Here is a 72,089-nt window from a genome sequence, read left to right as displayed (position 1 = left end):
CCTGTGACATACAAGAACACATGCAATAACTATGTAAAAATGAAAACCTAATTCACCTGTGATTACTGAATTCTGTTCCTTTCACGTTCATGTGTTAAAGTCCTAACATTCAATGTAACTTTATTTTGAAATACAACTTTTGGTATATGTTTACAGTGCGTAGTCACATGGTTGCAGTACTAATTTGATAGGATTGGTACCCTTAGAATAAGAGATAGATACTAACATACACAAACACACATATATCCCTTTCCCTCATTCTCTCATCTTTTCTTCTCTATCTCTCTTCACCCTCCCACCAGAGCTTTTCTTTCGTCTCCACATGTATGTACTCAGAAAGATAATATAAGATCATAGAGAGAATGTGGCCATCTGCAAGATAGGAAGAGCCTCCACTGTTTTGAAACCAAATTTATATAGAGTCTCCCAGCAACCCCAAACTTAGAAATAAATTTCTACTGTTCAAGTTCCTGACCACCTATGTTGTTTTGTTACAGCAGATTCAGCTATCAAAACATGACATGTATTTATGTAATATTTTCAATATTAGATAAAGTGATGTCTCAATGGGTTGGAGCGATAGCACAGTGGGTAGGGCATTTCCCTTGCACGCAGCCAACCTGGCCTACCCAGGTTCAATTCCTCTGCCCCTCTCAGAGAGCACGGCAAGGTCCCGAGAATATCTCGCCTGCACAACAAAGCCTGGCAAGTTCCCCGTGACATATTCAATATGCCAAACACAGTAACAAGTGTCACAATGGATACGTTACTGGACCCGCATGGGCAAATTAATGAACAATAGGAGGACAGTGACAGTGACAGTGACAGATGTCTCAATGTGATTTAAACCCAAGTCTGTCTACTTGCCAAGCACAAGGAAACTGGTGCTACTCCACCAAGTCTTTTTGAAACGTGAAGCTCTATCTAGATGAAAGTAGGCTATCTATGCCACTGTAACCTACATCCCTATAAACAATCTTTCTCAATCCCTCAGTGTTTCTTGGAATCATCACATAGCAGTGTGATCCATGCTCCTCAACAAGGGTGTGGCTATGGTATGAAGTGTGTAAACACATCTATTAGGACAAGTGACAAGATAACATGAGCTTACTCTTTCACCTCCAATTTATATAAATTCATTGAACTTGTTATACAGTCTTCTTTTTGAGCACCTGGCAGTGCTCAGGACCTATTCCTGGTGCAAAACTCAGGAATCACTCTTGGCAGCATCAGGGTAGACAATATGGAGTGCTGGGGATCAAACCTGGGTCAGCAGCATGCAAGGCAAATGCCCTACCTATGGTGCCATTCCTCCAGCCCTTATCGTCTTATCTTTAATGTAAATCTAATACAACAAGACCCATAGTAATGCTCAATTTGAAGTTGTGGATAAAGTCCACCATATACCCTTTGATTGACATCTCTATATGTCCTTTAAACTCTTTATAGAGTGAAGAAATGATGGAAAAACTATTTAGAGACTTTGACATTTCTAGTGGGATTGAGACCACACCCAGAAACGCTCAGGATTTACTAGCGATGGTGGTTAAGGGACCATATATAGTTCTGGTGATGGGACCAGGGTCTACAGCATGCAAGGTAATTACTTTAATCCCTGTACAATTTCCCTAGTCACAACACATTTTTATATAATCCGAAAATAATTACTAGTGTTTTAATCTACTTCTCATTGAACAGAGTATATACATTCTGCACCCCATTTTCCTCATTGATAAATTCAGTAACCAAATTAGGTGAGAAAAAGCCCTGCTGATATCTGCCATTGTGAGGTTGAAACTCAAGTCTTCTGTTGTCTTAAATTGAGTGCTAGAGGAAGCATTAAGTGACAGCATGACTAAAACTACAGAATGTTCATAGAATAAATGAACATGTTACTCTCTAGGGTCTCCACAATAAACCTAGATTATTAGTTGAAAGCAAAGCTGATAATGCATAATGACATTTTATAAAGATAAGCACTTTGTTGGCTTATCAGACTTATCAGGAACATCATATAGTTGCTTCAGAGTTGATAAGTGATGCCACATGATTTCCAAGTATCAAGAGAACAAATAGAATAATAACGACATTTCAAAATAAAGGTATTCTCTAAAAGGTGAGATGAGATAACCATTGGGGGATCTTAATTGAATGATACACTTCAAGTCATAACACATAGTGAGTTAACAGCATGTATAATAAGTAATGGAAAATATTTTGTCAGGTTTTGTCAGAGATCTCTGTCCTGAAAATTTGATGAATCTAATGGGGCCAGGGAATAGGAGAGCTGACTTGTCATAGGCATGGACATCATACTATGGGATCTTATTCAAACATAATATTGATGTTATGAAAGTGCTATATATAAATTAAATATAGAGAAGTAAATTATCTTTTTTTTGAGCCACCTTTTGGAGAGGAATAAATCATTGGGAAAGAATAATATTCTCTGTAAATTAAAAAAATGGATTGTGCATCTGCCCCTTAGGTAGGGCGAAGGTGTGGGATGGGGGTAAACTGGTGTTTTGGGGGGTGGAGAATGGGCACTGGTGAAGGTAAGGGTGTTTCATTGTATGACCAAGACTTAAATCCGAAAGCTTTGTAACTGTTCTCATGGTGATTCAATAAATAAAATTATAAACAATGAAAAAAAAGTAAGGTGGATTTCATGTCCAATTCAATCAGCTAATAAGTGGCTGAATAAATAGCAGTACTCCTACATAAAAAATTTTTAAAAAATTGATTGTGTTAACCTATATTTTTTGTGTTTTCTTTTTTTGGAGAGCTCTTCTGGAAGTGTTTAGGACTTATAACTGGCTCTGTTATCAGTAGTCACCTGGTTCTTTTCTGGAGCTCATATTCAGTTCTAGGGATTGAACTACTTTTGGCCTTATGCAACACCACTATACTATCTCTCTGGCCCCCAACTTACTTATTTCTTAAGATAAAATATATTAGATGAGATGAAAGAATATCTATGCTTTGAAGAAAAAACTTTCACTTAATATTTGTTGAATTAGAATTGTAAGGTGGCAGTATATGGATCCAGGTACAAGACTGAAATTAATGCATTTTTAATGCATAGAATCACAGGATTATTTCTTTAAAAGAAGATGAAAACACAGCCACGCTTTTTAGACATTTTGTACTAATATTGTCATAAAGAATCATGTTTTGGTTGCTTAACACTTAGCTTATATGTGTACATGATTGTTTACTAAGCTAAGAAAAGACAGTATGCAGTTCCTTGACCCAGGAAGAGTGAAGCCAACAGAATAAGAGGGCAACTGTGTAATCCTCAGTGAACCCAGTGAATTTGATGTGTGTAAAAAAATAAAGAGTTGAATGGATTATAGAACTCTCTGTCCCCAATCCTTTGTCTGGATGCTATATTGTCAGAAATTTACTGCCATGTCAAAAATGTACACAGTGCTGTTCAGATTGCTCCACTGAGTTTCCAGCCACTTACGTCTATTTGATATATCTACCCGGACTCTTCACAAATATCTTGATCTCAAAACTTCCCATTACAAACTCTCCACTTCTGAAGCCTGTTTCTCTCCTTCCTCATTTTATACTATGTTATAACTGTCCCCTACAACTATAACACCATAAACTCATCATCTAAGAGCTCCTTCCTTTTCATTCCCTTAGTCCAGTTGGTGATAAATCCCTCACTCCTAAAATAACTCTCAAAGCTTCCTCTCTCCATCTCTACTTTCACTGCTTCAGTTAATTTTCTGAACAAGTTCACCAGTTAGTAGCATGTCACATTGCCATCATTATCCCTGTTCCCAACTCTTCTAATATTATCCTCCTTTCTAATCTCAAGATTTTCTTTAAAAGTCACTAAGACTAAAGAAAGTTGTGTTGACATGATGACACTGAGAGCATAGACCCCAGATGTAGAGGTTTGATTTTCTGAGACATGTTCAAAGGGTAGAGGTAGTCATTACAGAAGGAGCTCAAGAAGCCATTTGTGGGGGTATGGTGCTGCCAGCAGGTCAATCTATACCTGTGAGGCGAGTGCATCAGCAGCCTGATGGCACCTTCAAATTCTAAATACCCCAAAATTGCTGTCGGGCCTTTGGCCAGACCCCAAAACCTTGGGGCAAAGTTTACCAAGAAAGTAAATGGCCAAAAGTTAGGTATGTGGAAGACACACCCACAAACCACCTCCAGCTCATCTATATAATTGGAGGTATGGCCTCTATGGTTCCTGATTGAACTGCTTAACAGCCATGATCCCAGAGACTCAGAAACAAATCTCGAAACCCAGTGGCTTTTGGCAGAAATGTGTCCAGTTCCTGCAGTAGGGTACCAGTGTTGGGCTGTAGGATAACATTGCTTTGTCCTTCTTCCATAAGAAGCTTAGGTTTATCTGGTTACACCCATCACTGTGCTCCTGAGGCACTTCCATTACATTGTGTTTATCTGTAAACAGTCTTCCCTATGCTATCCTCCCCACCCAGTTAATCAGCTTTCCCCTAATCAGACTCTGTTAATTTGTAAGGTCAGATTCCTCAGAAATCTATGATCTTATATGTATGAGTGAAACATTGCCTTTCTCCTCTCCTTATGCCTTATGAACAGTTTACTTTAAAGCAATGCCCTTTTTGTATAGATACAGGAAGACCGTTGACATTATGCTTTGTAACTTAGGATTTGATTGGCTCTGAATATTATTCACTCCCGGGCATCTGCTTTCTCGACTTAGGCCTCAGTTGCCCTTAGTTCCTAACACCCGAAAAGCAGGGTCCCGACGAGGGACTGAATGGACCCAGGGCAAGTGGTGAGCTACCCTGGCATCGAAATGGGTCAGGCCAAGGTGCCATGATTCTTAACTATAAGTTAAGTTTGTTCATAAACAAATGCTGTCATGATCCAAAAGTAATGATGAGACAAGGATCCTGCTAGGGGTGGGAAAGACTATCTGGCCTGAGCACTGTAGTCTGAGATCGAGATGGCCCTAGGAGAGCAATTCTATAAGTTTAAGATATTTCTTACTGTATCCATACAAAATGATTTATATTATACATGCTTATATGCTTGTCGAACAAGGAGAGGAGAAACACACCCACAGGATTCTGCTCTAGGGTGGATCGTCCTGCTGAGCGAGGATCTGTCCTAGGAGCAGCTTTCCCTGAGGGAAAGAGTTCTACCCCTGTTGATTGTGACCACACCTATGTGTAATTATTACCCCAACTCCTCATGCTTTGGGATTTAACTGGACTGTAAAAGGGGATCAGAAGGGGATCAGAAGGAAGAGAAAGAGGGATCAGAATCCAGACTCCAGAGAAGGAGGATGAAGGGGGATGGAGAAGGAGAATGAAGTAGCATGGGGGAGGAAGAAGCAGGAGCAGAGGCAGAGAAGGGAGACTGGTGTAGATGGAGAGAGGATCAGAATAAACTGCGACTAATACCAACCAGCCTGGCCCTCGTTTCCTTCCTCCGCCTGACCATTGCCATTGACCTCCCCGGGGTGGGAGAAGGGTGAGACTACCGAACGTGGGCAGCGGGAGAGATAGAGCCACCACCACTGTGTGCAGTGCCCCTTCATGAGTTTACACACTGGGCCACCCCAGGTGGGAACAGGTTTCGTGCCTTGGTCTGTTCCCCCTGGCGGCCCGGTGACCGTCATTCTCCAGAGGCCACTGGACAGTCAGGATTGGGCCCACAGTGATGAGACACGTGGGAATGGGGGTGGAGCCAGCCCTTTCCTCTCCACCCCAACGAGACCCCAAGTCATCGCCCACGAACAGCCTCTCTGGCTCCTGATCAAGCTGCTTAATGGCCATGATCCCAGGGACTCAGAAACAAATCTCGAAACCCGGTGGCATTTGGCAGAAATGCATCTGGACTGCGCAGTAGGTTACTGTCGCCAGGCCACCCCAGGGAGGAAAGGGTGCTGCCCCTCTACCTGCTCCCCCCTGGCTGCCTGGTGACCAACATCCTCCATAGGCCATTGGACAGTGAGGTTTGGGCCAGCAGTGACGAGACACGCGGGGCCTCATGGGATGGAGGTGGAGCCGGTCCTGGCTCCTGATCAAGCTGCTTAACAGCCATGATTCCAGAGTCTCAGAAAGAAATCTTGAAACCCAATGGCTGCGAGTTGCCACCCATGAACGGCCTCTCTGGCACCTGATTGAGCTGCTTAATGGCCATGATCCCAGAGACTCAGAAACAGATCTCGGAACCTAGCAGGTTTTGGCAGGAAATCTCTCCAGATTTAATTGTTAAAATTTCGGAATTTCAAAATTGTGCAGCCACTACTGCAACCACGTGACATCACATATTATTCATGACCAGCAATAGAAAACAACTTGTCTACTGTTGACTTTTTGGCAGATCTGAGTGTTGGGATAAAATCCCAAATAATAATGGTGGGTGTGGTGTCAAAATGTTGAAATGTTGAATTTGATCAAAGTATAGAGAGTGTTTTGGAAATCATCTGCCCCACAGGTAGGGGGAGGGTGTGGGATGGGGGTATACTGGGGTTTGTGGTGGTGGAGAATGGGCATTGGTAAAGGTATGGGTGTTTCATTGTATGACTGAGACTTAAACTTGAAAGCTTTGTAACTGCTCTCATGGTGATTCAATAAATAAAATTATAAAAAAAAATGGGGGAAAAAAGTAAGGTGGAGTTCATGCAAAATTCAATCAGCCTAATCAGTGGCTGAATAAATAACAGTACTCCTACATAAAAAGAAGCCATTTGTATCTAAAAGAAATCAAAATCTTGATGATTGGTTCGATTTCAAAAATTTGGCCGCACACTCTTAGGTCTTATCAACCCTGCATTGATTTCAGCTCTGTATTTTCAAATTAGATACACAAAACATAGGCCAAAATAACAATGGAAAAATGATAATGATTAAATGTTAAGTGATTGCTTCAGCCACCATATTTTCATCTAAAACAAAAGAGAAAGTTTGTCAGAGCTGACAGAGTCCAAGTTCATGGTAGGAAGTGTGTCCTTTTTTTTGCAGGGAGGATGAGAACCTGTATCAAGATCTAAGAAGTAACAGCATAAACTGCTCTCCCCATTAAGGTTAAACAGTTGAAGCCTAATGAGGGCAAGGTTTTTGCCAGAGGTTAGGTGAGTCAAATGGATGTTATAGTAATATTTTATGCATTGTACCGGGTAAGATTATATCAAAGGTATCTTCCAATTCTAAACTTCTGAATATTCTAAAATTGTTAATATTTACAGAGAAATGTTTTATCGGGAGTAAACCATTCACATATTCTGGTCACTAAAAATCCCTTAGACCACTGGATTTCAAAAGAGAATTAAGAAGGATCCAAAGGGTATGGAATCAAAGATTATACCAATCATCACCATCAAAGCCTGTGTACTGAGCTGCACAGAAATATTAGGAGCAAAGATAATCGATGTCAGGATACTTGGGTTGAGCCCTGCCTCTGCCAGTTAATACTACTATTAATAGTAGCACTGTAGCATTATCCTCCAGTTGTTCATCAATTTGCTCAAGTGGGCACCAGTATCATCTCACAACAAGTTGTGAGAATTGTTGTTACTGGGTTTGGCATATTGAATACGTCACGGGTAGCTTGCCAGGCTTTGCTGTGCGGGCGAGATACTCTCGGTAGCTTGGTGGGCTCTCTGAGAGGGGGGGAGGAATCGAACTCGGGTCAGCCATGTTGGCTGTGTGCAAGGCAAACCCCCTACCGCTGTGCTATTACTCCAGCCCACTATTAATAGTAGTCATCATTTTCATCATCATTGTAATTGTAATAGGTGTTATCCAATAGCAACTCTCTATTGAGTATTTTATCATCTGTAGGGAATGATAAAAAGTATGTAATTTCAGGCTCTGACAGACAGAACTACATCAAGGATGTGTTTATGTTAAGTGAGACAAGGATCATAGGGGGATGGTAACTAGCTTGAGTAAGTCTATACCACAGTCTATGGTGCTTCAGTATTAGAAACCAAGTTAAACAGTGTAGAGTATGAGTATTCTGTGACATTGTTCCTCCTTAACCAAATGCAATCCCTATCACGGAAAAGCCTAATGTTCAGCATTAAAATTTCAGAAGTAAATGCTAAATATTTGTCTTTTTAATTGATTTTTATTGAATCACTATGAGATAGAGTTACAAAGTTTTCATGATAGGGTTTTTGTCATACAATGTTCCAACACTCATCCCTCCATCAGTGTACATTTTCCACCATTAATATCCCCTGTATCCCTCCTTCTACCCATCCACCAAGCCTGCTCTATAGCAGGCACCTTTCTGTCTCTGTCTCTCCATCTCTTTTCCTCCCCACTCTGTGTGTGTCCTTTTGGGCATTATAATTTGCAACCTGACCTCTAATGTCCAAACTGAACAAGGAAGAATATACCTCTCTAGCTGGAAAGATAGCTTAATTGGATCAGTACATGCCTTGCATGCAGGGGGCCCAGGTTCAAACCACTATACTACATTGTTCTCAGTGCATCACCTGTACTGAGCTGGCTATAGCTCCTGAGCACCACCAGGTATGGGCCCAAAACTAAAAACAAAATTACCACACTCATATATGGGATAGTCACAGGTGTATGTCCTGCAGCAAAGTCATAGAAAGCCTAGGTCTCCTATCATTGAGGCAGTAATCCACGCTCACTTCTGATAAACAACACAGTCTGTACTTTAAGCTATATTTGGTCACTGAAATACAAATTTCCTTTTAGGCAATCTAAAAGGAAAATTTCCATATCTGTGCCCTCTAGTGGCATAGTCAGACAATAGCTCAGTTTTCTAAAGTAACTGTTTTCTTATTTTTTAATATGGTTTTGGTTATTCAGGGTGCATTATGATTTCATACTAACTTTATTATAAACTGCTCTAAGTCCATGATGAATGTCATCTAAATTTGGATAGGGATTGCATTGAATATATCTAGTTTAGGTAAGATGATCATTTTAACATTGATTTTTTTCAATCCTAGAGTATGGAGTACTTTCCATTTTCTAAGGTCTATTTCTTTCTTAAGTGTTTTTGAAGTTTTCGTTGTATAGATCTCCCACTTCTCTTGTTAATCACCATGAGATAGAGTTAAGTTGATTTCTAGGTACTTTATGTTCTTGTAAACTACTTTTTTTCTTTTAGTATTCATTTTGTTTATTTTTAAATTTTTATTAAATAAATTTGATTTACAATGTTACTGATAATTGAGTTTTATGCATATTTTTCAATACCAAACCCACCATCACTGTCGACTTCTCTCCATGAGTGTTCCTGTATTCCCTCCCCACCCAAATCCTACTCCATCCCATGCTGTTAATTTGACTGGCATATTACAAAGTTTCAGTTGTTGCAACTTACATCTCATGTTTTCAGTTTTGTTGAGTCTGGGTTTTGCATATATGGCTATACCACTCACCCATATCACCAGTATAACTGAATCTCCCGTGACTATTCACTCATTACTTCCCTTTCTCCTGTTCCCCCTTGATTTCTTTTCTATGTTGGACACATTTTGAATGTGATAGATAATTTGATCTCTTTCTCCTTTGATTAATTATTTGTATATAAAAACACAACTGATTTTTGTATATTGACTTTGTTGCTGGCCACTTTGCTGTATTGATTTGCTGTTTCTAGAAGTATTTTTGTGGAATATTTTGTGTCTCCAATGTAAAATATCATTGCTCTCTGCAAATAGAGATAATTTGACTTCTTTATGTCGAATTTATATCCCTTTGATTTCCTTTTCTTGCTTGATTGCTGTTGACAGGGCTTCAGATACATCATGAATATAGAAGAGACAGTGGACATTCTTGCCTCATACCTGATCTCAGTGGGAATTCTTTCTGTTTTTCACCAAAAGAAATAAAATTTGCTGTGAGTTTATTATAGATCACCTTCACTATCGAGAAAGTTTCCTTCCATTTCTATTTTTGAGGGTTTTTAATCATAAACAGATGTTGAATCTTGTCAGAAGATTTCTCTGCATTGATCGATATGATCATATGATTTTAATCTTTATTTTACTGATGGGCTGGAGTAATAGCACAGTGGTAGAGTGTTTGCCTTTCATGCGGCCAACATGACCAACCAGAGTTTGATTCCTCCACCCTTCTCAGAGAGCCCGGCAAGCTACCGAGAGTATCTCGCCCACATGGCAAAGCCTGGCAAGCTACCCGTGATGTATTCAATATGCCAAACACAGTGACAAGTCTCACAATGTTACTGGGCCTGCTCGAGCAAATCGATGAACAGCGGGAGGACAGTGACAGTGATTTTATTGATGTAGTGTATTATGTTAAATGATTTCTGATTGCTTCTTTGATATTTTGCAAGAATTTAAGGATCTACGGCAGTAATCTTTCTCTCTAAATTGAAAATATACTATAAAGCCACTGTGATCAAAACAGCATGCTTATAGAATAAAGACAAACTTTCTGACTAATGGTTAGAAAAGAATATCCAAGAACAAACCCCCACAAATATGCTAAACTAATTTTTGACACATGTGTTAAGACCATGAAATGTAGTAAAGATAGCCTCTTCAAAAATTGGAAGTGGTACAACACCCTAAAAGAAAGAGAGAGCAAAAGGGAATGCCCTGGCATAGATGTGGGGCAGGGTGGAGGGGTGGGAGGGCTACTGGGATCCTTGGTGGCAAAGAATGGGCACTGGTGGAGGGATGGATACTCAATCATTGTATAACTGAAACCCAAGCACAAAAGTTTGTAAGTCCACAACTATATTTCATGGTGTTTCACTAATAAAAAAAATTAGGAAAAGAAAACTGGCAGTGATAAAACTGAATAACCTTGTTCAAAAAATTACAACTCAATCTGTATCTCACACCGTAGACAAAAAGTCCATCCAAAGTGAATTAAAAACCTTGAGATCAGACCAGAATCTATAAATTTTATTGAGAAAAATACATGCAGAACACCCAAGATCTGGACCTTAAAGATGTCTTCAGTGATACAATATCACAGGTAAAGGCAGCAGAATCAAAAATAAACTAATGAGACTTCATCAAATTAAGGAATTTCTGCATGGCAAAATAAACATGGACTAGAACTAAAAGAAAGCTAACAACTGAGTAGGGGAAAATAATTGCTGTCAACACCTTAGATAAAAGGTTGATATGCAATGTTGGTGCTAAGGCAGGACATTAGGACAAGCCTCTGGATGCTGCCCTACAAGGAGGAAGCAGAACCGAAGCCCCGCTTTTACATTAAGTGGGAAAGCTAAAACTTGTGAGTCCGATGATCTGGAGAAGTACAGCATGCTCTCATATTCCAGCCTGATCATACCTTACCTTGGCAGTACAAGGCAGCAGTTTCCCCCTCTCTTACACATCCTTAATCTAGTTTGAACTGCAAATATCAGTTTGAGCCTTCTCTTTGCCCTATTTGTAACCAACCACAAGAATATGGGGGACATAATATGTAGATCCTACATGTCCAGCTTCATATCTTCCTCTGACATTTGAATCATGACAACTTAGCTTTGACAGAAATGTTCTTCTGATGAATGCTTATCCTATAATTGTTTGTACTCTCATTAGTGATTCTTTCTCTGTGATTAAGTCATTAGGATGTAACTGATAAAAAACAGAATAAAAGGAGGCCTCTGGCAGTTGCTCCTTACCTTGAGCCAGATCAATGCGTTGGTCCTCCATGCTCTCCACATTCCTCTCCCGTGTCTTGTCTCTGCGCCTTTGACCGAAAGTATATTCCTACAACAATGCAAGATATATAAAGTACTCACAAAGATCAACAATAAAAAAATCATCAAAAAATGGAGAGTAAATGAAAATGAACTTCTCTCAGGAAGACCACCGTTGGCCAATGGCAGAATGAAAAATTACAAACCATCACTTAATTTTTAATTTTTTAATTTGGATTTTTTTATTTTATAAAGTAGTTCACAATGGGCTGGAGTGATAGCACAGTGGGTAGGGCATTTGACTTGCATGCGGCCGATGACCCGGGTTCAATTCCTCTGCCCTTCTGAGAGAGAGCCCGGCAAGCTACCTGTGGTGTATTTGATATGTCAAACACAGTAATAACAAGTCTCACAATTTGTTGTGAGACGTTACTGGTGCCCACTTGAGCAAATCGATGAACAACGGGAATTCAGTGCTACAGTGCTATACAGTTCACAATATTTGATTAGATTTAATATTAAAACACCAATACCACCACCATTACACCTTCCCACCACCATATTTTGGATGTTTCTATCCTGAACCTCAATTCCCATCCCAAAGCAGGACCGAAATAATATATTTTGTAGTGTTTGTTATGAAAAACCACTAAAAATTCTACAAAAAGGATCCTTAGAGGAAAGAGTGTGAAGATTGTTGTATATCATCCAAGGGCCTTTAAACTCTTTTACAAGAGATCATTAATATATTATTAAAGGTTGAGCCTTGTGTGCTTTATATATATGTAAATATATTATATATATTTTATATACATATATAGCACTATATATATATATTTGTAAAAAAATAATTCCCTCTAAGGTTGATTGCCCACTACTTTGAACCCCATCAAATGTGCTGTGGTACTCTTGGAGTATGGTAAGGGTGTGTCTTATGAAGTGTCATGTGGCTGCAAATGTGGCCGTGCAGTCCAGGAATAGGTTGACTCATGGGTGAGGCTCGGCCCAAATATGTGGAGAGTGGCCGTGAGCATGGCGGCGGTTGAGTTCTGGAGGCTTTCGGCTGCTGGGACTGGGTCCCTTGGGGCGGGGAGGGTTCTCATCCACTCCCCTCTGGGGCACTCCAATGGAAACACCCTGGTCCAAGGTCTGGCGGCATGGTTATGAAAAGTGTCCAATTATGCTCCCTTTGGAGAGAGAAGGATATGCAATCAGGATGGTTGCTGATGACGAGATTTTCTGGTGCCAACCAGTTTTATCATCAGTTATTGTTAGGAAAAATTCAAATCAAGACGACAATGAACTTCTGCCTCACACCAGTGACAATGGCACATATCAAAACTATTGGTAACACATCTGATAAGGGATTAATATCCAGGATATATAAGACACTGGTAGAATAGTATAAGAATAAAACCTCCAACCCAATAAAAAATGGGGAGAAGAAATGAACAGAAGCTACCTCAAAAAAGAAATACAAATGGCCAAAAGTCACATGACAAAATGCTCCACGTTGCTAATCATCAGGGAGATGCAAATCAAAACAACAATGACATATTATCTCACACCACCAAGACTGGCACATATTCAAAAGAACAAAAGCAACCAGTGTTGGTGTGGCTGTGGGTGAAAAGGGACACTCTTTCACTATTGGTGGGAATGCTGACTGGCCCAGATTTTCTGGAAAACAATATGGACTGTCCTTCAAAAACTAGAAATTGAGCTTCCATATGACCCCACAGTACCACTTCTGGGAATATATCCTGAGAGTGCAAAAAAGCACAGTAGAAATGACACCTGTACCTATATGTTCACTGCATCACTGTTCACAATGGCCAAAATCTGGAAACAACCTTAGTGTCTGAGAACAGGTTACTGGTTAAAGAAACTTTGGTATATCTTCACAATGGAATACTATGCAGCTCTCAGGAGAGATGAAGTCATGAAATTTGCTTATAATTGGATAGACATGGAGAGTATCATGCTAAGTGAAATGAATCAGAAAGAGAGGGACATACATAGAAAGACTGCACTCATTTGTGAAATATAAAATAACATAACATGAGACGGGCACCAAAGGACAGCAGACACAAGGGCCAGGAAGATTGCCCCATAGTTGGAAGCCTGCCTCATGAGCAGGTAGATAAGGCAGCTGGAATAGAGAAGGGATCACTAAGAAAACCATGGTTGGAGGAATCGGTCGGGATGGGAGATGTGTGCTGAAAGCAGATAAGGATCAAACATGATAACCTCTCAGTGTCTATATTGCAAACCATAATCCCCCAAAGTAGAGAGTATGAGGGAAATTGTCTGCCATGGAGGCAGGGGTAGGGTGGGAAAGGGGGTGGTTATACTGGGGAGTTTGGTGATGAGGAATGTGCACTGGTAAGGGATGGGTGTTTGGTCATTGTGTGATTATAAATCAAACACGGAAGTTTGTAACTGTATCTCATGGTGATTCAATAAAATAAAATATATATATTAGGAACAATCTGTGTTGGTGGGGACATGGGGAAAAACGAACTCTCATCCACTGGTGGTGGGAATGTAGTCTGGTTCAACCCCTATGGAAAACAGTAGGGAGAGTTCTAAGTAAACTTAAAATTGAGCTACCGTACGATCCAGCATTTCCACTTTACAGTATATACACTCATAATAAAAAAGCATCATTCAAAAGGATATATGTACACCATTATTCATTGAAGCACTCAGTACAATAGCTAATATTTACAATCAAGCTAGTTCTTCAACAATAAATCAGTGGATCATAACGATATAGTATACATACACAATAGAATACTATGCAGCTATAAGGAATGATGAAATCATGCAATTTGTTGCAACATGGATGGAACTGGAAGATATCATGTTAAATAAAGTAAGCCAGAAGGAGGACAAAAGAAGATTACATGAGTTATATGTTCCATTTAGAGTAACTGGATGAGGAGATGTATGATTTAGAGGGGGGAATGCCTAGATAGCACTTGGCCCAAGAATATAAGAAGAAAATGAAACAAATACAATGAAGTAGAAGGGGATAAGAGATCGATGAGAAGCAAAAGAACAGAGATAAAGGAGACCCAGAATATTAGTGGTATTAAGGAATGATAGAGCTAAATATCCAAACCACAGAATCAACAACACTGAAATCATGAGACCCAAACTTTACTAACCAAATTTAAAAGATACCTGTGAAGATGGTGGGCTAGCGCTGGCAATGCAGAGTAGGAGAGAGAGAATCTGGGTGGAGGGAAGTTGATACTGGTGGTGGTGGGATGGGTAATGGAACATTGTATGTCGAAAAACAACTACAAATGACTTGTAATTCAAAGTGCTTCAGTAAAATAAAATTTTTGAAAAATGAAGAAAATAAAGATATAATTTTTAAAAATAAATTTCACATTTTTAAAATGAATATCATATATTTAAAGTTTAAAAAAAGTAACTGAGCTGAGCTTTGCTAGCAGGTGACAGCTTCAATGTCTAATATTCACATGTGAATAGGACATTCTTCACATGGCTGAATTCTTTAACGAGTGTTTGGAGTCAGGGAATCTGAATCTGTAACAAGGTCTGGGATCCACTATATTCAGGGCCTTAAAACCAAGTAAAGAAGATGATGACTGAATCATTACTGTGACTGCTAGATACTGGTTCATGTAGGAATTCTGCATGTTTCTATTACTCCCTATCCTCATTATCACATTATAGGTCTCTATATTGATTCTCTCTTTCTATCAATTCTATTACTTTTTTTAAAAAAATTATTAGTGAAACACTATGACATACAGTTGAAGACTTACAAATTTTTGTGCTTGGGTTTCAGTTATACAAAGTTCAAGTATTCATCCCTCCACCAGTGACAGTTTACCACCACCAATTATCCCAGTATCCCTCCCACTTCATCATCTCCCCCATCACCTCCCCCCCCCCAATGTAGCAGGTCATTCCCTTTTGTTCTATCTCTCCTTTTGGGTGCTGTGGTTTGCAAAAGAGGAATTGAGTGGCAATCATGTTTGGTCTATAGTCTACTTTCAGCATGCATCTCCCATCCTGGGAGGATCCTCCCAACACCCTTTACTTGGTGGTCCCTTCTCTATCTCAGCTCCCTTTTCCCCTAGCATGTTTGGCTGGTCTCCAAGCCATGGAGTGAACCTCCTGGTACTTATCTCAGCTATTCTTGGGGGTTAGTTTCCTATTCTTTTACTTTATATTTACCAGATGAATGCAATCTTTCTATGTCTGTCCCTCTCACTCTGACTCATTTCACTTAGCATGATACTTTCCATGTAGTACCACTTGTATGTAAATTTTGTAATTTCATTTTATCTAACCTGCCCACACGGCGGAGTCTGGCAAACTTCCCATGTAGTACTCAATATGCCAAATACCAGTAACAATGATGGGTCTCATTCTCCTAATCCTGAAAGAGCATTGAAGTGGCTCTTTTAAAATCTCAGGGCTAGGAAGGAGACGTTACTGGTGCCTGTTTGAGGAAATTGACAAACAACAGGATGATCGTGATCGTGATCATCTTTTCTAACAGCTGTATAGTACTCCATTGTGTAGATATACTAAAGTTTCTTTAACTAGTCATCTGTTCTAGGGCACTGGGGTTTTTTTTTTCCAGATTTTGTCTATTGTGAACAGTGCAGCAATGAACATAGAAGTGCAGATGTCATTTCAACTATACATTTTTACATCTTCTATATATAATTCCAGGAGTGGTATTGCTGGGCCAAATGGGAGCTCAATTTCTAATTTTTGGAGAATCATCCATACTGTTTTCCAAAAGGGCTGAACCAGTCGGCATTTCCACAAGTAGTGAAGGATGGTCCCTTTCTCACCACATCCATGCCAACAGCGGTTGCTTTTGTTCTTTTGGATGTGGGCCAGTCTCTGTGGTGTGAGATGATATCTCATTGATGTTTTGATCTGTATCTCCCTGATGATTAATGATGTAGAGCATTTTTTCTTGTGCCTTTTTGCCATTCGGATTTCTTCTTTGAGAAAGTTTCTGTTCATTTTGTCGCCTCATTTTTTGATGGGGTTGGATGTTTTCTTCTTGTGGAGTTCAACCAGTACTTTGTATATCCTTGATATCAACCCCTTGTTGGATGTGTATTGGGCGAATATCCTTTCCCATTCTGTAGACTATCTTTGTATTTTGGTCATTGTTTCTTATGAGTTGCAGAAGCTTCTTAGTTTAAGATAGTCCCATTTGTCTATCTCTGTTTTCACTTGGTTGGCTAGTAGCATGACATTTTTGAAGATACCATTAGCTTCAATGTTATGGAAGGTTTTGTCAATTTTGTCTTCGATTTTTCAATGTTCCGGTCTGATGTTGAGGTCTTTAATCCATTTTTATCTTACTTTTGTACATGGTGTTAGTTAGACATCCGAGACCATTTTTTGCATGTACCTGTCCAGTTTTGCCAGCACAATTAGTTAAAGAGACTTTCCTTACTCCACTTTACATTTCTTGCTCCCTTATCAAAGACTAGATGATCATATGTTTGGGGGGAGATGTCAGTATATTCAACCCTGTTCCATTGGTCTGCAGATCTGCCTTTGTTCCAGTACCATGCTGTTTTAATTATTACTGCTTTGTAGTAGAGGTTGAAGTCAGGGAGGTTGATTCCTCCCATTTTCTTTCTCCCAAGAATTGCTTTAGCTATTCGTGGGGGCTTATTGTTCCATATGAATTTCAGGAGTGTTTGTTCCATTTCTTTGAAGAATTTCATGCGTATTGTTATAGGATCACATTGAATTTGTACAATGCTTTCAGAAGTATTGCCATTTTTACAATGTTAATTCTCCCTACCCAAGAACAGGGGATATCTTTCCATTTTCTCATTTCCTCTTTTAATTCCTGAAGTAGCGTTTTGTAGTTTTCTTTGTACAGTCCTTTACTTCCTTAGTTAAGTTGATTCCTAGGTACTTGATTTTCTGGGGCACAATTGTGAACAGAAAAGTTTTTGATGTCACTTTCTTCTCTCTCATTATTTGCAAATAGGAAAGTCATGGACTTTTGGGTATTGATTTTATAGCCTGCAACTTTACTATACAAGTCTATTGTTTCTAGGATTTTCTAGGTAGAGGTTTTAGGGTTCCCTATGTATCATATCATCTGTGAATATTGAGAGCTTGATTTCTTCCTTTCCTACCTGAATGCCCTTAATATCTTTTTCTTGCCTAACCGCTATTGCAAGTACTTCCAGTACTATATTGTACAGCAGTGGAGAGAGTGGGCATCCTTATCTCATCCCTGATCTTAGAGAGAAGGCTCTCAGTTTTTCCCCATTGAGGATGATGTTTGCTGTAGGTTTGTGGTAGATGGCTTTAACTACATTGAGGAAAGTCCCCTCTATACCCATTTTGGCGAGGGCTTTTATCATAAATGGGTGCTGGATCTTGTCAAATGCTTTCTCTGCATCTATTGATATGATCATACGGTTTTTATCTTTTTTTCATTTACATGATGGATTGTGTTGATTGATTTCTGAATGTTAAACCATCCTTGCATCCCCGGGATGAATCCCACTTCGTCATGGTGTATGATCTTTTTGATGAGTTCTTGAATTCTGTTTGCTAGTATTTTGTTGAGAATCTTCGCATACATGTTCATCATCTTTGTGGACAAACAGGAATAAGCTCAGGGATGGTGAGTGTTCCAGGGTCCTAGAGGACACCTGGGGCGCTGGCACTGGGAAATCCAAGTTCCGTGTTTGAGTATAGACTTAATTAATTCTATTACTTTGTTTTAAAAAATTATAGATAGATAAAATGGTTGATGACTGGTATCAAGACGTTATAGTGGGTAGGTAAGTTGATCACTCTCATTTTTTTTTATTTTCCAAAGCATCTCCTTCAACACATCTAAATCCTAAATTATATCTACCATATGAGTAACTTAATCATATGCTTTTTATTTTCTGGTATTTCTTTATGGATCTATCTTATTCTGTTTATCAGACAAAAGTACATATTCCTTTCTTTTTTTCAATGCCTGGATGAACCAAGACTTCCCTTTGATTATTTACCCTATGAATTTCTCTCATTCATTGCACTATGCATTTCTGTAATCTAGGACCAGGGTTCGCTCACCTTTGATGCCTTTTATCCCCTTATCATGTTATTCAACATACCACACTTATGTCTTATCAAATGATGTTTGTCCTTATTCTCACTTACTTAACATGATATCCTCTACTTCCGTCCTAGTTGCAGTGCATTGCACGATTTCAATATGTCTTGTGGCTTCATTGTGTGTGTGCGTGTGTGTGAGTGTTTGTATGGGATACAAGTAATTTCCTTCTCCCACTTCCTTCTAGTCCTAAAGACTGTATCCTCCCATCCCATAGCTGGTACCGCACTCTCCCCCCATATGATTCAACCCCAAGGCTCTTAACACTGCAGTGTCAACTTTATTTCTCACTTAGCCCATTCCACTTGTGCATAGTTACTGTTTTGTTGAAACTATCAAAAATTAATTTAAAGGATGTATAGTAGTTGCATATGTTGACAAGCACATTTGTGCCTTGGTCTGTTCCCCCTGGCAGCTTGGTGGCCACTATCCTCCAGAGGCCACTGAATGGTCAGGTTTGGGCCCAAAGTGATGAGACACGTAGGGCTTCATGGGATGGGGACAGAGCCGGCCCTTTCCACTCCCACCCCAATGAAACCCCTGAGTCACCGCCAATGAACGGCTTCTCTGACTCCTGATCAAGCTGCTTAATGGCCATGATCCCAGAGACTCAGAAACAACTCTCAGAACCCAGCGTCTTTTGTCAGAAATGTGTCCTGTCCCTGAAGACAGTTACTGGTGCCGGGTCACCCCACAGGGAATTAGGTTTCGTGCCGTGGCCTGTTCCCCCTGGCGACTCAGTGGCCACTATCCTCCAGAGGCCATTGCAGAGTCAGGTTTGGGTCCACAGTGATGAGACACGCGGGGCCTCACTGGACGGGGGTGGAGTGGCTCCTGATCAAGCTGTTTAACGGCCATGATCCAAGAGACTCAGGAACAAATCTCGGAACCTAGCAGGTTTTGGCAGGAAATCTCTCCAGATTTAATTGTTAAAATTTCGGAATTCCAAAATCATGAGGCCACTACTCGGGCATGCGACATCATATGTTATTCATAACCAGAAATAGAAAACAAATTGTCTACTGTTGCCTTTTTGTTTTATTTATTTTATTTATTTATTTAATATTTGAGCCATACTAAGCTTTTAATGCCACTCTGTTTAACGTTCATTGATTTAAAGAAGGCCTTTTATTCTGTTGAGGCAGAAGTGGTCATCGAAACCATAGTGAATCAGGGCGTTCAAACTCATCAGGATCCTCTGTGAGCTGTATTACGGATTCACTATCAGGATCTCACCATTCTACAAAGAAGTGATCATCCATGTCAAGAGAGGGGTTTTGCAGGATGATACTATTTCACCGAAACTCTTCAGTGCCACCCTTGAGAACATCATGCAACGACTGGAATGGGAAGAAATGGGAATGAAGATAGACAGTCGGCAACTACACCACCACTGCTTTGCTGATGACATCGTTCTAATAACACCAAACATCAGCCGAGCAGCACAAATGCTGACCGACTTCAACCATGAGTGTGGAAAGGTCGGATTACAGCTGAATCTCACAAAGACAATGTTCATGAGAAACAGTCTTGTTCCTGATGTTACATTCGCTCTCAACGAAATGACCATCTCTGAATGCAACAGTTATGTGTACCTAGTTCGAGAAGTCAACATGACGAATGACCTGGCACCTGAGTTGTGCAGGAGGAAGGGAGCAGCTTGGAACGCCTTCAAGAGCATCGAAGAAATAGCTAAAAGGACAAAGAACCTCTAGCTCTGGGCACATCTCTTCTATTCCACTGTTCTTCCTGCATTAACATATGCCTCAGAGACCTGTGCCCTACAAAAACAGGATGAGAACACTATTTGGGTCTCTCAAAGAGGAATCGAAAGAGCTATGCTTGGAGTATCATGGTTAACTCAAATGAGAGAAAGAATCCGGAGTTCTGACCTCCATCAACACTCAAGAATCAGGGACACTGTCTCGTTTGTCAAGGCATCAAAAATCAGATGGGCTGGACATGTAATGAGATTTAGAGATGACCACTGAACTAGAGCCATTACTCACTGGATTCCACGGGATGTCAAAAGATCGCGTGACTGCCTACCTACGAGATGGTCAGACTTCTTCGTCAAGACCCTAAATGATCGGTTTGAGGCTCTTCATGTTCCTAGAATGAGCAGATGCCATTGGACTACACTAGCATGCAACAGGGATGAATGGAGACATTACTGGCACCCACTTGAGCAAATCGATGAATAACAGGGCATCAAGTGATCAAGTGAAGTTGCCTTTTTGGCAGATCTGAGTGTTAGGATAAAATCTCAAATAATAATGGTGGGTCTGATGTCAAAATATTGAATGTAGTCAAAGTAGAGAGAGAGTAATGTAGAAATCATCTATTTCACAAGTAGGGGGAGGGCATGGGATGGGGGTATACTGGGGTTTGGGGTGGTGGAAAATGGTCACTGGTGAAGGAATGGGTGTTTCATTGTATGACCAAGACTTAAACCCGAAAGTTTTGTAACTGCTCTCATGGTGATTCAATAAATAAAATTATAAAAAAGGAAAAAAATTAAGGTAGATTTCATGACCAATTCAATCAGCCTAATCAATTGCTGAATAATTAGCAATACTACTACATTAAAAAAAGAAAAAGAAATAGTTCTGTCTGCATCTCAGTATGTTTTTCTATAAACAGAATCCATAGTATGGCTCAAATATTAAAAACAATTAAAAATAACTAAATGTTTTTTAAAAAGTCAATCGTCTCAAACAAAAACTGATGTAAAATATTGAAGAATTGTTTTAAATTTAATGGAAAGGAATAAAGAACCTGATAACAAATCACAGAAATAGATTTTAGAATGCCAATAACCATGCCAATGACCTTGAGGACAAACCACAATCTAACATCACAGAAGAGGAAGCAATAGAAAATAACTCAAATGGGATAAATGTAAAGCACTTAATGAATAATAGCAAAAGACACAATCCCTGAATAATAGGAATGCCTGAAGAAGAAGAAATGAAAAGGAGGAAGAAAGATTAGTAGAAGAGATAATAACTAAAAGAATCCAGAATTATTGTAGGGAGACCTGTGCACAGATTTAGAAGTCCCAAAGAATACCAAACAAAATATAGCCTAATAAAAATAGCAATGGCATTGTAACCAAAATGGCAAGAAACAAGTAAACGGATTACTTAAAGCAGCAAAAGAGAAAATAAATCTAAAATACAAGAGAAACAGCTGAAAACTCAAAATTGATCTCTCATATGAACATGAAGCTAATGAAATTATATATTAAAAACTGACTGCAGTAGAAATATCTTTAGCCTAGCATCCTCTACCCTTCAAGTCTGTTATTTATATTTTAGGGGGGAATAGAAAATTTTCCAGACAAACAGGAACTTGAAACATGTGCAACATCTAATTGGTCCTTGGAACAAATACTAAAAGATCTCCCACAGAAACCAAAACTTTAAACACAAAAAATAACCAAGCTATCTAGACAAAAATGATGAAAAATAATTTGTATAGGGGCTGGAGAGATAGCACAGCGGGTAGGCCGTTTGCCTTCACGCGGCCGACCCGGGTTCGATTCCCAGCATCCCATATGGTCTCCTGAGCACTGCCAGGAGTAACCCCTGTGCATCGCCAGGTGTGACCCAAAAAGCAAAAAAAAAATTTGTATAAATAAGTTTTATAAATAAAAATGAAACAAACTCTCCTACCTAAAGGCATAGCATAGATAGATGAATCAGGAAACGAAATCCAAGTACTTGCTGCTTACAGGAAAAACATTTAAATACACAGGATAAATATACAGGCTCTATAAAAGGAGAGAAAACAAACACACAAACCAATGGTAGAAAACAATGTTAGGAAAACTGAATGGATAATAGTAAAATACACTATACTTATATAAGACCAAATGTCGTTTTATACAAAGAAAATACTTATTTTTTTCTTTTTTTGCTTTTTGGGTCACACCCGGCGATGCACAGGGGTTATTCCTGGCTCATACACTCAGGAATTACTCCTGGCAGTGCTCGGGGGACCATATAGGATGCTGGGAATCGAACCCGGGTCAGCTGTGTGCAAGGCAAACACCCTACCCGCTGTGCTATCGCTCCAGCCCCAACAAAGAAAATACTTAGACAGGGATAGGCATTATTTAATGGTTAATAGAACAACAGACCAATAAATACAAGCTCTTCTCAACGTGTATGTACCAAATGAAAGAAAAATAATGTTTCTAAAGCTTTTGCTCACAAATCTAAAGAAAAAATGACTCGAACACAGAAATGGGAGATTTCAATACTCTACTTTCACCATTAGACAGATCAACCAGACAGAATATAGGTAAGGACATATGAACCCTACATAAAGAATTAAAAGGCTTGTGATTGATTGACATATCCAGTGCCTGACATACCCCAAACCCAAACACATATTATTTTCTTGTGCATATGTAACACTCCCCAGGATAGATCATATACAAAGGCATAACTCAAATATACATAAATCTACAAATATAGAAATCGTACCCATACCAACATCCTTTCATATCACAGTGCCCTGAACATAGAATTTAACCAAAAACAGAAGTGTTGGAAACCTCCCACACCTGGGAAATGATTAAAATACTCTTACATGAGAACTTCATAACACATTAAATAAAAAATAAAAACATTCCTCAAAATGAATGTGAATGAACAAAAAAAATATCAAAATTATAGGACACAAAATAGCTATGCTAAGGGAAAAGGGAATTTTATAGCATTACAAACCTACATTAGGGAAGAAGAAAAGTTCTTCTAAGAATCAAAAATCTAACTGAAACCCAAGCACGAAAGTTTGTAAGTCTACAACTGTACCCCATGGCATTTCACTAATAAAAATGAAATTAAAAAAATAAGCTACATTTAAATTATTGAATATCGCTATGCCCTATAAACTAGATTATAACTGCTTCCCCCCTCATTTGTTTTATCACAAGTTTCATTCACTGTGCATAAAAATAATCTTGATATATAAAAAAAGGATCAAAAATTCTAAGTGCACACCTCAAACACTTTAGAAAGGAACAAAAATGAATCCCAGGATTAGCAGAAGGGGAAAAACAATAAAACTAGAGCAGAAATAAATGATATGGAAATCATATAAATAACATAGAAATCAAGAGAGGAATACAACAAGTCAATGAAACTAGGAGCTGATTCATCAAAAAAATTAACAATATCGACAAACCCTTAGCTAGACTGAAGAGGACAAAAAGACAGAATGGCCAAACAAATCAGACCAGAGATGAAAGGGGAGAAATTATGACAGACTCCTCAGAAATTCAAAATATCATGAAAGTCTATTATGAAGAACTTTACACTGCTAAGCTGGAGAACAACAAAGAAATGTATATAGTCTTAGAATCAGGCAACCTCACAAAACTAAGTAAGGAAAAAACAGAAAACCTGAATAGAACAATAACAATAAAGGATTTTTAAAAAGTGAATAAAAATTTCCCCATGAACAAATGCCCCAGTCCAGAGGGTTTCACAGGTAAATTCTATCAAACCTTCAAAGAGGACCGACTACCTTCACTCCTCAAGCTTTTCCAAGATATTGGGGGAAAAATCACTCCTAACAGATTCTATAAAGCAAACATTATACTAATACCCAAAGCAGTGTAATGTCTAATACCTACTGCTGAAAAAGAAAATTTCAGATAGTTTTCCCTGATAAACATCAAAACAAACATCCTTACTAAAATCTTAGCAAACCAAATTCAGCAGCATGTCAAAAAGCTCATACACCACAGTAAAGTGAGATTCATCCCAAGGAGGTAAAGATGACTCAATATACACAAATCAATCAATGCAATATGCCTTATCATAAAATGAAGGTAAAATATCACACAATAATATAAAACAATACTTATTTCAATCAGACCCCAAATACATTATTTATAAAGACCCTCTGCAAAATTAGGAAAGAGCTATAATAATGCCCACCTATAACATTCATTTAAAAGTATATGTGCATAGCATCATTCATTGCAGCACTTAATACAGTAGCTAGGATATGGAATCAACCCAGGTGTCCAATGTAAGATTGATGTCGGTGGGCCCCACAGGTAACTTATTTGAAGCGTGGAGGAAAAAGACAGTCACTTTCTCCCCAACCGCCTCTGCCACCTGGGACCCAAGGTTACTGGGTTCTTGTCTCGCCTCATAAAAAGGAATTTCAGGGGTAGACAAGCAGTGAAACAAATTGATTTTATTTGGAGGATTTTTAAGGTGTGGAGGAGAAGAGAGTGAGAGAATAACTACTCAAGGGAGAACACAGGCTTCTCCAAGGGTGGAGAGAGAGAGAGAGAGAGCCCCTACATCCTAACATTAGACACGAAAGCATGAAAGTACACATCTCAAGAGGGGAGATGCGGGCGATACATGTGCTCTGCCACATGGGCATAAGCAGCACATGGGCTCGGGCAGCATATGCACACCCTTTCTTTGTTCAAGGTGGCCTTTATAGGATTTCTCCAACCTGTTCCCATGTGGGGCTTCTTCCCAGGTAGAAGTCCATTGCTAAGGAGGTTACCAGGGAGTTTGGGAGTGGTGATGGTCTTCTTTGGGCTGAATCACTAAAGTTAATCGAATTAAAAGGGAGGGGTCCGAGGATTTTTTGAAAAAGAGGAACTCCCTGGGGAGGGGGCCTATATCCTCAGGGTCTGCAATGGTATTATCAGGTCTTTGTTTTCTGTATCCACAAGGTGGATCAGTCCCAGAATTCTTCCTCCATGAAACTCTGCTAATCCAAGTTTCGTTGCCAAGGGCCTTTCCCTATCTACCTGCCTACATCAAGATGAGTGATAAAGAAGGTGTGCACAGTGAAATACTACACAGTTTGAAAGACTTATAAGATCATGCAATTTGCTGCAACTGGGTTGGTACTGGAGGATATCATGTAAAGTGAAGTAAGATAGAAGAACAAATCCCAGATGTTCTTATTTATCTGTGATATGTAAGATAACAAGACTAAACAATACAAGGTATCACAGGTAGATAATCTTCTTTTATTTTTAATTAATTTTTATTAAAACACCGCAATTTACAATGTTGTTCATTATACAGTTGTTTCAAGCATTTAATATTGTTAGGACCCACCTAGGCCCACCTAGCAGGAATGACTATGAACTTCAGCAGCTGGGGGTTCAGTAGGGGAAGAGAAGTAAATAACTGAATTAATGGACCAGGGAAAAGGCAGCCAATCTCAATCTGGAAAGTCCCAGGCCACCCTGTCACCCACCAATCAGGGAATAGGTCAGTTGACAGTTGGGGTTTTGGGTATAAAAGGAGTTCGGGGTATAGAAGGGGCCCAGAGACATTTGGGTTCTCTTGCTCTTTGGGGAGATGGCTCTGATCGATTGATTGGATCAGTATCTAGATTCTGTGCTTGGCATGAAATAAAACTCTGCAGAACTTTCACATTTGCGTTGCACGCGTTCCTTAGATCATGGACCCTAACAATATTACAACACCACCAGCGTAACCTTCCCTCCACCAATATCCCAGTTTCCCTCCCAGTCTCAGCCTTTCCCTTTAGGCACAAAACAAATTTACTTTATATTGCTTTTTACAACAAAACTTTAACAGCCGGCAAATAGAATGATCAGAAAATAAATCGGTAAGAGCCAATTTGTGATTACTATTATTTTGACCTATGTTAATAAGAAAATTAAAATAATTTAATACAATATAATAAAACAACTATTCTATTTTATGTTTTCAACTCTTGAATCTAAAGTCACTGTCACTGTCCTCCTGTTGTTCATCAATTTGCTCGAGCGGGCCCAGGAACGTCTCCATTGGAGACTTTGTTGTTCCTGTGTTTGGCATATCGAATACGTCACAGGTAGCTTGCCAGGCTGTGCCGTGCAGGCGAGATACTCTCGGTAGCTTGCCGGGCTCTCCGAGAGGGGCGGAGGAATCGAACTCGGGTCGGCCATGTTGGCTGCGTGCAAGGCAAATGCCCTACCACTGTGCTATAATCTCAGAATCTAAAGTATATTAGATTAATTTTTTTATACTTAGATCTCATCTGATTTGCCAATGATGGGTCTCATTCTCCTAAAGAGCCGTGAATATAATCTCAGGGCTAGGATGAAAGAGACATTACTGGGGCCTGCTCGAGGCAATCAACGATTAACAGGATGATGAAATGAAATGAAATGAATGATCTCATCATGGCTGGAGCGATAGCACAGTGGGTAGAGAGTTTGCCTTGCATACAACTGACCTTGGTTAGATTCTTCTATCCCTCTTGGAGAGCCCGGCAAGCTACCAAGAGTATCCTGCCCGCACAGCAGAGCCTGGCAAACTCCCTGTGGCATATTTGATATGCAAAAAAAACAGTCTCAATGGAGACGTTACTGGTGCCCACTCGAGCAAATTGATGAACGGGAAGACAGTGCTACAGTGTGCTACAGATCTCATCATGGTAATATACATGTCTCACCTGTCATTAATAATGCACTTAAAGCAATTCTGTGTTAATATTTTAGAGTTTACATGGAATAGGTGAGATCTACATATGTAAATTTTCCTCTACACTTTATATAAACACTGTGGTTTACAAAATTGTTCATAATGATGTGAATAAGCATTCAATATTCCAATACCAGTCCAACCACCATTACACTTTCCCTCCACCATTGTGTCCAATCTTCTTTTAATGATTGAATGTATGTAAAACAAAATATAATACATAATCAATTTCTAATGATATTTTTGTAGTTGAGTTTGAACCAATTAAATAAAAATTTTACTACATTCTTTAAGCACCCTTTATCACTTTACATAGCAGTCTCAGTGTAAATAAACACTATTCCTTAGTTGAAGCTTTGATATCTAATGGTTAAAAAGATTCACTTGACTGCCAAGAACCAATTGTACTATTAGTTACACCAGATATCACAACTGATATTTGCTTACCTGTGTGTATTAGTCACCATGGCTGTCTTAATATAATATTTTATGACTGTATGACTTAAATGGCAGAAATTTATTCTTCACAGTTCTGTGGATCCTGGGGAAATCTAAGAAGTCCAACATCAAAGTACCAGCAAAGTAGGTTCCAAACTGAGGCTTCCTTTCTTGAGTATATATAGCCACCATTTTGCTATGTGTTCACATGACTTCTTTGTATACATACAGGGAGAAAGAAAAAGCAAATACTGATGTCTTTTTATCCCACCACCCAAGCCTCTTCCTTAGTCAAGCTATAATTACTTTTCCTTTTTTGAAATACTTTCACAGTAGAGTACAGAGCTTCAATAATTTTAAATTTCATGACAAACCAAAACTCCATAATTGGAAATGGTATGATTATTTTTAAATAAATTTGGAAACCTGAAAACTTAATATTAATTCTAAAGTTAAATCTATGATCTGTACCTAAAGTAGCCTCCAAAAAGACTTCTGAGGATCTTTAGCAATAGATGTCACCAGAATATTAATCAAGAAAAAATTTTAAATTACTTGAATGGTGTTCTTAGAAGTCCAATGAAGAAAATGAATGAGCAAAATTCTATTTAAAGTGAAACCATTGATATGAAACAATCAAAAAATCATTCTAATGTGTAACAGTTTGCACTATTTATAACATTTATCTTCCATAGTTCACCTTTTGAAACACTCAGGTACACTAATACACCATGAAAAATATATTCTCATATTAAAATTGTCAAGGTGGTGATCAGCTAGTCTCTGAAATTAGTTATTATGGAGAGTTAATTAAAATGCCAGATTCACACAGATGCAATTGATCCAGAAACCATAATCAATACACTCTCCTCTATTATCCATTCTAGATTCCAGCCTGACCAGCACTGCAGCAAGTTTATGTCACTTTACCATTGGGGAAACTAAGAATTTTATTTCTCTGGAGTTGAAGTCCTTTGTTCCTTTGATATGACAGTTATTTTTCCAAATGTCCACGCAGTGTCAGTCATGGAAATACAAAGATATGCCAGTTGGTCACCTGATTGCCAGTTAATCTATTTGAACAGATCACACTGGGTTTATTGTTATGGCCTTAGCGCATTCTCTTGGTTATGTGTCTATTGTTACTCCTACATTACCACTGAGTGGAATCAGTTAAAGTAGCACTGTAGCACTCTCCCATTGTTCATCGATTTGCTGAGTGGGCACCAGTACCGTCTCTATTGTGAGACTTGCTGTTACTGTTTTTGGCATATCAAATACTCCATGGGGAGCTTGCCTGGCCCTATCCTGCGGGTGGGATACTTTCAGTAGCTTGCCAGGCTCTCTGAGAGGGGCAGAGGAATCAAATCTGGGTCAGCCTGATGCAAGGCAAACACCCTACTCACTGTGCTATTGCCCCAGCCCCAGTTAAGGTAGGCTATTGTAATAAACATTCTTAGTCACAGTAGCCTAACCAACAAAAGTATGTTTCTTTGGAAATCTGGATTCAAACAACTCTCCAGAATTTTCTGCACTCTGTATGATTGATGAATAATCAGGCTGCTTTAACTCCTGAAGCTCTAGTATAGCCTTCTCAATTGTTGCAGCTGGCGAAGGGGTGTCCCTCTCAGAGAAAGGATGCATAAGTATGTACAGCATTGTGATTTAATAAGTTGTGATCATGATCAATAAAATATAACGCAGGTAATGTCAGTAATGTCTCAGTAATGGGCATAATGTCAGTACCACTTGTAGCATACACATTATTAAAGTTCCATAATAATTATTTACCGGTCTTCAACAAATGAGGAAAATATTAATCCTGTATTAGCCCTCAAAATAAAATAGCAAGAAAACCATGTTTAAGGCACTGCAGCACTGTAGCACTGTCCTCCTGTTGTTCATCGATTTGCTGGAGCAGGCACCTGCAACGTCTCACAACAAATTGTGAGACTTGTTACTGTTTTTGGTATATTGAATACGTCACGGGGAGCTTGCAATTAAGGCAATTGTTGAAAAGGAGAAAATTAATGTCACAAAGACTATTTCTTTTTGCTTAAATGTCATAAATTTTGGTGAACAAAAAGCACTTACTATAACTAGGAGTAAATTCAACATTCCATATTGAAAAGCTGAAAAATAAAAAGCTGAAAAGAAAGCTTACATCAATAACAAATATATGACCCTGAGGAGTTTCTCAAAACAGTTATTTGTCATATCCTTTTATCTCGCTTCTGGAAATGCTTTTATGCCACTTTCTAAGTAATCTTTTCCACCACCACTGGGTATTTTAATAAATAACATTTGATAATTCATATTACTGGATAAAATCTTTCACTATTCTAAAGAAAATTGTATACACTGAAAATAAAAATTCTTCTGTGAAAATGGCTCATAAGCTAAGTATCTTTTATATTCATGTACTAAATATATATATTTTTTGCTTTTTGGGTCACACCCGCGTTGCACAAGGGTAACTCCTGGCTCTGAAGTCAGGAATTACTCCTGGCAGTGCTCAGGGGACCATATGGGAGGCTGGGAATTGAACCTGGGTCAGCTTTGAGCAGTTCAAATGCCCTACCCGCTGTACTATAGTTCCAGCCCCAGCACTAAATATTTGAGACTTATGCAACGCGTTGTTTTCTGCTTTAATGTGTTTATTATGTTTTAAGTTTATAACAAATAATAATATTGATATGGTTAGAAGATATATCATTCAATAAAATGTTTTCAAGTTTTATATTGTCTATGAGAAAATATTTTAGAATTATAAAATAATGCATGTTCACTGAAAGTAATTAAGTAAAATAATATAATGATGGGCTGGAGCGATAGCACAGCAGGTGGGGTGTTTGCCTTGCAAAGGGCCGACCTGGTCGACCAGAGTTCAATTCCTCTGCCCCTCTCAGAGAGCCCGGCAAGCTACCTAGAGTATCTTGCCCGCACGGCAAAGTCTGGCAAGCTTTCCCTGACATATTTGATATGCCAAACACAGTGACAACAAGTCTCACAATGAAAAAGTTACTGGGCCTACTCGAGCAAATTGATGAACAATGGGAGGACAGTACAGAACAGTACAATATAATGATGTTATTAAAAGATGCATGTGATTTCACAAACACATACACCCTTTCCTTCCTCGCCTCTAAATTTAATTTTATTTGTTGTATATTAACTATGCTTTCCTCAATATTTAGTATGTTTGGGTGGATACATATTTATGCTTATTTCACTTAATGACTCTTCAAGTCATTATTCTTAATATAACATTCTTTTATAGTTGTAAAAAATTCCCTAATAGTTTTAGAAAATGCCCTACCACAAATGTACAAATATTTAACTCTATGCCAGCTTCCACCATTCTCAGACATTTAATTAGTTTCTAATACTTTGTCATTAAAGACAAATATTAATATGTATCCATATATTTCAATAAAACATGCACGTCTTTGTGACAGAGTGAAAGAAAAAAAGAGGTACATTTATCTTATTTGGGTCACTGTCCTCCCGTTGTTCATCGATTTTCTCAAGCAGGCCCAGTAACATCTCTATTGTGAGATTTTGTTGTTACTGTGTTTGGCATATCGAATATGTCATGGGTAGCTTGCCAGGCTTTGCTGTGTGGGCAAGATACTCTCAGTAGCTTGCGGGGCTCTCCAAGAGGGGTGGAGGAATCGAACTCAGGTCGGCTATGTTGGCTTACCTGCTGTGCTATCGCTCCAACCCATTTATCTTATTAATGAAACCAAATTTTAAAAATCTGTGATAGATCTACCAAACTGTTTAAAGATATTACTATTTTGCTAGTGGACCTAGAAGCGGGGTCACAGAGCAACTATATATTTATTTTACAGTTTCTTTACCATTTGCATATCTAAAACACATGCTATCTTTGTAGTCATAAAAGCAAATACAATTATATATATGAAGATAGAGAGAAATTATTGCTTCTCTAATTGTTTTTACAAAATAATGGCATGGATAGTATAAGCATGAAAGGGTTTAAATATGAGGCTTTTTTTACTTTTTTAAAGCAGTTTGCTAAAATGCATAAATATGGTATTCATTTCCTAGAATTGCCATTAACTAAACACCACAAATTATGTGGCTTAAAACAAGAGAAATCAGATCATAGTTATCAAGACTAGAATTCCAAATCAAGGTATCAACACATTCGTGGTCCCTTTGAAGGAACTACGGAAGGAGCTCTTCTTTGCTTCTAGCTTCCCATGGTTTCCATGAATTACAGTTCCTTGGATTTTCTCTGCATCTCTCTTCAGTCTTTCTTTTGTCTTCATATGGCCCTTTCCACTTTGTGTCTGTCTTTCTAAGGCATTTTTCTCTTTCTCTTTGACTCTGTACCTCATCTCATCTCTTCTCCCATTTCCTCTCCTTTTTCCCTTTATTCTCTTCTCCTTTATTCTCTTTTCTTCTCCTTTATTCTCTTTTCTTAACTAGTATATTTCGTTAGTTCCTATCTAATACAATATGATCTTATCTCTAATTAATTATATATGCAAAGACACTTTTTCCACAAAAATAACATTCACAAATAAACAAGGTTAGAATTTCAGGAGGATAGATTTAAATGAAAATAATTAGAATAGAAATTTTTATATTTATTAACCTCAACATTGATCATGGCAAAGGTATCTGAATGATAAGACTACTGATAATATATTATTCACTATGGTTCTCAACATTTTTTTATATTTTTCAATGAATATTTATTAAAGCATAAAATAAAGCTGAAAGTGAGATGTCCTAGTTTGTTATGTGCATGGTGCACATACATTTACACAAACACACACTAATAGCCTTATTAGAAAATAGAAATTTCTATGAGGCCATTGAGACATAGGATGTATATATACTTGATATCAGGAGTTTCCAGATAGCTTGGAGTGTTTTTTATCTCTTTTCATATCTCCAAAGGTCGATATTATACATATCCAGAGGAAAAAGAAGCTGAAAATAAAAATTATATATCACATTACATTACACAACACATCTCAAACTTGAACACATAACATCCTTAGTTTTAGTTTTAAATGAAGTGTTCTAGGAAATCTATATATCTTTGATCTTTAGTTGCCTGACTACCCTGAGGTGGGTATTTCCCTTGTCTAATTATGCAGAGAACTAGTCTTGGTCAGAATTTTCTACTTTTGTTACTTCTGTAATTTCCAAAGAAAGAGAAGACTAGAAGAAAAGAAGAGAGAAGAGAGGGAAGAAAATAAATGTATTTTCACATATTATAAATGTATTTATTAAATAGTACTGATTTTATTTATAAATATATTTAAGAAATTTACAAATCTTACATGATAAATCTTATAAATCATACAAAAATTTTTAAAAATTTTTATTAGTGAGACACCATGAGGTACAGCTATAGACTTACAAATTTTGTGCTTGGGTTTCAATTATACAATGACAAAATATCCATCCCTCCACCAGTGCCCATTTCCCACCACCACGGATCCCAGTATCCCTCCCACCCCCCAGCCCCCCACCCCACCCTGCCTCTGTGGCAGGGCATTCCACTCTGTTTTCTCTTTATAACGGTATTTTATAGAGTATATTATATATACATAAAGGGTATTAAAGTAACAGAATTGATTGAACTCTATGAAGTGATATTAAATAACATGAAAAATAAACATCATGGGATTTTATTAACTTGGATTTTTATTAACTTCATTAATTTTCATAGCATGGTTTATTGATTTGTAGAAAAACGTTAAAAAATCGGCCTCACAATGTTTCATACTACTCTGTTTTTCAGTCATGGTAGAGGAACTTTCTCTGAAACAGAGATTATCTTACTGATGTGGTAGTTTCATTGAATGTTGGTTTAGATTCTGATTTTCTGACAACCAGAAATATAAGCTGCAGTTCTGGATTTGACACATTTGCAATATCTGCTTTTCAAGCACAAGTTTGTAGTGAAAGTGAGAGAGAATTAGTGATTTAAAATGTAGCTTATGACATAGTCTTAGAAATTCTAACACAAAAAATGGTACACATTGAGTAGAGGTTGAGTAGCCTTATTGTGTTATAGATACAAAAAGATCTGGATTCTGACTAGAGCCTCCACAACTTCACAGCCATGTGACCTAAAGCATGAGCTCAGTAGTGCCCAGTTACTTGATCCATTGTATTAGGTCTACTTTTCCTACTTTGTAAATTCAAAATAATTGTCATTGTCACTGTCCTCCCATTGTTCATCAATTTGCTTGAGCGGGCCCAGTAACATCTCCATTGTGAGACCTCTTGTTACTGTGTTTGGCATATTGAATACTCTCGGTAGCTTGCCAGGCTCTCTGAGAGGGGCGGAGGAATCGAACCTGGCTCTGTCAGGCTGGCTGCGTGCAATGCAAACGCCCTACCGCTTTGCTATCACTCCAGCCCCAATAAAATTTTATTGTGATATATTTGGAGTTACCTAATTGTTAATGAGGCTGGGTTTTGGGAACATGTTCTTGTTTGTGTGAGAATCTTGGTTTGCAACTTAAAAATTGGCTATTTCGATTTTGTTTGAGGAATTGTATGTCTATTCAAATTCTGATGTACAAATTTAGCCCAAGGTCGTCAAAATTCAAGTAAGTGGAAAAGAATATTTTAACCACACAACTAAAGTGGTAACCATAAACATTTAGGTAAATAATGATATTGAGAAACACATAAATCTAAGAAGTAGAATTGCTTGATTAATCAACTGCATATTTAAATTTTCTATAAATGTAATTTATACAAAAATAGAGAAATCTTTCTCTGCTAAAAATATAACTTTCAATATTAGAAAGGATACAGTGATAAAATTTCAATAAAATTTACTAGAGCATCTATTTTTTTAAAATAATGTAGGAGTACTGATATTTGTTCAGTCATTGATTAAGCTGATTGAATTAGGCATGAACTCCACATTACATTTTTTTAAAATTTGTGTCACCGTGAGATAGAGTTACAATGCTTTCATGTTTGAGATTCAGCCATACAATGATGGAACACCCATCCCTCCACCAGTGCACGTTTTCCACCACCCACACCCCAGTCCTCACCCTGCCTATATGGCAGACAATTTCTCTAATAAGCTCTTTCTGATTTGGGGCATTGTGTAAACACAAAAAAACAGCAGCGGCGCTTTCTCTCTCCTGCCTCTGCATTTGGCAGTCTCACACCACTTCCCCTAGCCCGGGGGAGGTTGATGTGCTGGGAAAGGGAAGGAAGGAAAGGAGGGCCAGGATGGTTGGTGTCAGTTGCAGTTTATTCCACACCCATCTCCATTCTCCTCTGATTTAACTCCTGCTTCTTCCTCCCCTATGCTACTTCATTCTCCTCCTCAATCCCCCTTCATTCTTCTTCTACCTATGGAATCTGCGTCTGGATCCCCCAGGTGACTCTTACAGTCCAGTTAAATACACCCTCACCCCCGCATGAGGGGTTGGGGCTTACACATAGGTGTGGTCACAATCAATAGGGGTAAAGTTCTTTTCCTCAGGGACAGATATCCTGTCAGCAGGATGACCCACCCAAATGCTGAATCCCAGGGATGTGTTTCTCCTCTCCTGTCCAACAAACATATAAACATTTATAATATTAATCATTTTGTATGGACACAGCAAGAGATACATTAAGCTTATAGAATTGCTTTCCTGGGGTCATCCCGATCTCAGACAACAGTGCTCAGGCCCTATTAATCTTTCCTATCCCTAGCAAGGTCCTAGTCTCGTCGTTACTTTTGGATCATGACAGCATTTGTCCATGATCAAGCTCTTAACTTATAGTTAAGAATCATGGCGCTTTGGCCTGACCCATTTTGATGGCAGGGTAGCTCACAGCTTGCCCTGGTCCATTCAGTCCCTCATCAGGACCCTGCTTCTGGGGTGCTAGGAACTAAGGGCAACTGAGGCTTAAGTTGAGAAAGCAGATGCCCAGGAGTGAATAATATTCAAAGCCAATTAAATCCCAAGTTATAAAAGCATAATATTAACTGTCTTCCTGTATCTATACAAAAAGGACATTGCTTTAAACTATTCATAAGACATAAAGAGAGGAGAAAGGCAATATTAATTTACAATACAAGTTCAGTGTTCTAGAATGATCTGACCTTACAAATAAACAGAGTCTGATTAGGGGGAAAAGCTGAATAACTGGTTGGGGAAGAGAGCATAAAGAAGTGGTTACAGCTTGATCTGCACGGGATGGGAACTGAGGCACATCTCGGGGAAACAAAGCTGAAGGGCTCCGGGCATTCTCTCCTCATTCAAACAGGTACTGCCCAGTGCCTGGGGCCAGGGACTCTTTCTGGGCATGCGCAGCTAGCTTGATCCCCTAGAACAGCCGGTTTTCCCCCTTGATCTGCACAGGATGGGAACTGAGGCACATCTCGCGGAAACAAAGCTGAACGGCTCCAGGCATTCTCTCCTCATTCAAACAGGTACTACACAGCAGCAAGCGCCCGGGACTCTTTCCGGAGCCACGGCTGCTAACACGGCTGCGAATTAGTCTCTCACTACATATCGCATAGGAACCATAAGTTACCCTCTTAGATGGAACCTTCTCTAGGTTAGCTCAACCACTAGAAACACATTATCCAATAACTCGTTAAGCCTATCTCAATTCATTATGTATATCAAGCAGAATAGTAACAGTGAACCTGAAGGTCTAAAACACACAGGTCACAAAGGTAAAGCAATGCAAAAGCCCACCAAACTTTCTTATTGAAGAGGCTACACCAGAAGACACCAACAGTACTGTAGTGTTCAACCACTCTGACGAGGAATTCATAAGGGAGCTACTTAGGGAACTAAAAGAAACAATGGAAAGCAATGCCAATAAGAGACAAGAAGATTTGAAGGCAGAAATGAGGAAAATGCAAACGGAAATGTGAGACCTGAAAAACCTTGTAGGCAAATTGAAAAACTCAGTGGAATGCCTCAGCAGCAGAGTAACAGCTGCTGAGAACAGAATCAGTGATCTCGAAGATGAAGTTCACAGACTCCCCAGAAAAGAGCAGACAATGGAAAAGAGACTCAAAATTTGGGAACAGATGGCAAGAGAAGATTGTGATGAAGCCAAGGGGGGTAACATAAGAATTATTGGAGTCCCAGAGGGACAGGAAGAAAACCTTGATGAAGAAGAAACTGTCAAAGACATTATTGCTACAACGTTTCCAGAGCTGAAGAAAACTTGTGACCACATTGAGGAGGCCCGAAAGGTACCAGCTAGAAGAAATCAGAATAAAAATACCCCAAGACACATTCTGCTCAAAATGACCAAAACCTTACATAGAGACAAAATTCTGAAAGCAGCAAGATCAAAGAAATAAATTTCCTATAAAGGAGTATCCTTAAAATTCACAGCTGATATGTCTGATGAAACCCTCATGGCCTGAAAACAGTGGTGGGATATAGCGAAAAGATTCAATAAAATAAATGCGTCACCAAAAATACCAGCGAGACTCTCATTCATAACAGAAGGAACAACACACAGTTTCACAGACAAACAACAGCTTAGGAACTTAATAGACTCAAAAGGATGGTTACAATAACAACTAAATGGGCTACTTTAAGACAAGAACAACTAAATGGGCCACTTTAAGGCAAGACAGGCCCCTCAAATACACCAAATTTACATAGAAAAATGGAACAAAACCCCATAACAATAATCTCTCTCAATGACAATGGGCTAAAAGCACCAATGAAAAGACACAGAGTGGCAGGATGGATTAGAAAATTGATCCCAACATTATGCTGCCTACAAGAAACACATCTCAATAGTCAAAGCAAACAATCAGTGTCAAAGGCTGGAGTCAAAGGCTGGAAAACAATCCTACTCAGAGTCAAAGGCTGGAAAACAATCCTAGAGGCAAACAGCTCTCATAAAAAAGCTGGGGTAGCCATCCTAATATCAGACCACATCGATTTCACAGTGAAGAAGGCCACAAAAGACAGTGAAGGCCATATCCTAATGATCAAAGGATCTGTATAACAGGAAGAAGTTACAATACTAATGGATATGCACCTAATGAGGGACCAGCAAAATACTTAAAACAGCTACTCATAGATTTGGAGAAAGACATCAATAGCAACACAATACTAGTGGTAGACTTCAACACCGCTTTATCACCTCTTGATAGATCAACCAGACTCAAGCTTAGCAAGGACTTACTTCATATGAGGGAAACAATGGAAGAAAGGGATTTAGTAGATATATACAGGACACTTCATCCTCATAAAGCTGAATACACATTCTTCTCAAGCGTGCATGGAACATTCACCAAAATAGACCACATGCTGAGTCACAAAATATACCTCCATAAAATTAAGAAGATAGAGATTGTATCAACAATCTTCTCAGACCATAATGCACTGAAATTAGAAGTAAATCACACACAAAAACAGAAAACTACATCAAACACCTGGAAATTAAACTGTGCGCTATTGAACAACGTGTTGCTTAGAAAGGAAATCAAACAGGAAATCAAAAGATTTCTAGAAACGAATGAAAATGAGGACACGAGTTACCAAAACTTATGGGACACAGCAAAAGCTGTGTTAAGAGGAAAGTTTATAGCTCTACAATAATTCCTGAGGAAGGAGGAGCGAGCCCACATAAATAACCTAACCTCACAGTTTAAAAGCTTGGAGAAGTACCAACAAAAGGAGCACAACCCGAACAGGAGGAAGGAAATAATAAAACTCAGAGGAGAGATTAACAAGACGGAAACCCAAAAAAGAATCCAAAAGATCAATGAAACCAAGAGTTGGTTATTAGAGAAAATTAATAAGCTCGATAAACCTCTAGCAAAACTCACAAAGAAAGGGAGATAGAAAACCCTAATAAACCGAATCAGAAATGAAAAGCAGGTCATTACAACAGAAACCGGAGAAATTCAAAGGATCCTCAGGGAGTACGTTGACAAGCTTTATGCTACAGAACATGAAAATCTCGAGGAAATAGATAAATTACTAGACTCCTACAGACTCCCAAGGCCAAACCAAGAAGAACTGGAATACCTGAACAGACCTATCAACATCAAGGAAATTGAAATGGTAATAAAAAGTCTCCCCAAGCACAAAAGTTCTGGCCCGGATGGATTCACTAGTGAATTCTTCCAAATCTTTAAAGAGGACTTACTCCCAATCCTCTTTAAGCTTTTCCATTAAATTGAAATATCAAAAACACTTCCGAACAGTTTCTACGAAGCAAATATTACTCTAATACCAAAAGCAGACAGAGATACAACAAAGAAAGAGAATTACAGGCCGATATACCTGATGAACACAGATGCAAAGATTCTCAACAAAGTACTAGCAAATAGAATCCAACTAATCATCAAAAAGGTCATACAATATGACCAAGTAGGATTCATCCTAGGGATGCAAGGATGGTTTAACGTTCAGAAATCAATCAACATAACCCATCATATCAACAAAAGAAAAGATAAAACCATATTATCATATCAATAGATGCAGAGAAAGCATCTGACAAGATCCAGCACCCCTTTATGATGAAAACCCTAGCCAAAATGGGTATAGAGGGGACTTTCCTCAACATAGTTAAAGCCATCTACCACAAGCCTACAGCAAGCATCATTCTCAATGGAGGAAAACTGAGAACCTTCCCTCTAAGATCAGAGACCAGACAAGGATGCCCACTCTCTACACTGCTGTTCAATATAATACTGGAAGTACTTCCAATAGCGATTAGGCAAGAAAAGATATTAAGGGCATTCAGGTATAAAAGGAAGAAATCAAGTTCTCACTATTCGCAGATGATATGATACTATACTTAGAGAACCCTATAACCTCCACCAAGAAACTCCTAGAAACAATAGACTTGTATAGTAAAGTTCCAGGCTATAAAATCAATACCCAAAAGTCTATGGCTTTCCTATACACAAAGAGTGAGAGAGAAGAAAGTGAGATGAAAAAAAACAATCCCATTCACAATTGTGCCCCAGAAAATCAAGTACCTAGGAATCAGCTTAACTAAGGAAGGAAAGAACTGGTACAAAGAAAACTACAAAATGCTACTTCAGGAAATAAAAGAGGACATGAGAACATGGAAAGATATCCCCTGCTCATGGGTTGGGAGAGTTAACATTGTCAAAATGGCAATACTTCCCAAAGCATTGTACAAATTCAATGCAATCCCTATAAGGATAACCATGACCTTTTTCAAAGAAATGGAGCAAACACTCCTGAAATTCATATGGAACAATAAGCCCCCACGAATAGCTAAAGCAATTATGGGGAAAAAGAAAATGGGAGGAATCAACATTCCTAACTTCAAACTCTACTACAAAGCAGTAATAATTAAAACAGCCTAGTCTTGGAACAAAGGCAGAGCTGCAGACCAATGGAACAGGGTTGAATACACTGACCTCTCCCCTCAATCATATGATAATCTAATCTTTGATCAAGGTGCAAGAAATGTGAAGTGCAGTAAGGAAATTCTCTTTAACTAATTGTGCTGGCGAAACTGGATGGCTATATGCAGAAAAATGGGCTCAGAACTCTGCCTAACACCATGTATAAAAGTAAGATCAAAATGGATTAAAGACCTCAACATGAGACCGGAAACCATAAGGTACATTGAAGACAAAGTTGGCAAAACCCTCTATGACATTGAAGCTAATGGTATCTTAAAGATGTCGCCACTGACGGAGCAAGTTTAAACAAAGATAGATAAATGGGATTATCTTAAACTAAGAAGCTTCTGCAACTCAAAAGAAAGAGTGACCAAAATACAAAGACAGTCTACAGATTGGGAAAGGATATTCACCAAATACACATCTGACAAGGGGTTGATATCAAGGATATACAAAGTACTGGGTGAACTCCACAAGAACAAAACATCCAACCCCGTTAAAAAATGGGGCAATGAAATGAACAGAAGCTTTCTCAAAGAAGAAATCCGAATGGCAAAAAAGCACATGAGAAAATGCTCTACTTCATTAATTATTAGGGAGATGCAGATCAAAACCACAATGAGATATCATCTCACACCTCAGAGACTGCCCCACATCCAAAAGAACAAAAGCAACCGGTGCTGGCATGGATGTGGCGAGAAAGGGACACTCCTTCATAGCTGGTGGGAATGCTGACTGGTTCAGCCCTTTTGGAAAACAGTATGGATGATTCTCCAAAAATTAGAAATTGAGCTCCCATTTGATCCAGCAATACCACTCCTGGGAATATATTCCAGAGAGGCAAAAAAGTATAGTTGAAATGACATCTGCACTTGTTTGTTCATTGCAGCACTCTTTATAATAGCCAGAATCTGGAAAAACCTGAGTGCCCAAGAACAGATGACTGGTTAAAGAAACTTTGGTACATCTACACAATGGAGTACTATGTAGCTATTAGAAAAGATGAAGTCATGAAATTTACATACAAGTGGTACTACATGAAAAGTATTATGCTAAGCGAAATGAGTCAGAAAGAGAGGGATAGACATAAAAAGATTGCATTCATCTGGGGGACATAAAGTAACAAAATAGGAGTTAACACCCAAGAATAGCCGAGATCAGTACCAGGAGGATTACTCCATCGCTTAGAGGCCAGCCCGGCATTCTAGGGGAAAGGGCAGCTCAGATAGAGAAGGGAGCACCAAATAAAGGGTGTTTGAGGATCCTGCCAGGATGGGAGATGCATGTTGAAAGTAGACTATGGACCTAACATGATTGCCACTCAATGCCTCTTTTGCAGACCACAACACCCAAAAGGAGAGAGAGAACAAAAGGGAATGCCCTGCCACAGAGGCAGGGTGGGATGGGGGCATAGGTGTGGGAGGGATACTGGGATCCATGGTGGTGGAAAATGGGCACTGGTGGAGGGATGGGTATTTGACCATTGTACAATCGAAACCCAAGAACAATAATTTGCAAATCTACAACTGAAAAAAAAGAAGTGGTTACAGACAAAGGAATGGGAGTGACTCGGGAGCACTGTGATGGGTATAACCTGATAAACCTAAGCTCCTTGTGGCAAAGGAAAAAGAACAAATTAATTATTATTCTACATGGCATTGGGTTGGAGCAATAGCACAGTGGTAGGGCGTTTGCCTTGTGCACAGCTGGCCCGGCCAAGCCAGGTTCGATTCCTCCGCCCCTCTAGGAGAGCCCGGCAAGCTTCTGAGAGTATCTCGCCCGCACGGAAAAGCCTGACAAACTAACCGTGATGTATCCGATGTGCCAAACACAGTAATAACAAGTCTCACGATGGAGACGTTACTGGACCCGCTCTAGCAAATCAATGAACAATGGGAGGACAGTGACAGTGACAGGGCATTATGTTTTGCTCGAAATTTCCCACCACCATTCAAGCCTACCTGCCAGGGGCAGATGATAGATAATTTATTTTCCATTGCTCATTTGAGTATCATGAGAGCTTGCATGGCCATAATTGTAAATGTAAATTTCTAGGTTGTAATTGGTTGGGTTCCAGAGACATATCTGTATGGCACTAATCCATTTTGGAATTCAATTGGGAGTCTCTGGGCCAGAGATGTTGGTGTGCTAAGACGGCACCTGGAGGCAAATTATGGGCATGACAGCCAGTTTACTTGGCTGGCAGAGACCCAGGGTGGGGCAACCCGGGTCCCCTACTGCCATGTGACCTGGATATTTAGTTTTGGAACCTGCATACGGGGTTTGGGGGCTTGCTTGTGGAAGCTCTCGGTCGGTCACCGGGATTCCATCTGGAGTAGGCAGGAAGAGCGCACATGCTCCATCTAGGGTGCCCCAGTGAAATTGTATAGCACCTATTTACACACATCCTTTCTATATTTAGGTTTATTATTCTCTTTGTAAATATATTCAATTTAACATATATGTAGTAAAATGTGGTCAGGGAAGTTTACAGATTGATATATATATTTTTATAATAAGTGCACTCACAGTACCAACATCTAGATAAAGGTACAAAACATCACCTGAACTCCAGTCTCCCATATTATTCCCAGTGAACCTCCTGGTAAAAACCATTATTCTGACCCTAGTTTTATTTTTAACTCCATTTAATAAATATTCTATCTGCATATTTCTTTGTATATAGCTTGATTGTTCAATATTATTTTTATGAAGTGTATCCATGTTTATGAAAAGGAGTTTATTCCCTTCCACTACTGCTACAAATTCATAATTCATTCACCCATTTTTTGCTAAACATTTAGGCAATTTTTTGTTTTTTCAATTATAAAAATGTTGCTTTCAACTTTCTAACATACTTCTAAAGGCATTTCCATTGTGATTTTTTATCTGACTAGAATTAATAACTAATAATACGAGTCTTAATATGGAGAGACTATCAGTTTTTCAAACTAATTGTACCACTTTATAAGGTCACTAAAAATGTATTACAGTTCTTATATATTACATCTTTATTGTCACTTGTTTACTTTAAAAAAATTATTCTTGGTCTTGTATTACAGAACTCCAATTACCAAACAGTATTGGGAGAGATGGAAGGGTATAAAGAGGCAGACTAGACCTAACAAGAGTCAGTTATGGAGGGTCTTGGGCACTTTCAGGACAGAAGATTACAGAAGATTAGAGACTACTACAGAAGATTAGAGACCTGAGGCCACCTCCAGATCATCATGCTGATCTGGTCTTCACATCTTCACACTGGCTGAGCCTAGGTAACCCTTATGTGACAGGTAAAATATTATGCCTTTATTAAAGTAAGACACCTGCTCTGTCCTTAGCCAATCCCCAGGAACTCTCAATAAATAACCAAGCATCCCAAATGGAGAGTTCTCCAATCCTGCGGTGTTTATGCCAAAGCACAAGTCAGATTTATTAAACCATCTGGTAAATGCAAAGTGAAAGTAAGAAAGCTTTTGTGACTTGCCATTTGTAGAAATCAGATTCTGGTTCTACAAAAGTGATTGAATAAATATTTTCTAATAGGCTTTTAAAGGTCAATATAGGGGCTGGAGCGGGTAGGGTGTTTGCCTTGCATGCGGCCGACCCGGGTTCGATTCCCAACATCCGATATGGTCCCCTGAGCACCGCCAGGAGTAATTCCTGAGTACAGAGCCAGGAGTAACCCCTGTGTATCACCGGGTATGACTCAAAAAAGCAAAAAAAGGGCAATATAGATTGAAACTGGGCTGACTGACTGACCGTAGGTAACAGTCTGGTCTAGAAAAGGACTTGAAGCTGCATATGCTGCCACTAATCTGACCAGGATAGTGGAAGTCAGAGGTTTACTAGGGAAAATTTCTGCTGAAAAGGAAGACATGTTCATTATTGAGCCTGCCAATAGGCTGAAGAACATCCAAGTAAACATCTAAACTGCTGCTAAATATTCATTCTTAGTTCAATATGAATATACAGTACTTTGGAGAGAACAAGGATTTTTAACAGCTAAAATTATTCAATGGAGAATAAATAAGGCAGTATAGACCTTCAAGGAAATAGCAGACCCCTTTTAACCACACATTTCTTATTGGACTCAAAAAGTTTAGAAGTAACCGAGCATGTTGTTCATCTGCGACAAGTGCAGCAAGCAATTCAGGAATATGGAAATCCTGTTTGTCCTCACTCAAATAATTACCTACAAAGAAAATTCAGCCTGATAATTGGGTCTTATTAAAAATTTGAAATTCTGGATCCCCTTCAGATCAACTGTTGCCTAAGTAGAAGAGACCTTACCAAGTTATCCTGACCAATCCCATGGCTGTTAAACATAATGTAATTTCTAGTTGGGTTCATCTTTTCAGATGAAATCAGCTCCATCTACACCAAGGAGTGAGGAGATTCTAACAGAGAACAAATCAACCTATTCCTATGAACACAGGGCTAGAGAGATAGTACAAGCAACTAGGGCATTTGCCTTGCATGTGACTGATCTGTGTTCTATTCCCAGAACCTCATATGATCCCCCAAGTCCCACCAGGAGTTATCCCTGTGCTCAGATCTAGGAGTAAGCACTGAGCAATGCAGGGTGTGGCCCACATTTTTAAAAAATTATAAAATAAAATACCAGAATTCTAATTAAAATTTATTTCAAAAATTTCTTTAAAATTTAAAATGTTTCATTCCTCTTGGTTGTATCATGTTATATAATTTTATCTCTAATTTTCATTTACTGATTTACATAACTAACAAAATTGAGCACCTTTTCCTTGTCGGCCATTTGGATGTCCTATTTTTGATTTAGCTATTCACGACTTGTCATTAAAAAGGATAAAATGGGCCCTTTCGGCTGCCCAAGCTGAGCTGGTCTCTTCTCCCCACCCACGCAGGTCAGTTTTCGCAATGTTTCTCGAACCCTGGACATGGATTTCACCATGCAAGCCCCCAGGCGTCCCCCGGACACCGGGAGACAAAGCAGATCTGAGCCTCTCTGCCTCTCCCTTTCCGCCGCCCAAGCCAAGCTGGTATCCTCTCCCCATCCCCCGGGTCAGTTTCGCGCCATTTCTCAAACCCGGAACTTGGATTTCACTGTGCAAGCCCCAGAGGCATCGCCTGGAAACCGGGAGACAAAGCAGATCTGAGCCTCTCTGACTCTCCCTTTCCGCACACCAAGCCGAGCTGGTCTCCACTCCCCACCTGCCCAGGTCAGTTTTTGCACCGTTTCTCGAACAAAGGAGTTGGATTTCACCATGCAAGCCACCAGGCGTCCCCTGGATGCCTGGAGACAAAGCAGATCTGAGCCTCTCTGCCTCTCACTTTTCACTGCCCAAGCCAGCTGGTTTCTTCTCCCCACCCAGTCTTTACTCCCCGGACACACAGGGTATCCATGGTAGTGTGGCCACTTTAGAAGTGGGCGTGGCTTATAAAAAGTGGGCGTGGCTTATGTAGCCTCAAGTAGTTTACTCAAGCCAAGAAATCTAACCCTTACACCTACACAACAACATGAAGAAACAACACAAATCCCCACCACAGGGAAACGACGAGGAAACAAGTCCAGAAGCCTTGGTAGGTGCTAGCCACGTTAGGGACCTCTCTGACAAGGAATTTAGATATGAACTCATGAAGATGTTCAAAGGGGCTACTATAAGACAAGACAAACCCTACAATCACAACACACCCACACAGAAAGATGACACAAAACCCCATAACCATACTCTCACTCAATGTCAACGGTCTAAATTCACCATTGAAGAGACACAGAGTGGCAAAATGGATACAGAGAAAGAACCCAAAATTCTTATCATAAAACTTAGAGCAGAAATCAATGACATGGAAACCAAAGAAACAATCCGAAATATCAATGAAACCAAGAGCTGGTTCTTCGAGAAAATAAACAAGATAGATAAACCACTAGCAACAGTCACAAAGAAACAGAGAGAGAGAACCCTAATAAACTGAATCAGAAATGAGAAGGGGGATATCACAACAGAAACCAAAGAAATCCAAAAGATCATCAGAGACTACTTTGAAAGTCTGTATGCCAGGAAACAAGAGAACCTAGAAGAAATGGACAAATTTCTGGACTCCTATAATTTCCCAAAGCTGAATCAAGAAGATCTGGAGTATCTGAATACTCCAGATTAAGATCAACAAAATAGAAACTGTAATCAAAAGTCTTCCCAAAAACAAAAGCCCAGGTCCAGATGGATTCACTAGCGAATATTTAAAAACATTTAAAGAGGAACTACTAACAGTCCTTCTCAAGCTTTTCCAGGAAATTGAAAAACCGGAAACTCTCCCAAACAGTTTCTATGAAGCCCATATCTCACTAATACCAAAAGGAAACAAAGACACCACGAGAAAAGAAAACTGCATGACTATATCCCTGATGAACACGGATGCGAAGATTCTCAACAAAATACTAGCAAATAAAATTCAACTACTCATCAAAAAGATCACACACCATGACCAAGTAGGATTCATTCTGGGGATGCAAGGCTGGTTTAACACTCGGAAATCAATCAACATAATCAACCATATCAACAAAAGAAAAGATAAAAACCATCAAAAGAAAAGATAAAAACCATCTGACCATATCAATAGATGAAGAGAAAGCATTTGACAAGATCCAGCACCCATTGATGATGAAAACCCTAGCCAAAATGGGGATAGAGGGGACTTTCCTCAGTATAGTTAAAGCCATCTACCACAAGCCTACAGAAAGCATCATCCTCAATGGAGAAAACCTGAGAGCCTTCCCTTTAAGATCAGGGATGAGACAAGGATATCCACTCTCTCCACTGATGTTCAATATAGTACTGGAAGTACATGCAATAGCGATTAGACAAGAAAAAGATATCAGGGGCATCCAGGTAGGAAAGGAAGAAATCAAGCTCTCACTATTCGCAGATGATATGACACTATACTTAGAGAATCCTAAAACCTCTACCAAGAACTTCTAGAAACAATAGACTTGTATAGTAAAGTGGCAGGCTATAAAATCAATACCCAAAAGTCCATGGCTTTCCTATATGCAAATAGTGAAAGAGAAGAAAAAGACATGAAGAAAACAATTCCGTTTACAATCATGCCCCAGAAAATCAAGTACCTAGGAATCACTTTAACTAAGGAAGTAAAGGACCTGTACAAAGAAAACTACAAAACACTACTTCAGGAAATAAAAGAGGATACGAGGAAATGGAAAAATATCCCCTGCTCATGGATCGGGAGAATTAACATTGTCAAAATGGCAATGCTTCCAAAGCACTGCATAAATTCAACGCAATCCCTATTATTATACCCATGACATTCTTCAACGAAGTGGAGCAAACACTCCTGAAATTCATATGGAACAATAAGCCCCCACGATTAGCCAAAGCAATTCTTGAGAAAAAGAAAATGGGAGGAATCCACCTCCCTAACTCCAAACTCTACTACAAGGCAGTAATAATTAAAACAGCATGGTACTGGAACAAAGGTAGAGCTGTAGACCAATGGAACAGGCTTGAATATACTGACATCTCCCCCCAAGCATACGATCATCTAATCTTCGATAAGGGGGGAAGAAAAGTGAAGTGGAGCAGGAAAAGCCTCTTTAACAAATTGTGCTGGCAAAACTGGATATCTACATGCAAAAAAGTGGGCTCATATCTCTGCCTAACTCCATGTACAAAAGTAAGATCTAAGTGGATTAAAGACCTCAACATCATACTGGAATCTATAAGGTACATTGAGGAAAAATTTTTGCAAAACCCTCCATGACACAGAAGCTAATGGTGTCTTCAAAGATGTCACACTGCTGGCCAAGCAAGTGAAAACAGACATAGATAAATGGGACTATCTTAAACTAAGAAGCTTCTGCAACTCAAAAGAAACAGTGACCAAAATACAAAGACAGTCTACAGAATGCGAAATGATATTCGCCAACTACACATCTGATAAGGGGTTAATGTCAAGGATATACAAAGTACTGGTTGAACTCCACAAAAAGAAAACATTCAACCCCATCAAGAAATGGGGAGATGAAATGAATAGAAACTTTCACAAAGGAGAAATCCGAATGGCTAAAAGGCACATGAGAAAATGCTCCACAACATTAATCATCAGGGAGATGCAGATCAAAAGCACAATGAGATATCACTTCACACCACAGAGACTGGCCCATATCCACAAGAACAAAAGCAACCGATGCTGGCGCGGATGTGGTGAGCAAGGGACACTCCTTCACTGTTGGTGGGAATGCTGACTGTTTCAGCCCTTCTGGAAAACAGTATGGACGATTCTCAAAAAATTAGAAATCGAGCTCCCATTTGATCCAGCAATACCACTCCTGGGAATATATCCCAGAGAGGCAAAAAAGTTTAGCCGAAGTGACATCTGCAATTGTCTGTTTATTGCAGCCCTCTTTACCATAGCCAGAATCTGGAAAACACCTGAGGGCCCGAGAACAGATGACTGGTTAAAGAAACTTTGGTACATTTACACAATGGAGTACTATGTAGCTGTTAGAAAAGACGAAGTCACGAAATTTACATACAAGTGGTACAACATGGAAAGTATCATGTTAAGCGAAATGACTCAGAAAGAAAGGGATAGACATAGAAAGATTGCATTCATCTGGGGAACATAAAGTAACAAAAAAGGAGACTGACACCCAAGAATGGCCGAGATTAGTACCAGGAATTTTACTCCATGGCTTGGAGGCCAACCACACATACTAGGGGAAAAGGGATCTCAGATAAGAAAGGGAACACCAAATAAAGGTGTTGGGAGGATCCTCCCAGGATGAGAGAAGCATGTGGAAAATAGACTATAGACTAAACATGATTGTCACCCATTGCCTCTTTTGCAAACCACAACACCCAATAAGAGAGAGAGAACAAAAGGGAGTGCCCTGCCACAGATTCAGGGTGGGTTGGGGGTTGGGGAGTGGGAGGGATACTGGGATCCGTGGTGGTGGGAAATGGGCACCGGTGGAGGGATGGGTATTTGATCATTGTATAATTGAAACCCAAGCACAAAAATGTGTAAGTCTGAAACTGTACCTCATGATGTCTCTATTAAAAATTTTAATATAAATAAATAAAATAAATAAATAAATAAAAAATGATAAAATGTTTGGCTATTCATATTGTTTCATAATTCTGAATGTATTCTCAATAACCTTTCTCAGACGAAAAATTATTTCTATTTTTCCAATTCAGTGGCCCTTAAAATGTTCTAATTTTAAGAAACATACTCCTTGTACTTTTTCCTCATTTTATATTAGTGGTTCCTGTTTTCTTTAAAAGGAATGTTTAAATCGTGCTCAGGTTGATCTCTGAACAAATAACACAGGTTGTTGTGATACTAGGCATGAGTTCTGCTCTGGATGTCCCTGAGTGAAAAAATCTTTTTTGTTTTCACATTCAGGTCACTAAAAAACACTTGAATGCTTGAGGTCCTCGGTTTGGTGCTGGAACTGCAAGAAAAAAACAGGTTGTTGATGAAATTAATTTCCTTGTGCTCACAGAGTCAAGGTTCCTGCTTCCTGTAAACACCACATATAGTTCCCTGAGCACTTTGGGAGTGATCTCTGAGCCAAGACGTAAGAATGTGCTTACCATCACTGGTTGTGGCCCCAACTCCCCCAAATAAATAAGTAAATAAATAACCTAAGTTATTTACTAGGATTACTTGGATATTCCTAAATCCCTAATTTTGCTTACAAAATTGGTCATACTGCTGATTCTCATTAGCTTTGTAGAATTTAAATAGTTTCTTTGTACTTGGTTTCTATGCTTTCCTTCTCTAAACAAGAGTATGCTTTAAGTTAGCTTATTTTGGGCTAAACACACCAATTAAAAGATACAGAGTGGCAGGATGGATTAGAAAATTGAACCCAAGATTCTGCTGCCTGCAAGAGACACATATCAATAGTCAAAGCAAACACGGTTTCAAAGTCAAAGGCTAGAAAACAATCCTACAGGCAAACAACTCCCATAAAAAAGCTAGGGTAGCCATCCTAGTATCAGACCACATTGATTTCAGACTGAAGAAGGTCACAGAAACAGTGAAGGCCATTTCTTATTGATCAAGGGATCAGTACAATGGGAAGAAGTTACAATACTAAATGTATATGCACCTATTGAGGGACCAGCAAAGTACTTAAAACAACTACTCATAGACTTGGAGAAAGACATCAATAGCAACACAATACTAGTTGGAGACTTCAACACCGCTTTATCACCTCTTGTTAGATCAACCAGATTCAAACTTAGCAAGGGCATAATTCATCTGAGGGAAAAAATTGAAGAAAGGGACTTAGTAAATATATACAGGACACTTCATCCTCAAAAAACTGAATACACATTCTTCTCAAGTGTGCATGGAACATTCTCGAAAACAGACCATACGCTGAGCCACAAAACATATCTCCATAAACTTAAGAGGATAGATTGTATCAACAATCTTCTCAGACCATAATGCTCTGAAATTAGAAGTAAATCACACACACCAACAGAAAACTACATCAAACACCTGGAAATTAAAAAAAAATTTGATTTGATTTCCTTTCTAAGGAAAGGAAATCAAAGAAGGAATCAAAAGATTCCTGGAAATGAACGAAAATGAGGACACGAGTTACCAAAACTTATGGGACACAGCAAAAGCTGTGTTAAGAGAAAAGTTAATATCTCTACAAGCATTCCTCAGGAAGGAGGAGCAAGCCCACATAAGTAACCTAACCTCACAGCTTAAGAGCTTGGAGAATGGTCAACAAAAGGAGCTGAACCCGAACAGGAGGAAGGAAATAATAAAACTCAGAGCATAGATTAAAGAGATGGAAACCCAAAAAACAATCGGAAAGACCAATGAAACCAAGAGCTGGTTTTTCGAGAAAATAAACAAGATCTATAGCCTCTAGCAAAACTCACAATGAAAGAGAGAGAGGAAACCCTAATAAACTGAATCAGAAGTGAAAAGGGGTTCATTACAACAGAAACTACAGAAATTCAAAGGATCCTCAGGGAGTACTTTGAGAAGCTTTATGCCACAGAACATGAAAACCTCGAGGAAATGGATAAATTCCTAGATTCCTATAGCCTCCCAAGACCGAACCAAGAAGACCTGGAATACCTGAACAGACCTATCACCATCAAGGAAATTGAAATGGTAATAAAAAGTCTCCCCAAGCACAAAATTCTTGGCCCAGATGGATTCAATAGTGAATTCTTCCAAATATTTTAAGTGGACGTACTCCCAAACCTCTTTAAGCTTTTCCACAACATTGAAATATCGAAAACAATTCCAAACAGTTTCTATGAGCAAATATCACCCTGATGCCAAGAGTAGGCAGAGATACCACAAAGAAAGAGAATTACAGGCCAATATCCCTGATGAACACAGGTGCAAAGATCCTCAACAAACTATTAGCAAGTAGAATACAATGACTCATCAAAAAGAACATACACCATGATGAAGTGGGATTCATCCTGGGGATGCAAGGATGGTTTAACATCCGGAAATCAATCAACATAATCCATCATATCAACAAAAGAAAAGATAAAAACCATAAAAGATAAAAAAGATAAAAGATAAAAGATAAAAAAAGATAAAAACCATAAGATCACAGAAAGCATTTGACAAGATCCAGCACCCGTTTATGACAAAAACCCTTGCAAAAATGGGTATAGAGGGGACTTTCCTCAATATAGTTTAAGCCAAATACCACAAGCCTACAGCAAGCACTTGATCACTTGACTTCCGTTTATAATTGATTGGCTCGAGCAGGCACCAGCAATGTCTCCATTTGTCCCTGTCACATGTTAGTGTAGCCCAATGGCGTCTGTTCATTCTAGGAACACGAAGAGCCTCAAACCAATTGTTCTGGATCTTGATGAAGAAGTCTGACCATCTGGTAGGTGGGTGGCCACACTGTCTTTTGATGTCCCGTGGAATCCAGTCGGTAATGGCTCTAGCCCAGCGGTCATCTCCAAATCCCATTACGTGTCCAGCCCATCTGACTTTTGACGCCTTGGCAAACGAGACATCATCCCTGATTCTTGACCGTCGATGGAGTTCAGAACTCCGGATTCTTTCTCTCATTTGAGTGATACGTGATACTCCAAGCATAGCTCTTTCAATTCATTTTTGGGAGACCCGAATAGCGTTCTCATCCTGTTTGCATAGGGCATAGGTCTCTGAGGCATATGTTAATGCAGGAAGAACAGTGGAATCAAAGGGATGGGCCTGGAGATTCTTTGTCCTCTTAGCTATTTCATCGACGCTCTTGAAGGCGTTCCATGCCGCTCTCTTCCTCCTGTGCAACTCAGGTGCCAGGTCATTCATCATATTGAGTTCTCAATCTAGGTACACATAACTATTGCATTCGGAGATGGTCCATTGAGAGCGAATGGAGCATCAGGAACAAAGCTGTTTCTCATAAACATTGTCTTCGTGAGGTTCAGCTGTAGTCTGACCTTTCCACACTCACTGTCAAAGTCGGCCAGCATTTGTGCTGCTTGGCAAATGTTTGGTGTTATTAGAACGATGTCATCAGCAAAGCAGAGGTGGTGTCATTGCTGACCATCTATCTTCCCTCCCATTCCTTCCCATGCCAGTCATCGCATGACGTTCTCGAGGGTGGCACTGAAGAGTTTCGGTGAAATGGTATCACCCTGCCAAACCCCTCTCTTGACATCGATGAACACTTCTTTGTAGAATGGTGAGATCCTGGTAGTGAATCCGTAATACAGCTCACGGAGAATCCTGATGTATTGAGTTTTAATGCCCTGATTAGCTAGGGCTTCAATGACCGCTTCTGTCCCAACAGAATTAAAGACCTTCTTTAAATCAATGAACGTTAGACAGAGTGGCATCTTGAACTCCCGACGAACCTCAATGAACTTGGTTATCATGTGGATATGGTTGATGTTGCTGAATCCTTTTCGGAACCAGCTTGCTCGCATGGTTGTCCTTCATCTAGTGTTCTGACAACCCTATTCAGGATGATTTGAGTGAACAGCTTGTAGACGACAGACAATAGGTAAATTGGGCGATAGTTGCCAATGTCATAGATGTCTCCCTTCTTTGACAGAAGTACAGTCCTGCTGGTTTTCCATTGCGACGGAACCTTTCTTTCAGACTTGTGAAGAGCAAGCCAGCTTGTGAAGAGCCAAGCCAGCGCATTGATGAGTAACTGACGGCAGATTCTTCGGGTGTTCAGGTCTGACCTTGTCTGGGCCGGGTACTGTTTTCTTTACCGATGAAATGGTGTATTGAATTTCAGAAGGGAGAACATTGGGAACAACATATTCAACCTGCGGAATTTGGTATTGTGGCAGGTGGACATGGCTATCAGAGAGATCTGAGTAGAAATTATGGATAATCTTCTCCATTGCCATTCGGGAAGATGTGGTAGATCCATTAGGACGTCGGAGAGCAGTCATCTTGGTCTTATAGTTGGCGAAGGACAGGCGGGCATTATGAATGCTTTTCCCTGCTTCTGCTGCATCTACCAGCACTTCTGCTCTTCTCTCTTTGAGGTCTTCCACCAACCGCCAGAGACCCAGAGTTTGGATTGCGCACAGAAGACCCACACTACCCCTACCGGTACCAGATAAATACCTCACCAGCAGACCTCCATTACCTCCACTACCTTTACTACCTCCACTACCTAGCCACCGCCATGCTCCAGGATGCTTTCTGGACACTCGGGCCGAGACTCATGCACGACTGAAGCCCCACAGAACAAGATAAGCAGAACTCTGAGACCTTGGACTCCAGGCTCAACGGACCCAGGGACAGAGATTCTCTGCTTGCTCCTACCAACCACAGGTGACGAAGGGATTAAAACCAGGAGCCTCATCCTACCCTGTCCTGTCTGCTTCCACCAACCGCCAATGACCCATGGATTGGATTGCGCACAGAAGACCCACCCTACCCCTACCAGTACCAGATAAATACCTCACCGGCAGACCTCCACTACCTCCACTACCCAGCTGCCACCACGTTCCAGGACGCTTTCCGGACTGCATTATAAGACCCTTAATACCCATCTTGCAGAATTGCTGCACCATATTTTATAGGGTTAAATATGGTTTGAACCATGGGACCACCTACAAGGGTGATTACAGAATGCCACAAAAGCCTCTATCACTGTAAGAGAGCCTGGCAAACTACCGAGTGTATTCCGCCCGCACAGCAGAGTCTCACAAGCTATCCATTGTATATTCGATATGCCAAAACCGGTAATTACAATGGGCCTCATTCCCCTGACCCTGAAGGCATCACCAATATGGCAGAGTTGAGAAGGATGAGGAAGGAGAGGCTAATAAAATCTCAAGGCCAAACTAGGCTGCCAAAACCAAGGAAGACAAAAATGATTGTCTGTAATTTCAATGCACATATGCTAGCGCTGGATGCATCCATCAAGGACCTGATAGTACAAGCACGAGAGATCAAGTACGTCATCATTGGTCTGACCGAGACAAGAAGGCATCAATCACATGATGGCATTTTTGACAGTGGAGAAGTTTTGTTCCTCAGAAATGTGATAAAAGAGGCGTCAGAGGCGTCGGTGTCCTTCAAAACATGAACTTGGCCATGAATATTGATTCATTCGAATGCCTAACAACCTGAATCAGAAGTTTACACTTGAATAGATGTGGCTCACTGCTGGCAGTTTCTATCTTTGTTGTCTACACACCAACATCCAATTATGATGAAGGAGAAACTGAGAAATTCTACATGGACCTGGAGAAGTTCTATAAAGAATACTACACCTTCTACAAGATCATTGTCAGTGATTTTAATGCCAAGATAGGACCGAGAAGATCAGCCTAAGAACTCCACATCGGGACCCATGGCCTAGAATGGAACGAACAGGGTGAGAGACTGTCTGAGTTCATCATGTCGACCAAGACCATCCATGGTAACTCACAGTTCCAGAAGGCCGAATCTAAACGTTGGAAATGAGAGTCTCCCAGTGGATGGTTTCACAACAAAATAGACCACATCATATTCAATCGACGGTTTTGCCTGACTGATGTTGCCGTTTTCCAAAAATTCCAAATGGGATCGGACCACTGTCTCCTTCATGAAAAATTATACTTCACAGAACAGAGAGAAAGGAATGCAAAGTTTAAGAAGAGAACTCCCAGAACGACCACCAACTGGGAGCTCTTTGGCACTATTGCTACAGCATGGGAAGATGTCGTTGTTGACAACATTGATGAGGAATATGATTGTGTGAGGAATGCCAAGAGAGAGGTAGCCACAAAAAAATGCCTGTCTTCAAAAACTCTTGAGCTTATTCGCCAACGTGGTTTGGTGCATGCTTCAGGCAACCGCAAGTGAACGTTCGAGCTCCCAAAGCAGTGCAGAAGTGCGATAAAGGAAGACCTACAGTAAGCATTATCCTCTATGGGGAAAAACTGAGAGCCTTCCCTCTAAGATTAGGGACGAGACAAGGATGCCCACTCTCTCCACTGCTGTTCAATATATTACTGGAAGTACTTGCAATAGCAGTTAGGCAAAAAAAAAAAAAGATATTAAGTGCATTCAGGTAGGAAAGGAAGAAATCAAGCTCTCACTATTCGCAGATGATATGATACTATAATTAGGAAACCCTAAAACCTCTACCAAGAAACTCCTAGAAACAATAGACTTGTATAGTAAAGTTGCAGGCTATGAAATCAATACCCAAAAATCCATGGCTTTCCTATATGCAAGTAGTGAGAGAGAGAAAAAGGTGACATGAAAAAAATAATCCTGTTCACAGTTGTGCCCCAGAAAATCAAGTACCTAGGAATCAGCTTAACTAAGGAAGTAAAGGACCAGTACAAAGAAAACTGCAAAATGCTACTTCAGGAAATAAAAGAGGAAATGAGAAAATGGAAAGATATACCCTGCTTATGGATCGGGAGAATTAACATTGTCAAAATGGCAATACTTCCCAAAGCACTGCATAAATTCAACGCAATCCCTATTATTACAGCCATGACATTCTTCAACAAAGTGGAGCAAACACTTCTGAAATTTATATGGAACAATAAGCCCCCACGAATAGCCAAAGCAATTCTTGAGAAAAAGAAAATGGGAGGAATCCACCTCCCTAACTTCAAACTCTACTACAAGGCAGTAATAATTTAAACGGCATGGTACTGGAACAAAGGCAGAGCTGCAGACCAATGGAACAGGGTTGAATATACTGACATCTCCCCCAAAACGAATGACCATCTAATCTTTGACAAGGAAGCAAGAAATGTGACGTGGAGTAAAGAAAGCCTCTTTAATAGATTGTGCTGGCAAAACTGGACAGCTACATGCAAAAAATGGGCTCAGATCTCTGCCTAACACCATGTACAAAAGTAAGATCAAAATGGATTAAAGACCTCAACATCGGACTGGAATCCATAAGGTACATTGAAGAAAAAGTTGGCAAAACCCTCCCTGACATTGAACCTAATGATATCTTCAAAGATGTCACGGTACTGGCCAAGCAATTGAAAATAGAGATAGACCAGTGGTAAATCTTAAACTAAGAAGCTTCTGCAACTCAAAAGAAACAGTGACCAAAATACAAAGACAGTCTACAGAATAGGAATATTCGGATATTCGCCGAATACACATCTGTCAGGGGTTGATATCAAGGATATACAAAGTACTGGTTGAACTCCACAAGAAAGAAAACAACCAACCCCAACAAAAAATGGGGTGATGAACAGAAACCTTCTCAAATAAGTAATCCGAATAGCAAAAAGGCACATGAGAAAATGCTCTACATCATTAATCATCAGGGAGATGCAGATGAAAACAACAATGAGATATCATTTCACACCACAGAGACTGGCCCACATTCAAAAGAACAAAAGCAACTGATGCTGGCGTGGATATGGCAAGAGAGGGACCCTCCTTCACTGCTGGTGGGAATGCCGACTGGTTTAACTCTTTTGGAAAACAGTATGGACGATTCTCAAAAAATTAGAAATTGAGCACCCATTTGACCCAGTAATAACACTCCTGAGAATATATCCCAGAGATGCAAAAAAGCATAGTCTTAGTGACATCTGCACGTTTGTTCATTGCAGCACTCTTTACAATAGCCAGAATCTAGAAAAAACCTGAGTGCCTGAAAACAGATGACTGGTTTTAAAGAAACTTTCTTACATCTGCACAATGGAGTACCATGTAGCTGTTATAAAAGATAAAGTCAGGAAATTTACATGCAAGTGGTACTTCATGGAAAGTATCATGCTAAGCGAAAAGAGTCATAAAGAGAGGGACAGACATAGAAAGATTGCTTTCATCTGGGGAACATAAAGTAACAAAATGGGAGACTAACACCCAAGAATAGTCGAGATAAGTACCAGGATGTCCATTCCATGGCTTGGAGGCCAGCCGCACATGCTAGGGGAAAAGGCAGCTCAGAGAGAAAAGGGAGCAGCAAATATAGGGTGTTGGGAGGATCCTCCCAGGATGGGAGATTAGTGCTGAGAGTAGACTATAGACCGAACATGATTGCCACTCAATGCCTCTTTTGCAAACCACAGCACCCAAAAGGAGAGATAGAACAAAATGGAATCCCCTGCCACAGTGGCTGGGTGTGATGGGTAGGATGGGGGGTGGGAGGGATACTGGGATTCGTGGTTGTGAAGAATGGGCACTGGGGGAGGGATGGGTACTCGAATATTGTATAATTCAAACCCAAACACAAAAATTTGTAAGTCTATAACTGTACCTCATAGTGTTTCACTAGTAAAAATTTTTAAAAAATAGCTTATTTCTTAGGGGAAATTTCATAAAGAAATGATTGTCACACACCTTTGCAGTTAATTTCTTTAGTTTCCTCTAGGGAACTTGAACATTCATGTCCCTGACACTTGGGAATTGTGGCCTCATGTTTTTGTCTTCCTAATGGTCTCTAAACTCCAAAAGTTTTTTGTTTTACCTCTATGACACACACTGTGAAAAAGTAGCAGAATTATCAAGACTCATCTTTTTTTTCCTTCCATATAATTTGTCCTTTTAAGTCATGTATACCTTACTTTCTTTCTGTGCTTCCAGACAACGTCATAATTTCTTTTTATTGAGCATTAAGAAAGGCATTACCCTGATACCAACAGAACCTGTTTGATACTAGCTCCTCCACTGTAGCACAAAGTGAAACTCGGTTGTATAATTTTCAAGTTTGTAATTTTTATATTTAAAATGTAAGGAGTTTTTAGGCAACTTCAATAGTACAGGGAAGAGAAGACATATCTTCTGCTTTTGACATGGTGTTGAGAGTTTAAGTCAGTCCCATAGTGCTAAAGAGATAAAGCATAAAAGCTGTATTTGCCCTGCACATTGTAGTTAAATGCAGTGTTTTTGACACCGGTGCTTTTCTCTGTTAATATGTTAATTAACATATTAAAATTAATATGTTAATATAATAGTTTTCCTTCTGTTCCTCAAGTTTCACTAGTGACCACTCACTTGGATCTGAAACAAAATGAGGGCTGGAGATAATACAGTGGTTAGGGTGCTTGCCCTGCATGCAGCCAACCCGGGTTCAAACACTAATATCCCTTTGCTTCCCCTGCCAACAGTGATTCCAGATTGCAGAGCCAGCAGCATATACCATGAGCAATGCCAGGTGTGGCCCCCAAACAAAATGAAACCAAAATCCAGCTCTGGAAGGGCAGTCCCTGAGTCTGGAGGGCATGGGTGGGGGGATGGGATATAGGGAGAAGGTGGGGGCGCACTTCCAATGGTTGTGGAACCACTTGTACCATACAAGTTTAAATATTTGAGGACAATTTGGTAAATACTTTTAATTGGAATTTCCTGTAGTAACAACAAAGTTAGAATACTGTATTTATTGAAGATTCAGATCACAAACACACAAGTATACACGCTGTTCAAATTAAGATTTTCTCACATTTTAATTTATATTCTGTACATTTAAAATGAAACATCTTTTTGCTAGCATTTTCACTCTGAGAATTGTTACATAAAACCTGTACATAATATAAATGTTTAAAAAGGCTAGGTCCTAGACATTCTAAGTACACTATGATTGAAATCTCACAACATTCTTGTCAATTAGATGTTTCACTCCACTTTTTCAAGAAAGAATAAGAGAATCTGGGAAATTTGATCAATATCAAACAACTAGGAAGTGGGAGAATGAGAAATCAATTTCACACTAGTCTAATTAAAAGCTAGCCTTGGAGGTCAGTAGAAAAGCTAGAAGCAAATTATAGATAAAAAACAAACACCTTGTTTTCTTTATAAGTCTTCTTTGATCCTTTGGGGAAGAAAGTAGAAGATCCCTAACCAAGGAGAAATTATTAGGCATACATTACAAGCGTTCTCCAAAATCAAGATTAGTTTGAGAGAGGAAAAAGATAGAGAAAATTATTTAAATAGCCTAGGGCTTTCCACAAAGGAACTGGGTCTTCTAAAAACCTGTGTCTAGTCACAGAAGAAATCGCACAACTTTAAGCATAATAACAGCAGGTGAAATATAATATGTTAATATAATACATTAATTATGTTTATTTTTACATGACCTATAACTAATATACTATTATATTGTTATATATAATTGTACCCTATAAAATTATATATTTATAAAATTTGTATAAATTATATTAATGCATAATGCATATAAATTTTAATAATTATATTAATAATTGATAGCTGTTAAAGTAACATAATATAAGAAGTGACTAAAGCATCAACACACCTAGTGATATTGATTCTTTACAGGCTGTTTTAGAGATACAACTCTTAGATCTTCTATCTTACAGTGTTACACATGTCCTATTTTTGTGTAAATTTGCAAAATATTAAATGTTTAAGGTACCAAAATTACATAAAGGAACAGCAGGCACCTAGGATCTGAATAACTGAATTACAATAAAACCATCAATGAATTCAAAGGCTAAGGTGCTGATATATTATAATTTACTTTAAAATTCATCTAGTTAAATGTAAACTAGCCATTTCTATTTCAAATATAGTATCATAATTTAAATTCGTAATACTTTGTCACAATTGAATTGCATTAGCCCATAGTTATATTAAATCTACACATTCCCCATCTGTTTTTATATTATGTATTTTATGTAGAAATATGTAGAAGTTTATAATATACATGGGCTGGAGTGATAGCACAGCAGGTAGGGCATTTGCCTTGCACGCAGCTGACCCGAGTTCAATTCCTCTGTCCCTCTTGGAGAGCCCAGCAAGCTACCAAGAGTATCTTGCCCACACGGCAAAGCCTGGCAAGCTACCCATGACTTATTCAATATGCCAAAAACAGTAACAAGTCTCACAATTTGTTGTGAGTTGTTACTGGTGCCCACTAGAGTGAACAACGGGAGAACAGTGCTACAGTGCATTATGTATAATAATACATCATATGTTATATTATGGGCTGGAGTGATAGCACAGCGGTAGGGCATTTGCCTTGCTCGCAGCTGGCCCGGCCAAGCAAGGTTCAATTGCTTCGCCCCTCTTGGACAGCCTGGCAAGCTACTGAGAGTATCTCGTCCGCATGGCAAAGCCTGGCAAGCTACCCGTGATGTATTCATTATGCCAAACACAGTAACAATAAGTCTCACAATAGAGACGTTACTGGGCTCACTCAAGCAAATCGATGAACAATGGAAAGACAGTGCTACATATTATATTATGTATAATAATATAAAGTATTATATTGCATACAATAATATATTGTTTAATATATATCTTAGAGAATATATTATAATATATATCAATTGTATTATGTATTACATATGTTTTTATATAAAAGGTAAAAGGTAAAGCCCTCCCGTTGATCGTCGATTTGCTCGAGCGGGCCCAGTAACATCTCCATTGGAGACTTTGTTGTTACTGTGTTTGGCATATCGAATACTCTCGATATCTTGCCGGGCTCTCCGAGAGGGGCAGAGGAATCGAACTCGGGTCGGCCATGTTGGCCGCGTGTAAGGTGAACGCCCTACCTGCTGTGCTATCGTATATTTTTATATATTTTTGAGGGAAGCCTAATCATTAAAGTTAGGAGGAAGAATGAATCTCACAGCATTGCCACCTTTGTTTATTGCAATTCTCGCCAAATATCAGAGTTTATTTCAATGTCACAGTGATTTTCAGTCTAGTGTTATTTATAGAAAAAATTTTTGAGGGATCACACCTGGAGATGCACAGGGGTTACTCCTGGCTTTGGACTCAGGAATTACTCCTGGCGGTGCTCAGGGGACCATATGGAATGCTGGGAATCGAACCCGGGTTGGCCGCATGCAAGGCAAAAACCCTACCCGCTGTACTATCGCTCTAGCCACTATAGAAAATTTTTAAAAATGGAAGTTATATAAAACTGAAATATGTCTTTGATTTATATTTAAAAGCATGGATATAAGCAAGTGATTAATGATATGCATGAATGATCCATAATTGATAAAATACACCATAATTTATAAATTGACTTATTAGTTATGAATATCTGTAGTATTTTAATCAATAGCTGTAGTGTATTTATATCATCTGCTAGTGAGTGAAGTTATTAAAATTTCTCTAGGCCAATAGTTTTTACCTGGGTCAGTTGCCACAGTGCTTATGAAGAACAACAAATATTCAAACAAGTGAGACGAAAGATGCTAAATGTAGTATTTCTGGCACTACTAAGTACAAATAAAAGTAATCAAATCCCACATGAATTTTAATGCCATGTCCTCCTCTAACAAGAGCTACTCTTGGAGATATATATATATATATATAGGAATAAATTTATGTAACGGATGATATATTCTTGTCTAACTTTACAGCTAGTTGAACCAGTTTACACTCCCCCAAAAGTTTGTTGCTCAAAACCCAGTAGTTTTCATTCTTAGGTTTTTAAATTTTACAGCCAAGCAGGCATTTAAATATTTCTTATTTAACCTTCTTTAGGGGGGGGGGGCTTGGAGGGGAGCGGGTTGAGCTTTCCTCCCCGCCCCGACCAGGGCTCCAGCAGCCGAAGACCTCCAGGACCAGCCGCCACCATGCTGAGACCACTCTCCGCACACATGAAGGTACTGGCAGAGGGACAAAGCCACGCGGGTTCCGGGGCCGAGACCTCCAAGCCTACTCGAATTGGAGTCGAGCATCTTCCACCCAGATCCTCCAAATTCCAGTAGGCGGGGGTCACACCCACCACCTGGCCCCCTGGCGCCGTGTAATCCCATCAGCGGCCAAGACTCAGAGACTATAAAATCCAGGTCCCGGAACCACGCGGCCACATTCACGGCCGCGCGACATCTTATCAGAACTTTTTTTTTTTTATGACATCTTATTGTCTCATTCCTACTTTGGACAAACTTGCAGGCTATCAAATGTAGCCTGCCCACAGGGCAGAGTCTGGCAAACTCCCTGTGGTGTACCAAATATGCCAAATACCAGTAACAATGATGGGTCTCATTCTCCTAAAGAGCCTTGAATATAATCTCAGGGCTAGGATGAAAGAGACGTTACTGGGGCCTGCTCGAGGCAATCGACGAACATTCTTTAATCTCTTACAGTTCCAAAGATCGCTAGATGCCACTGCCAAAGTTATCCTCACTGCAGATAGTGAAAATAATCTTTTTCTATGACTGCCAGAATTACTGTAACATCAGTCAAGAGAATATCTCAAAGATGATTATGAACTTGTCAACAAAGAGGTTCGACCTATGGTACATACGAAAGGCTATTCCAAGAAGAACATTATATTGATAAATTTTTACAATAAGAATAAATCAAGAGTCATAGAGCACCACTAGGTTCTTTTGGATAATCCTTGGCCAGGAGGATCCATGTAGTCCTCATATTGAATAATCTACCATTTGGCGAAGAATCACTGGGAGGAATCTCTTTGAGCACTGCTTGAAAGGCTCCAAAAAAAGATTAAAGAAACACCACAAGTTTACATCTCAAGAGTAGCAAACTAAGCTCAAAGTTAGCAGAACAAAAGAAACAATAAATATCATAGAGAAAATTAATCGAATAGAAATTATACAAAATTGGAAAGAGCAATGAAACTAAGAGTGATTTGAAAATCTATGTAAAATTGGCAAACCTTGTAAACCTTTGGGAGACTAAATTTTAAAGATAGAACAGACACTTTTTTAAAAAAAATTGAAGAGTGATGGAGAGATAGCACAGCGGGTAGGGTGTTTGCCTTGCACGCAACTGACCCGGGTTCAATCCCCAGCATTCCATATGGTCCCCTGAGCACATCCAGGTGTAATTTCTGAGTGTGGATCCAGGAATCAGCCCTGAGCATCACTGGGTGTGACCCAAAAAGTCAAAATAAATAAATAAATAAACAAATAATTTAAGAAAAGCAAAAGAGATATTGGAACTTTTACCACCAAAATACAAAGGATCATGAAACTACTGTCAATAATCATATGCCAACAATTAGATCAACAAGAACAAATGGATAAATATATGCAAACAACAAAGACTTAATGATAAAGAAATAGAAAATATGAACAAATCATAAATGCTTAAAAGAGGTTGTATTCATAATAAAAGTTCCCAACAAAGAAAAGCCCAGGGTCATATGGCTTCACTGGTAAATTATGCCAAGCACCCAAAGAAGTAATATCAGTTCTTCTCAACTTTTTCCAAAGAAATATTAAGAAGGAGAACTTTCAAATTAATTTTAGGAGACCAACAGTACCTTGATATCAAACACAGAAAAGAACATAAGAAACAAAATTATAGGCCAAAATCTCTGATATACAAACATTCAAAAATTACAACAATGTACTAACAAAGGAAACTGTGTGATTCATTCCTGAAGATAGCGATGGTTCAGTATATGCAAATAAATAAATTTAATACATTATGTTAATATAATTAACTATAAAAGTCATATTGTCATATCAACTGGGACAAAGCATTACACAAAATTCATCACCTTTTAATTATTAAAATAAAAACACTATCAGCCAGGCTGGAGAGATAGTACAGGGGGTTAGACACTTGTCTTGAATGATCCTGAGCACCTCATATAGTCCCCCAAACTCCACCAGGAACGATCACTGAACATAGAGTCAGAAGCATCCTCCCACAAGCAAAAAAGCTATCAACAAATTAGAGGTAGAAGAAATGGCCCTTAATTTAATAGTTCATGTGGAACAAGCTCATAGCTAACATCACACTCAGAAATGAAAGGTTGAAAAACTCATGAAGATCATAAACAACATGTAAAAGAGTTTCACTATCACCACTTTTATTCAGTATGATACTGGAAGGTTTGAGCCCAGGGAGATGGTACAGCAGGTAGAAATTTTGCCTGATAAATGGATGATCAAACCCTAATCCACTGATCTCCTCCGGACAATCCTTGAGCAGCAAATTAGAAGTCTTGAGTACTAATGAGTGTGGTCTAAAAACAAAACAAAAAAACAAAACAAAACATACACACACACACACACACATAAACATGGAATTCCTGAGCAGAGCAGTTTAACAAGGAAAATAAATTAAAGGCATTAAAGGAAGAATTCAAAATGACATACTGTTATTCAGAAACACATAAACGACCACATGAGGAGCTGGAGAGGTCATACAGAAGTTAAGGCACTTACATGTGCACGCAGCTATGGTTCCAATTCTGGTATATGTTCCCCTGAGCATGGCCAGATGTGACCACTGGCATGAACACAGAGCCAGGTGAAACCTCTGAGCACTTTCAGGTATAGCTTCAAAACAAAACAAAGCAAAAAGGAGAAAGACTTCATGAAATAAAACATTAGAAGTAATAAATAGATTAAATTTGTAGGATACAAAACAATGTATAAAATCAGTTTTAAGGGCTGGGAGATATTACAGAGATTAGGATTGACTTGATTCTATTTCTTATACTGCATGGCCTTCTGAGCACCACCAGGTGTAACTCTGAAGACCTCTGAGCACTATTAGAGTGGTCCTATTGGTCTTTGGCACTGGAAGTCCCAAGCAGTACCACATCCACTTCCTTATTTTATTGAATCACAGTGAGATACACAATTACAAAGCTGCTCATGATCAGGTTTTAAGTCATACAGTGTTTCAACACCCACCCATTCCTCCATTTCTCCACCTGTGTACATATCTCACAAGAAATTTCCCCAGTTTCCCTCCCCTCTAGCCTGCCTATGTGACAGGCACTTCCCCCATTCCCACCTGCTTTGGACATCATTGTTTGCAATACAGGTGCTGAGAGGTTATCATGCTTGTTCCTTTACATACTTTTAGCACACAGTTCTTATTCAGTGTGATCATTTCCAACTATCATTGCCACCTGCCTCTATCCTAACTGCCTTCTCCCCCAGCACCTGAGGAAAGCTTCTAATCATGGACCAATCCTTCTGACCTGTGTTTCTACTGTCCTTGACTATTAGTCTCATAATTTATTTTTTTAATATCCCACAATGAGTGCAACCATACTATGTCTGTCCCTCTCCTTCTGAATAACTTCACTCAGCATGATGCTCACCAAGAAAATCCATTTATATGCAAATTTCATGACTTCATTTTTCCCAACAGCTGCATAGTATTCCGTTGTATAGATATACCATAGTTTCTTTATTCAATTTTCCGTTCTTTGGCATCAAGGTTTTTTTTTTCCAGATTCTGGCTATTATGAAAAGTGCTGCAATGTACATAGAAGTGCAGATGACATTTCTGCTGTGTGTTTTTGCACTCCCACAGTATATTCCAAGAATATATATGGGTGGTATTGCTGGGTCATACAGAAACTCAATTTCTAGTTTTTGGAGGAATGCCCATATTGTTTTCCAAAAAGGCTGGACCTGTTGGCATTCTCAATACTAATAAATGATAGTCACTTTCTCCCTGTCAGCACTGACTGTTCTTGTTTTTTTGCTGTTTTTACTTTTTTTGATGTGTGCCCGTCACTGTGATGTGAAATAATCATTGTTGCTTCTGGGGAGTGTCTCATAAAAAATAAATAATAACATTTAAATAAGTCCTATTTGTATATTATGTACATTATACAAATGAATAAACAGAAAAATGGAGAAAAATTTCATTTACAAAAATAAAAAAAAAATACGAAGGCGTCCGCTGGACGCCGGGAGACAAAGCAGATATGAGCCTCTCTGCCTCTCCCTTTCCATCGCCCAAGCCGAGCTGGTCTTTTCTCTCCAACCCCCAGGTCAGTTTTGGCGCCGTTTCTCGAACCCGGAACTTGGATTTCACCATGCAAGTCCCGAGGCGTCCCCTGGATGCCAGGAGGCAAAGCAGATCTGAGCATCTCTGCCTCTCCCTTTCCGCCGCCCAAGCCAAGCTGGTCTCTTTTCCCCACCCAGTCTTTACTCACCAGACACACACCAGGTATCCGTTGGGGTGTGGCCAATTTAGAAGTGGGTGTGGCTTTTGACAGTGGGCGTGGCCTAATTTTCAGCGGGCCAAAGCTCAAGCGGCCGCAGGTAGTTTACTCAAATCACGAAATCTGACCCCTACACCTACACAACAACATGAAGAAACAATGCAAATCCCCGCCACAGGGAGATGAAGAGGAAACAAGTCCAGAAGCCTTGGTAGGTGCTAGCCACCTTAGGAACCTCTCTGACAAGGAATTTAGATATGAACTCATGAAGATGTTCAATCAACTCAATGAAACAGGCAGGCAGGTATCCAGAAAATTGAAAGAGGACATGAAAGAAACAATCGATCGCATAATCAACAAAATACAGGACGAAATGAGAGCGGAAATTGGAAAGCTTCACACAGAAATGGCACGGATCAGAGATTCCATAGATGAAATAAAAAACTCACTCTGTGCCCTCAAAAATAGAATGACCACAGCTGAGGAAAGAATCAATGAGCTGGAAGATCAGCTGCACCAAGCCAACACGCAACAACAAACAATGGTAAAGGACCTCAAAATAGCTCTACAGAGAATCAGAGTCCTAGGAGACGATTCCAAAAGAAACAACATTAGAATCATTGGACTACCAGAAGCACAGGGAAAGAATCCCAATGAAAAAACCATGGTTAAACAAATCATCGCTGAGAAATTCTCAGAGCTCCACAATACAGCCATTCAGATTCAAGAAGCCCGAAGGGTGCCAGCTAAAAGAGACCCGAACAGAAACACTCCAAGACATATTATAGTTAGAATGATCGATGCTGCTGATAGAGACACAATACTGCAAGGAGCAAGGGCAAAAAAGGAAATCACATACAAAGGAGCACCCCTGAGATTCACAGCAGACCTATCAGAGGAACCCTCCAAGCCCGAAGGCAGTGGCGAGATATAGTGAAAAAACTCACTGAAATGGATGCTTCACCAAGAATACTCTATCCGGCTAAACTCTCACTCAAAATTGAAGGAACGGTACACTATTTTCTAGATAAACAGCAGCTCAGGAACTTCATAGACTCAAAACCAAACCTAAAACAAGGGCTAAAGGGGCTACTATAAGACAAGACAAACCCTACAACCACAACACACCCGCACAGAAAGATGACACAAAACCCCATAACCATACTCTCTCTCAATGTCAACGGTCTAAATTCACCATTGAAGAGACACAGAGTGGTAAAATGGATACAGAGACAGAACCCTACATTCTGCTGCCTACAAGAAACTCATCTCAACACTCAGAGCAAACACAGACTCAAAGTCAAAGGATTGAAAACAATCCAGCAAGCAAACAGCTCCTGCAAAAAAGCTGGGGTGGCCATACTAGTATACAACAACATTAATTTCACCTTGAAAAAGTCTAGGAGGGACAGTGAAGACTATTTTCTCTTCATCAAGGAATACGTACAACAGGAAGAAATCACACTCTTAAATGTATACGCACCTAATAAGGGAACAGCTAAATATTTAAAACAACTGCTAACAGATTTTAAGGAGGACATTGCAAACAACACAATAGTACTTGGAGAATTCAACATCGCCCTATCACCTCTGGACAGATCAACAAGAACAAAACCCAGCAAGGAATCATTGGCTTTGAAAGAAGAAACAGAAGAGAGAGGGCTTATAGACCTATACAGGGCTTTACACCCCAAAAGGAAATATTACACATTCTTCTCCAGTGCACATGGAACATTTTCCAAAATAGACCATGTGCTAAGACACAAAACATACCTCAAAAGAATCAGGAAGATAGAAATAGTATCAGCCATCTTTTCAGACCATGATGCACTGAGGATAGAAGTGAATCACACACAGACACGGAGAACCAAATCAAACACCTGGAAATTAAACAACTCAATGCTGAACAACGAGTGGGTCAGGAATGAAGTCAAGGACGAAATCAAAAGATACTTGGAAACAAATGAGAATGAAAACATGAGCTAACAGAACCTATGAGATGCAGCGAAAGCCGTATTAAGGGGAAAAATTATAGCTCTGTAGAAACGATGCACATAAATTTATAGCGTCTGTAGAAACGATGCACATAAACAACTTGACCTCACAGCTCAAGACCTTAGAAAAGGGTAAACAGAATGAGCATAAATCAGGCAGAAGTAAAGAGATAATAAAACTTAGAGCAGAAATCAATGACATGGAAACCAAAGAAACAATCCGAAATATCAATGAAACCAAGATCTGATTCTTCGAGAAAATAAACAAGATAGATAAACCACTAGCAGCAGTCACAAAGAAACAGAGAGAGAGGACCCTAATAAACCGAATCAGAAATGAGAATGGGGATATCACAACAGAAACCAAAGAAATCCAAAAGATCATCAGAGACTACTTTGAAAGTCTGTATGCCAGGAAACAAGAGAACCTAGAAGAAATGGACAAATTCCTGGACTCCTATAATTTCGCAAAGCTGAATCAAGAAGATCTGGAGTATCTGAATACTCCAGAATAACATCAACGAAATAGAAACTGTAATCAAAAGTCTTCCCAAAAACAAAAGCCCAGGTCCTGATGGATTCACTAGTGAATATTTCCAAACATTTAAAGAGGACCTACTGAAAGCCCTTCTCAAGCTTTTCCAGGAAATTGAAAAAATGGAAACTCTCCCAAACAGTTTCTATGAAGCCCATATCTCTCTAATACCGAAAGGAAACAAAGACACCATGAGAAAAGAAAACTACAGGCCTATATCCCTGATGAACACGGATGCGAAGATTCTCAAGAAAATATTAGCAAATAGAATTCAACTACTCATCAAAAAGATCACACACCATGACCAAGTAAGATTCATCCCGGGGATGCAAGGCTGGTTTAACACTCGGAAGTCAATCAACATAATCCACCATATAAACAAAAGAAAAGATAAAAATCATATGATCATATCAATAGATGCAGAGAAAGCATTTGACAAGATCCAGCACCCATTGATGATGAAAACCCTAGCCAAAATGGGGATAGAGGGGACTTTCCTCAGTATAGTTAAAGCCATCTACCACAAGCCTACAGCAAGCATTGTCCTCAATGGCGAAAACCTGAGAGCCTTCCCTCTAAGATCAGGGGCGAGACAAGGATGTCCACTCTCTCCACTGATGTTCAATATAGTACTGGAAGTACGTGCAATAGCGATTAGACAGGAAAAAGATATTAGGGGCATCCAGGTAGGAAAGGAAGAAATGAAGCTCTCACTAATCGCAGATGATACGACACTATAGTTAGAGAATCCTAAAACCTCTAAAAAGAACTTCTAGAAACAATAGGCTTGTATAGTAAAGTTGCAGGCTATAAAATCAATACCCAAAATTCCATGGCTTTCCTATATGCAAATAGTGAAAAGAAGAAAGTGACATGAAGAAAACAATCCCATTTACAATTGCGCCCCAGAAAATCAAGTACCTAGGAATCAGCTTAACTAAGGAAGTAAAGGACCTGTACAAAGAAAACTACAAAACGCTACTTCAGGAAAAAAAAGAGGATACGAGGAAATGGGAAAATATCCCCTAGTCATGGATCGGGAGAATTAACATTGTCAAAATGGCAATACTTCCCAAAGCACTGCATAAATTCAACGCAATCCCTATTATTACAGCCATGACATTCTTCAACAAAGTGGAGCAAACACTTCTGAAATTCATATGGAACAATAAGCCCCCACGAATAGCCAAAGCAATTCTTGAGAAAAAGAAAATGGGAGGAATCCACCTCCCTAACTCCAAACTCTACTACAAGGCAGTAATAATTAAAACAGCATGGTACTGGAATAAAGGCAGAGCTGTAGACCAAAGAAACAGGGTTGAATATACTGACATCTCCCCCCAAGCATACGAGCATCTAATCTTCGATAAGGGGGCAAGAAAAGTGAAGTGGAGCAGGGAAAGCCTCGTTAACAAATTGTGCTGGCAAAACTGGACGGGTACATGCAAAAAAGTGGGCTCGGATCTCTGCCTAACTCCATGTACAAAAGTAAGATCTAAGTGTATTAAAGACCTCAAGATCAGACCGGAATCTATAAAGTACATTGAGGAAAAAGTTGGCAAAACCCTCCATGACATTGAAGCTAATGGTATCCTCAAAGATGTCACACTGCTGGCCAAGCAAGTGAAAACAGAGATAGACAAATGGGTCTATCTTAAACTAAGAAGCTTCTGCACCTCAAAAGAAACAGTGACCAAAATACAAAGACAGTCTACAGAATGGAAAAGGATATTCGCCAACTACACATCTGATAAGGGGTTAATGCCAAGGATATACAAAGTACTGGTTGAACTCCACAAAAAGAAAACATTCAACCCCATCAAGAAATGGGGAGATGAAATGAATAGAAACTTTCACAAAGAAGAAATCCGAATGGCTAAAAGGCACATGAGAAAATGCTCCACATCATTAATCATCAGGGAGATGCAGATCAAAACCACAATGAGATATCACTTCACACCAGAGAGACTGGCCCATATCCACAAGAACAAAAGCAACCGGTGCTGGTGCGGACGTGGTGATCAAGGGACACTCCTTCACTGTTGGTGGGAATGCCGACTGGTTCAGCCCTTTTGGAAAACAGTATGGACGATTCTCAAAAAATTAGAAATTGAGCTCCCATTTGATCCAGCAATACCACTCCTGGGATTATATCCCAGAGAGGCAAAAAAGTATAGCCGAAGTGACATCTGCAATTGTCTGTTTATTGCAGCACTCTTTACCATAGCCAGAATCTGGAAGACATCTGAGGGCCCGAGAACAGATGACTGGTTAAAGAAACTTTGGTACATTTACACAATGGAGTACTATGTAGCTGTTAGAAAAGATGAAGTCACGAAATTTACATATAAGTGGTACAACATGGAAAGTATCATGTTAAGCGAAATGACTCAGAAAGAAAGGGATAGACATAGAAAGATTGCATTCATCTGGGGAACATAAAGTAACAAAAAAGGAGACTGACACCCAAGAATGACCGAGATTAGTACCAGGAATTTTACTCCATGGCTTGGAGGCCAACCACACATACTAGGGGAAAAGGGAGCTCAGATAAAGAAGGGAACACCAAATAAAGGTGTTGGGAGGACCCTCCCAGGATGAGAGAAGCATGTGGAAAGTAGACTATAGACTAAACATGATTGTCACCCATTGCCTCTTTTGCAAACCACAACACCCAATAAGAGAGAGAGAACAAAAGAGAATGCCCTGCCACAGATTCAGGGTGGGTTGAGGGGAGGGGGTGGGGAGTGTGAGGGATACTGGGATCCGTGGTGGTGGGAAATGGGCACTGGTGGAGGGATAGGTATTTTATCATTGTATAATTGAAACCCAAGCACAAAAATGTGTAAGTCTGAAACTGTACTTCATGATGTCTCACTATTAAAAACATTTTTAATAAAAAAGAAAATAAAAAAAATACTAGGAAAAAATTAACCAATTTGATAAAAGACCTTTTTTTGGTAACTCTTAGACACTTTTGAAAAAATGGGAAGAAAAAGCATGAAAGGAACATATCTTCATGTTTAGTGATTAAAGAAATAACATTATTAAAAGTACTGTTGTATCTAAAGCTATGCACAGAATATATGTAATTATTGTAGCATTTTTCTCTGAAATAAAAGAAAAATCATATAATTTATTTGG

This window comes from Sorex fumeus, unplaced genomic scaffold (assembly GCF_029834395.1).
Source record: "Sorex fumeus unplaced genomic scaffold, SorFum_2.1 ptg000058l, whole genome shotgun sequence".
Taxonomy (NCBI): Eukaryota; Metazoa; Chordata; class Mammalia; order Eulipotyphla; family Soricidae; genus Sorex; species Sorex fumeus.
This window is presented reverse-complemented; position numbering follows the sequence as displayed.